The sequence below is a fragment of the Lissotriton helveticus genome, chromosome 8 (genome assembly GCF_964261635.1).
Source record: "Lissotriton helveticus chromosome 8, aLisHel1.1, whole genome shotgun sequence".
NCBI lineage: Eukaryota > Metazoa > Chordata > Amphibia > Caudata > Salamandridae > Lissotriton > Lissotriton helveticus.
In genome coordinates this window covers 1,362,932,476-1,363,004,564 of record NC_136069.1, presented here as the reverse complement: position 1 = coordinate 1,363,004,564, position 72,089 = coordinate 1,362,932,476, and positions in this window count along the sequence as shown.

Below are 72,089 nucleotides of genomic sequence, written 5' to 3'. Positions count from 1 at the left end.
CCGGGCCCATCGCACCCGAGGAGCCCAAACCCTTGATGGCCAATTCAATATCTGTTTCAGAAGGCGGTCCATATGGTAAGAGGTCTTCATTTGCTCCACTATAATCAACTACATAACCGTTACTTGCATAAAGGTTCTGGATATAGCCAACACATATGTGCTCCTCAATAGCAACTGGAAGTGGTCTCGATCTAACTCCACATCCCTCCCCGATGAGAGACCAAAATGTTCTTACTTGACCTTTCAACGCAGCTTCCCGCAATTTAATCCATATACTATCTTCCCGCTCTTTTCTCATCTTAACCTTCACCCTAGTCCTCCTTCTCTTTACTAGTAACATTCTACGATATCTCTCGGAGGAGTAGGTCAGATACTGTTCCCTAATTAATTTATTTATTTCAATATTAAGTAGGCTTAGGGATCTGGGAGTTACTTTAGTATTACTTTTTTGGTTCGTTTTTTTTGCAATTGCAATCACCGTATTCATAAAGTCAGCAAAACATGCTATTTCGCAGCCGTTCCAGTTAACCAAATTTTCCAGGGCCGCCTCTAGAATATTTTCCAAACCCCTAATTGCCCTACTATCCCAGTGGCATCTCCCTGATTTCTTACCAAAACCAACCGATGCACTGTTTAATGACCATGGATCGGTCTGAATTAGGTTTCAATTTGCGGTGAGAGTTAGCACTTTATGGTCGCTATGGAGAGTATTAGTGACCTTAAGGTCTTTCAAAAGGAAGAAGGAAGTACTTCCCACTATCACATAGTCTAAAATGGATTCATGGTATCAAACTTAATTCTTGCTTTTGTGCATTTAAGAATGCAGCAAATTCTTAAAAAAGAGTATGACGTATTATTTGGAGGAAAACACGTCATAGTTTTGGGAGATCTTCTACCACTTACTTCTGTAAAAGGTTAGCCAGTGTTTAAAACACTGGCACATGAAGATACCAGAAAGTCTTTGGGGAGCATTGGAAATGTAAACATTTGGTCATATTTTGAGTATAAGGAACTTATTACAAATATGCAACAGGCAAATGATGATGATTATGGAACTATTCTTCAAGATATAAGAATTGGAAAAATGACTGAACATGGCAAACAAGCTTTACAGAGACGATTACTTTTCAATTTGTTTTCAAATGAAAATATTGTCCCAGAGAAAATATACATGAGAATTGCAGAAAACAAACCTGTGATCTGCTTAATGCCAACACTACATGAATGTTCTATATTCAATGAAGAAATGTTAACTTTGGAAAATGAAGAAATTATAAAATTGGAAGCTATTGATGAAATAGAACATGAAGGAATCACTATTATTTTGACTGAAACGTTGAAGAGGAAACTGGATTCTTTAGAGAAATCGATAAGTAAAACTGCTGGTTTAGAAAAGAATTTGTATGCATGTGTAAACTGTAGGGTAATTTTACGACGTAATTTAAAAGTGGAAAAAGGTTAAGTAAATGGAGCAATGGGTAAAATTGTTGATTTTGTTAATTATGTAAATAGAGATGGGATTGAATTTTTAAAAATCAAATTTGCTGAAATTGCTGAAGTACAACAATTTAGTCGTTGTTCATCTCGGTTTTTGCTTGTAAAAGATTTGTATGTATGCAGAAAACAGTTTCCTGTTTGTTTGGCATATTCGGTGACCACTCATAAATCTCAAGGTTTAAGTGTAGATAGTGCTTTATTGAATATTGGAAGTACCGTGTTTAAAGAGGGTATGGCATATGTTGCTTTGTCTCGAGTCAGAACTTTATCTGGATTGTACTTGATTGATTTTGATGAGACAAAGGTTAGTGCAGATGCAAATTGTGTGAAAGAGTATAATAGGTCAAGAAGAGAATATGCACCCAAGTTAGGTCAATATCCAGTATTTGAAAAGCGTGTGGTAGGTAGAAAAAGAAGATTTGGGAATATCTGTAGTGAAACTGTAGAGAAAGAAGAAAAACAAGATGAAGTTGCGCCTGCAAGCAAAAAAAACAAGCATTTACAATGCAACGGTTTCGCCTTTGGAAAAGTTAGAGCTATTGGCATTGTAAATGACAAAATTTGTATTTATGTTTTGGTTTTGAAAACAGATAAATAAATGGCATTGTCATTTACATAGCCAATAGCTTAATCTCTCGCAAATGTGAGACCTATTGTACCCTATGGACGAGCTCAGCAGACAGCAATTACTACCACGCACACACACCCAGAGCCACACACACACACCCAGAGCCAGCCACACACACACACCCAGAGCCACACACACACACACACCCAGAGCCACACACACACACAAACACCCAGAGCCACACACACACACACACACCCAGAGCCACACACACACACCCAGAGCCACACACACACACACACACACCCACTCTCCCCGTGCCTAACAAAACAAGCCCCCACCGCTTCGTGGCACTCTACACTCTCTCTCTTGTATCAACCGGTGGTGCACTTTGGCCATAGAGCCTACTGTTCAGTGAACCAAATAACTACCTTCTGTGGGCAGAGGCCCAGTAAAAAATTGTCCACGGAGGCAAACACGTCTCTAACCCCTGTATGGTGGTGGTGGCACGTTCGTCATTGTCCTGTACCGATGACCATCCCTCACCCCATGAGACAGTGCCCACTGTCCTGGTTCGTCAGTGCCCGCTACCCATGTGTATACTCTCCGGGTATATGTTGCTCCCTGTAGCGCTGTACACACACTCGCCTCCCTCTTCCTAATACTCCAGTTTAACCCTGTCCCGGTACGTCACTTTAGTGAACTCTCTGCCCAAAGTCATCTGACAGCGGCTCCTTACTGTAGTGAGGGTGGGGGCATCCGTGTGGCTGTGCCCCCTGCTACTTCCCATCCGTGCACCCGTGGTAAAGTAAATACGGCTAGCCACATGTAAACACAGTAAAAAAAACAGTTGACGCCATAAATGAACCAAGCAGGAGGGAGGGGGGGAGGCAGCTATAGGACAGGGAGTGCGTTCGCATGTTCTCACACCGGCTGAATACCGTTCCGTACACTTCGCGATGGCAGTCTGTGTAACTTCTGCAACACAGCAGTAATATGCCCTTACCAATACACTGGAGAGCTATTGCTGGGACCACACACACACATCGCTCTTGTGAAACCGATCCACTGCGATGAAAGTGCTGTGGCCGGCCGTAAAGTGGGGAGGTAGCATATTTAAAAAACAAAGTGCAACGTCCATTTTGAATGTGCAATGGCATAAACTAAGTAATTAAAATGTATCAAGTGGGCAGGGCCGCAGAGAACCTGCACAGCGGATACGGTATGCAAATCGGGGGCTCTATTTGCAGCAATTAAATTCTCCAGCTCCATCGAGAAATGGGTCTTTGTACGAGAGCGCCTGGTCTCCTTAGGCGAGGTTATGTTACAAGAGCCTTTCCCAGTTACCGCACATGTGGTTGGATGTGTGTGGCCTCGGAAAATGCTGATCTGAAAGCGGCAGCTGTTTTGAAATCTAAGCATGTTTTCAGTAAATGGTAGCAGAACACAGACAAAAAAAACTTGTAGCCAGGATTCCCTGCATAAACGGCGAGGTAGGGGGCACATGCTACCAACTACACACAGTGGAAGTTCTTCTAGGGTGGCATTGGGCGGGGTACAGGTATCACAGACTAATGCTGAATGTGCAGGGATATATAGTGTATTGGGGTGCAGTGTACTGTGTCCTGAAGACACCCTACACCAGCTAGAAGGGTCATACTCACAGAGGGTGCCCCAAGCATGCCTCACACTGCCAGACCCCCGAAGAGAAACCTGATGACCTTGGAGGAGGTCCGGGACTTTGCGCTCTCCGCTGGGAAGCCCATGGTGATGCCGCCACTGCAAGGTGACAGTAGCGGGCCACCGAAAGGAGCGCGCGTGATGGACTACGGGCAGGCCCGCTTTCAAGCCCCATCACATCCACCTCCGTAGCCGGCACCCGCCCGCCATCTTAGAATGGTGACTCTGTCCCCGTGCAGAACCAAAGTGTGAAGAAAACAAGAAGTATTTGCATTCCTTACTGAATGCGCCGCATATGTCCGTACGGTTTAGAAAAAAGTGTTTACGTCCTCAATGTAGAAAATTGATTTATTTTTAAACTGTAATCATTAATATCCATAATATCACAGTGTTCTGTGTATGCTTAAAGAGGTGACACGGGCCGCATCATGGAAGGCAAAGGGCTGAATGGAAAGAACAAGCGCTTACTAAGAAAACAGTTAAAGCAGGGTCGGGGAGGCGTTATGGGTGGCACGCACCGATGGGCGGGAGGTTGTGGTGGGGGGACAGCACGGGGAGATAAAGGAAGATGCAATAAATTGCAAGAAGTGACATGCAGGAGATGGTGGTGGGAGGACGGCATGGGGAGATAGTGATTTACGGAGTACAATTAAAAATTATTAACTCAGCAGGCATGCAGGGGAGAAAGGCGACAACAAGCTTGGAGGAGACAACATAGCCTCCGGCTCAAAAAGTGTTCAGAGCGACAAGGAACAAGCATTTACAAGTGGGGCCGGACAGCAGGAGGGGGGGCAGGAACGGGCACACGGACAGCGGGAGGGGGAGGTGGGAACGGGCACACGGACAGCAGGAGGGGGAGGCGGGAACGGGCACACGGACAGCGGGAGGGGAGGGGAGAACTCATGTGGACTTCTTCCGGCGGCGGTCAGCCTGGAGAAATGACCCAAAAAAACCTTCGAAGAAAAAAATAAATAAACCGCCGCCCACCGCTGCATGACGTTCTAAAAGGGGCGGGATGAGTAAAAATCGCCGGAACGCCCACGAATCTGCTCGGGCAATGAGTGACGCATCTCTGTTCCAATGGCTAGCCTCCATTTATGGAGCTAGCCAATAGAACAGAGAGGCGGGACAAAGCCCCAGACTGTTCTCAAAAGATTTCGCCTGCGCGGACGCTGCTGCGCAGCAGATTGCCAGGCGAAACCTAAAAATGACAGTGTTGAAGAGAATGTTGGTTATCGGTTTGAAAATAGCTGTGGTGTCAACTGCTATGCTAATGTAGTTGTTAATGTTGTTTTTGTTCTTGAAAGTTTGCAACAGCAAATTGTTGAAAATCGGGACGAAAGATTCTGCTCATTGTTGTATTCTGTTAATGAGAAATGTAGTAGTGATAAAAGTAAAATACAAAATGTTTCTGATATTCGAAATGTTTTGGACATATGTTCTACTTCTAGTCAATTTACGCAGAATATTCAGCAAGATTGTCAGGAATTTTTAATGTTTATGCTTGGTGAACTGGAAGATGAAGGTATAAATATTGAAAACCTGTTTGGCCTTTCTTATAAATGGCAACATGACTGTCAAAATTGTTTGTTTACATGTAGTACTAACATAGACACTGAAATATTCATATATTTGACTTTACCTGACTGTGAATCAGTGTCTTTTAACAATCTAATTAGAGGAGCAAGTCAAAACATGAAGTGTAGCCAATGTAAATCAGAAATGTCATCAACATTGTTTATACAAAGATATGGACAGTATGTAATTTTAATGCTGCAATGTTGTAGAGCTGATGGAAGAAAATTGGAAACTTTAATTAAAAATGTTGTAGCTGGTCAAGTTTCAATATCAGGAAGAACTTTTGTAGCTGTTGCAATTATTTTTCATGATGGACCTTCTACAACATCTGGACATTATACTGTTTATTTAAATTGTCTCAAAGGTTGGATACATTGCAATGATAGTCAATTAGTTTTTACGCAACGTTTGCCTAAAGAGTTACCAAATTCTTACCTAATATTTTTAAAGCCAAAATTTTAAGTTCAATATGTGGCCTTTTAGGATTACTGCTGTTAAGGTACATTAGTCTGGTGTTGTAGAGTATTTTATAAGTGAGGATGAAGAGGTTGAAGGTGATCCTCTTGTTGATATTGAGGCAGTGTAGGCGTATTAGGTGGGGAGTGATGTGGCTGCAGCAAGGAACATTCATATTCAGTCAGGTGGTGGTCTTTTGGATTTGTTGTAGTCGTTGTAGGTGTTTGGCTGGAATTCATGTGTTGAGTGTTTTGCCACAGTGTAGTCTACTGCTGATGATGGACTGTGTCACTGTTCTTCTTCTTCTTTTGGTAAGGATCCACTTGTAAATGTTGCGGGCATGTGGAGGGTGTTATGGCCGTACGAGAGACGGTGTAGACTTGCTTACACATAGAGAGGGAGGAGTTTAGGATGAATCCTAGGTTGTGGACATGGTTGGTAGGTGTTGGTACTGTCCACAGTGTAGTGAGCTAGCAGGAGTCGTCCGAGGCTGAGGGGGTGGGTCTGAGGATGAGTACTTTCATTTTTTGCGACTTCACGTTTAGAGAGCTGCTCTTTATGTAGTTGGTGATGTCCTTCATTGTGTCGTGGAGGCTGCTTTTGGTGGTATGTGGATTCTTGGTGAGGAAGAGGATGAGCTCGGTGTCGTCGATGTAGGAGATGATGTTGAGGTTGTGATGGTGGGCTACTTGTGTGAGGGTGGCCATGTAGATGTTGTATAGCGTCGGGCTGAGGGGTGGGGAGACGGAGCAAATGGTGTCGGTGGTTTTGAATCAGAAGGCTGGGAGGCAGACGCTCAGGATTACTATTGAACAATGGCCGTGTGGAAAAGTAAATGAATCCATAAAGGAATTGTTGTTATATATTTTGTCAGCATATATTTGTAAGTAATATTATTTACAGTGTTTGAAAATTAATCATAATGTTTTGTTATGTTATAATTGTTTAAAATGTGTCATATTTGCGTAAGGAATTGCTCTTAGAAAAAAACATTTAAGATATGTTTTATTTCTATTTTTTAAATTGTTAATGAGAATGTTGAATGGGTTTTGTTAAGATAATGTTATTGATTGTCTTTTTTTTGCCCACTGTTATGTGATGAGTACTATTGAACTCACTGTTTCTAGTGAAATTCAATATATTCTGAGAACAGCAAAAAAGGCAAATGTAATAGTTTACAAATTATTTTGTGTTGTAAAAGATATATTGTAACTGTATTTTTTTGTGTCTTCCACAGATGATAATTTTATAATATATACATTTTTTATTATTTAATGTGCTTAAGGTAAGTACAAGTAACTGTTAAAAATGCTCGATGGAAAGTGCTTCAACCGAGCTGAAGTAACAAAACATGGACGGAGAAGATAAGCGTGTAAAGATAGTTTGTATCTTTTAAAGATATTTCAAAAAATTATATACTGAGTTTACCTGTCAGAACCCATCATCAATCAGTGGATACGATAATGACTTATCTAAACCCCGAGCTGCTGCAGGAGAGATGAGGAATCCGCAAGGAAACATACTTGGAGTGCTTTAGTGCAACAGAGGAATTCTAAGATGGCCCCCTCGAGGAAAGACACGGTGGTGGTCTAGTCTTTTACCACACACCTGTGGGGAATCCTTGGTGAGGCACACGCTCCCTAACGAGTTCGCACTTCACCTAAGACGTTCCTGAGTTCAGATCTGTTTTCAATTGCTTCATAGATATTCCTGAAGAGAAAGCACAAATATTTGTGAGAGAGTTGAAGAAGGTTCCCGGTTAAACTTACCTTAGTTATCGTGCCCGCAACTAGAATTCAGCTTCCGAGTTGGAAGAAGCCTGCACATTGCACAGCGGTTGATTTTCCCATCGTGTCTCCTTCAGGGCAGACGGACTCAGTGGTGTTCAGCAGCTGAAGAGCAGAGAGAACAAGAAACCATACAAGAAACCAACGTGATACCTTATAGTTGACAAAGGTATATTCTTGGAAAATATTCGTATAACAAGTTATTGAGCGAATAAACTTACCTGACATTATAGAGAACATTGAATATATGCCCTCGATGTATTTTCTCTAACCTAAAACAAGAAACGAAACAATTCGTGATAAGCAAGGTCTTATCGGAAAAGAATACATTGAGTAAGGAATACCAGAAACACTGTTGAATTGAGAAGGAACATTAGTGAAAAACACAAGATATTCAAGGATTGACAGAATAGATAACAAGCAACTGCATAAAGAAAAACTAAAAACCCTTCTTTTCAGTAGATAACTCAGCCCTTGCCAGATACACCTGTTTGCTCTTAAGCGCTAGGACGCCTGCGGGTAGCTATCGCGCTATACAAATATAAATCCAATCCAAATCCAATCCAAGAAAGGTTAGTAGAAGAACACAAGGACATTAATAAATAAAAAATAGACTATAAACTGAGAGGCCTAGGTTAATGACTGTTACGTAATTATAGGTTATAAGCAGTGAGAAAAATAAAGAACCGCAAGCTACAAGGTTGCAGATAAATACTAGAGGAGAGGCTAGTTCGAAAGACCAAGTGGTAGGCAATTAGTAGGGTTAGACTAAGTTACAGATGAGGAATAGAGATAGAGTAAACACATGAAGTATTCAAAAAGTAGTGTGATAATGATGCCTAAATTTATACAGATGCACAGTGTTATTCTGGACAATGAAGAGTATCTTTTGCATTTTACTAAAACATATTTACTATTTTGGAATGGGTAAGGTGAATAGACATATTCTACATGTTTTTGTAGTGTATTTTACTATAATAGCCTGAGTCTTTTCCTATAGTCATGAGGAGTGACTCGTTTCAAAATTTAAGAAAAGCTAAGAGCAGGATATCTTTATAAGTAATTATATTTATATATCTTTGCAAAGGACTAAAACTCTACTAATGGAATGTTATTAGATAATAGTATTTATATAGTATTTTTTGTAAGCCAAAATAGGTGAAAACTGTAGTTTTGTATTATATATTACGAAAAGTGATCAAATTAACTGTTTATATTTTTATACAAGGAGCAAGAACATAAACGAAAAATTATGGAAAGAGCCTCCTATTGAGGAGATTTTGGATATTACCTTGAGTATAATTGAAGAACTAAGCGTATCTGTCACAGGCAATGAGAGTGAAGAAGGGGAAATTAGTGCTGCAGACATGAGGTGTGGTTTCGAAGATGAAAGCTGTGATGGAGATTTTCTGGAAGCATTAAATTATGTTGAAATTTAAGAACAAATTAATTCAGAAACTGCTAACGAGGGAATTGATCTGAATGACATATCTGATGAACTTGTATTGGAATGTGTGTCAAATTATGAGATGTTACAAGAATAACTTTATTGTTTAAAAATAATAAAGGTTTGAGCACTATCTACTATTGTATTTATTGTACTAAAAGTGAAGCACTTATAGGTTCAGTTATATATTCTTTAAATGTTTGTATTGATTTAAAATATGCCAAGTGGGTCTGAGGGTATGGATTGCTTAAAATCCTTATGGAGTATACATGCAGTCTTCTATGCACCTGCAAACTTGTGTTTTATGCCTTCAATTCCCCAGTCTGTATCCTTAGACTTCCTCCAAACACTCTGACACTGCTGTTTTAGTATTGTAGTGAGCCAGTCAGCAGTATGTTCTTTTCCATTGTACCGTGGTAAAACTGAAGCTGTAATAAATTTAGTGAGGAACTTTCTTTGCAGAACTGTAATGATCCAGTCACTATCTAGAAACTCATGGATTAATACAGGCCTTAATCCATAGAGTGTTTCAAACCCCTATAGACTGTGCATGCACTGTTCTATGCACCAGCAAACTTATGTTTTATACGTTCAATTCCTCAATGTGTATCCTTACACTTCCAGCAAACATTCTCACACTACTGTTTCATAATTGTAGTGAGCCATTCAGCAGTATGTGTTTATCTGTATACTGTGGTAAAACCTAGGCTGTTATAAATTCAATCAGGCTCTTTCCTTGCAGAACTGTAATCATCCACTCACTACCTAAGTACTCATGCATTAAAATAGGTCTTAGGGCATAGACTGCTTCAAACCCTTATAGACTATGTATGCAGTCTTCTATGTACTTGCAAATTTGTCTTTTATACGTTCAATTTACCAGTTTGTATCTTTACTCTTCCACCAACACTCTGTCACTGTTGTTTTAGTTTTGTAGTGACTCATTCATCGGTATGTAGTGATCAATTCACTACATTAAAACACTGATGGGCACATATACAATAACTGGCATATCCCCAGGAATATGTCAGTTATTGTGCTCCATGACACCACCACCAAGGATGCGCAGTATTTACAATGCGGTGTACCATGGGACAAAAATGGCACATATATGTGATGTATCTGTGCTGTAAAGGTGGTGCATTGTTTGAGTTATGTTGCAAGTGCACCACATCTGCAGCAATGCTCTGGGGGCCCTATGCTCAGACTGCTGTGGCAATCCTTACATCTGCTTCAAGGTAGTGCAGGGTTTTGACACAGCATGAGCCCAAAAGTGACAAAGTGAAATCTTTCAGATTTCAGTCAGCCACTTTTAGGTGGTGTTCCTGCGCCAGAACGCCCCGCCCCCATGTAGGAATGTCTCCTACTGGTACAGGGATTTAAAATGTGACGCACCTCCCAGATACGTCACATTCTTAATACCACATACCATGGCGCATCTTTTGCACCACCGCTTCATCAGAAAAGTGATGCAATGGCGGTGTAAAAGAGGCACACGGGTGTTGTGAATCTGCCCCTAACAAACACTTACAAATTCACCCAGACAGTTTCACTAGCAGTGTATTCTTTTTGAATTTACTTTTGTTATTATTTTACATAAAAAATATGAAATGTAACATTAAAAATAAAATAAATATAAGTATTTATAATACAAATGTAGGAAATTACTATAAAAAGAAAGAAATATAATAATTAGTACATTTTAAAATTATCATTTACAAAACCTTTGAAATTCACTGAAAAAACCATAGGTTTCAGGCACGTTATAGTTAGGAATTAGCATTTAAAAAACCTTAGAAATTCACAGAAAAAACCATTCACCCATGTTATAGTTAGCTGGACATTTCACTCATACAAAACCTTTGAAATTCCGCCGTTATAGTTAGTTCAGCTAACTATAACTCGCGCACCCGCAATGCACTGCTGATGACATCACATATTACATCACTCATGACATGGTCAGTGACATCACTCATGACATCACTGATGACATCTCAAATGACATCACTGATGACATCACTGATGACATCTTCTTTGTGAAAGAGTGGCAGACGTCCTCTGCCGTAATATTACCTTTGATACACACATTCAAAAATAGGAACTAACATTTTCAAAAAAATGGAGATACCAATACCAGTTACAACAACTTATTTAGTAATTCCAACATCTACATACACATTCACTCAATCACTAGTAGTTCTATATAGTCACTCATACATGTACTCACTCATCATATGCACTCATACACGTATACATCCTGTTACACACCTACACTTATATATAGAGTTATTCACACACATACTCACACATGGAAATAAACTATCAAACATCCATTTACTTGCATATACAGGTCTATACACACCACTACACTTATTTCTACAGAAACGTACACATACTTACTCTCTTAAACAATCAGTTATAGAAACACATACTTATTTATACAGGAACTCTTCCAATCTGTCACTGTCATATATCCTTACTTATATACATCAATACTCACATATACTAATTTAAAACATATGTACATACTCATAAAGACACTATTGAGGCAGTCATTCAGTTAGTAACACACCCATATACACACACTCATTCACCCATACAGTCCTGCACAGATGCTGTCTTCAAAACACATACAAAGAGTGAGTCACTCATTCATGCATCTGTGCGCTAAGTAATAACCCCACTGAACCATAGAGACACTCATTCTGATACTCAAAAACTCCAAATAATAACCCATATAGACACTAATGTAGCTACTCACTAACCCATGCAGCCCCTTATACACAAAGTGAAACACTGATACAGATATTTACATATTTAAAGATTACTCGCTAATACATGTATTCACTAAGGTATACTTAATAAGTCAGTTATGCAATCATTTTTACGAAAAAAAATCCATTTAGACACTTATTTACCCATTTATTGTTCCATCGACCTTTAGATATACATATATAAAAAAATATTTTCCAGAAAGACACACATTCACTGGATGATGTCATGATTGATGTCATGAGTGATGTCATTTCAGATGTCATGATTGATGTCATGAGTGATGTCATTTCAGATGTCATCAGTGATGTTATGAGTGATGTCACTAACCATGTCATGAGTGATGTAAAATGTGATGTCATCAATAGTGCATTGCGGGTGCGCGAGTTATAATTAGCTGAATCAGTGTGTATATGAGTGCCTGTATTGATGCTTCAGTAGGTCTGTGACTGACTGTATACATGAGTGATTAGGTGTCCCAGTGAATGTATGGGTCACCAACTAGGTTGTCTGAATGTCTGTATAAGTCTATCAGGTGGTGTCAAAGTGTCTGTATGAGTTAGTGTGTGGGTATGTGAGGTGCTGTATGGGTGATTGATTTGTTGTGTGAGTACCCGTATGGCTGTATGAGTGTCTGTGTGGTTGGGTGAAAGGGTGTGTGACTACCTGCATGGATGAGATAGTGCATATGTCGGTGGGTATATGGGTTAGTGAGTGTAAGAGAAGGGTTGCATAAATGACTGAGTGTGTCTATGGCTGTGTTGGTGAGTGATTGGATGTATCAGTGGTGTTTGGGTGAGGAAGTGAATATATGAAAGGCAGTATAGGTAAGTGTTGGAGTATATCAGTGACTGTATGTGTTAGTGATGGATTGTGATAGTGTCTATAAGGGTTAGTGAGTGCGTCTGTGAGGGTTTGCATGTTTCGTAACTATAATGTCCCTGAAACCTGTGTTTTTTTCAATTAATTTCAAAGGTTTTTTAACTAGCAGTCGTGTTTGCAGACTGGTGGAGGAAAGGGGCTGATTCTCCAACCACTGCTCAGGAGATCTGCAGCATAGGACTTACAAGAGATACCAGGAGGGCTTATTGGCCCCCCAAAGCCCCTCAGGAGTCAAGTGAACTTCATCGCTCAACCAGTAGTGCACCAGGAAGTGCGTTTGCAGAGTGGTGGAGAAAGGGGCCTGGCCTCCGAAGAACTCTTAGCAATCCCACTGCGTGGAACTTACTGGAGGTTATGTTATGTTATGTCAAGCACATTTCTATAGTGCATGACCCACCCAGGGGCATCGTGGCACTTACCCAGTGAAAAGAGGGTGGAAACCAAACAGGTAACAGGAGGGGTAGTTGACCCCCAAGGACTTTTACCTCCAGTAAGTCCCACACAGCAGGAATGCTGCCTTCTGATACCAGACAATGCCCCCCTTCGTCCAGAACTCTGTAAACATGCATCCTGGAGTGCTCTTGGTTGGGAGGTGAAGTCTCCTTAGCTGCTGGGGGTCCTTAGGAGCCAACTAGCCTACCGGTTACCTCCAGTAAGCCCTACACAGAGGGATTGCTGAGAGGTGGTCGCAGGCCATGCCCCCTTTCTCCACTGTCATATAGCTACTGTATATCTTTATAATGGGTTAAGTTAGCATAGGCTCATTACATGTTTAAACGCCATTTTTTCCTTTTGCTGCTTCTGCACACGACACTTAATTGTTGATTTAGCTTTCAACCTAGTAGTTCGTTGTGGTTTACATGAGAATAATATGTTATTACTCTGATATCAGCTTTGCTTAATAAACTATGTCTGTACAGAGAGTGCTGAAGCTTCAGGAATAACACGATACAGAATTGTTATGAGGTCTGATCTTCGCGCCTTCATAGACATAACATAAGTTCAGCTTCTGCCAACTTTGGGCTTTAGGCGGGTTTTATATTGCTTTGCTTGAAGCACACAAACACACTTGATGCTGTTTGCATGCAGAGAGAGCTGGTGTATGCTGATGTGATCCCTTCATTCTAGGATCTTGAGGTATGGGCCCGCCCTGCTAAAACCTAAAGAGACCTTCTTAGCTATTAATATAATATGTGTGTTAGGGAGGGTGAGAAATAAGTGTTGTTAACCCTTATTCATGAGAGCATGTTAGCATGCTGTCACCATTTGCTTTCTATGGACTAGTAACTATGCTGATAACTTTGCTTCTGATAATATGTCTCCTTGTATTATCTAAGATACTGCGCCTGAGAAGACGGCATTAGTAAATAAATATTTCAAATGTGCACGTGTCCTCATTTACTCCACGTTCTGGTTTGAAATGATTGTATAACTAAAGAGTGCTCATGTGTTCCACGTAACCTGAGGTATTGTAAGCTCATGTTCTGGTTTGTCTAAACATTGGGAGTTTGTTATGACCAATGAGACACTGTAGCTAGCTCGGTAAGGGGTTTGTTGGGTACTAAGGTGAGTTTTGGGTCACCCTAATTCGCTGAGGTTCCAATCCTCTGTGCACAGTTCTGTGGGAGAACAGAAACCCTGCTACATGGCGCCCACACGTTGGTGGACTTATATCATGACACTCGAGTAGTATATCGTTCAAACCTTAACCCCTTCACTGTTGTTTCCGGAAAACGGTGGTGTCGGTGAAACCTACCTATTTTTTGAAATAGGTCTTTTCAAGCTTGAATCTATCTAAAACGTTTCTTTGAATTACTACCCAGTTGTGCTACAAAGTTTCCTTTGTTTTTCAGTAATTCCGGTGTAATCATGGCGCAGGCTGTGGCCATCACGCAGCATAGTCGCATTGCGGTGCGCAACCATTTACAGGCTTTCCAAGTCCCGTTAGATGGCTTGGCTGTGATTTTAGTGGTGTGTGCAGATCTGGCGTACCCTTTCGAACTGTTTTATTCGTGGGTAACGTTTCCGGAAGTGGACGCAAATTCTGGTGTGTTCCACACCTACACACCCTCACCTGTACCGGCTGAATATACACCGTACAGGGCACTGGAAATACCTATTGATCATTGGCAGCATCGTGTTTGGTTTGATGTCGCTCTACCCCACTCTTTGTCCACTGCGAGGTTGGGTCCTTTGTCCATTCCAGGCACAAATTGACCTGCATTGGGTGGATTCACCCCGCACCCGAATCACGGCGATTGTCCCCTTGCGGATATTCGCAGACTGCATGTTGTCTCGATTGCCGTGATTCGTGCATTAGTGCAATACATTGGTCGTCATCTCCCGGGGGGTCCGGCCGTTCAAACGGTTATGGTCAATTCGATTTTTGGTAAGCGCCCCGATGATAAAGATGATTTCCCTTTCTGGCCTGCCGAGAAATTTGACCAACTGGAGGCTGTGTTTCCGAATTCTACTCCTGCTGATAAACATAGAATGTTGACGATTACTTTGCCTAAGGATTTAACTCCTGAACTCGTTGACTGTGAAAGTTGGGGGAAAACTTTTGCGGCCGTTTATACGAGGTGTTTCGGCACCCCGTCTATGTCCGTACTGCCTACGATCGTTAAGCGTGTTCAGGATGATCACGGACCGGAAGCAGCGGTTGAATTGGGTATGCGCCTGTGTGGTTCTTTTGAGATTGTTAGCGATCTCATCCTCTCCAATATAAAGGGAGATGCGGTGAACTTTCATGTGTCGAATGCTTTGGCTGCTCTACCCGATGCTGAAAAACCCCGACAGTTAGCGAAGATTGTTGTGGCCGCATATAAAACTATAGGTCGCACAAGTAAAGGTCTGAAATATTTTCCTATCAAGGAGAAAAAACAACCACAAGGGCAGCCTGCTACAGCAGATGTCCAGCCCAAGTCCAAAAAACTAAATTGGCCTCAAAAACAGAAACAGGGGAAGCAACAACAGCAGACTCAGGATTCTTATCCTGCGCCACAAGTTCCTGCGCCGACAGAGAGAGTTTATGAGTTGCGCGATCGGGCGATGATTAAATCACCTGATCGATTTCAGGTTTCTGATCAACGGCCCCGAAGACCGGTGGAGGAGGAGGCGGTAGGGGACGTGGTGGCCAACAAGGACGTGGCCAGTCCCGCCAGACAGACGGCGCAGCGAAGCAGGAGGATTCTACGCCAAAGAGACCACAGTTTGTGAAAAAGAAAGTCGCAGCCTTAACAGCGCATCGATATGCCACAGATAGTGAGAACGCGGCTTCGGAATCTGACGTGGGCTCTGACCTTGCTGGACAGCGCGGCGGAGATTACCATAGTGAGAGAGGCGCTGCGTCCACTACTGAGGGTGACAGCGACTGATGTCTACGTTGTAATTGAAACAGCCGATACGAGACTTGCTCCCCCTGAAAGACTTTATGAAATTGTCCTGTTAATTGAAGGTGACATACAGCGTACCATCAAAGGGGTATTTTGGGAAAATCTTTCTTCTACGTATGATATTTTGCTTTCGGAGGCTGACTGGCCCCCACCTTTTGTGCTCGCGGCGCCGCGAGGGGAGGAGGTAATCCTCCCCAGTTTCGCGAACACTGTCTCGAAAGAGCATGCGCAGCATTTTGCAGAAGAGTGGGCTCGGGCTCTCGCATCGGCTCTGTACCGTAACCAATGTGGTTGGGATAAATTGTCCCCTTGCCACGAAATTCCCTTGCGGTCTCAGCCGCAGCCTCAACCTCAATATCCCATTCGGCGTGAGGCAAAAGCTTCTGTCGCGGAAATCCTTGAACAATTAGAATATCAGGGAGTTATTGAAACGTGTGTGTCACCGATGAATAATCCTCTTTTTACTGTGACCAAGCCTGATGGATCGTATCGTTTGGTATTGGATTACCGGCATTTAAACTTGCATTGCCGTAACTGTGCAGTACAGAATACTCATGGCTCTGCCCTAGTGGAAAGTCTAGTGCGTAAGCGTTTTAAAACAACGCTTGACATATCCAACGGTTTCTATGCCCACAGATTGGACAGCTTTAGCTCCCAATGGACCAGTTTTACATGCGCTGGGGTCCAAAAACAATTCCGGCGTCTCCCAATGGGCTATAAGAATAGTCCTGGTATATTTACCGCGCGCATAGTCTCTCTTTTGGAGAGAATCGATCCAGATGCTTGTTCGTATGTGGATGACATATATCTCACAGACGACGAAATTTGGGAGCATCTGTGTCGTGTAAATTCGATTATTTGTAACTTTGCAGATATGGGTTACAAATTTAACTTTGCAAAATCGCACATTGCTGAGTACACAATGTTGTTCCTGGGCTATGAGCTCAACAATGAAGGTAGAGGTTTGGCTCCTCACTTCTTGGAGAAATGCGCACAGTTGCGCACTCCTACAACACTGAAAAAATTACAGTCTTTACTGGGCTTTTTTAAATTTCGGGAGGACATACATTCCGGAATATGCCCAGCGTATCAAGCCTTTGTATGCTTTGATACAACCAACTTTTTCCAAATCATGCTGGCTGCCTGAGCACTCAGCCATCTTGCAGTCCTTGCAGGCTGATCTGCTCGCTTCTAAGTTCTTACTGACTCGTGATAACCATACCAACCTGGTGATAAGAATAATACCGGGGACAGTGGGTTTCACGTACCTCACTTTTAATGAAGGAGACACAGTACCTATTGCTTACAAGTCACACTTGTACACTTCGGCTGAGATGCGGTTTCCCACTGTGGAAAAGGTTTTAACAGCTGTGCAGATGGCGATTCTTAAGGAACGAGCTCTGTCACAGGGGAAACGCATGTTGGTTGTTACACCCTGTCCTCATTTGGTGGTGGTCACGAAAGCCAGTGTACCAAATTCTAAAGCTTTGCACCCTCGGTGGATTCAGTGGGCTGCGTCCTTGACGTCCACGGATGTCACGTTTATTTTTGACGCCTCGTTGCGGTCGCAAGAGTACGTGTAGTATGAGTTTGTTCATCCTGCTCCTCTAGCTATGCGACCTTTGGAGGACTTCCATTGCATCATTTACACTGATGGTTCGGCGCAGGTTGCACATGGCTCTAAACATGCCTACGTTTCCGCGTGCGCCATTGTGGTCTGTGCCATGTTGAACGATGAGTTCATATCCAGGGAAGTGCACACGCTGCCACTGGGAGATTGCACCGCACAATTGGCAGAGCTTCGTGCTCTCTTACTAGTACGCTGATCCTAGTGTTACTACTTTTATTGTAAGTGATTCTTTCTACTGTGTCCAGTCTTACAATGAAAACTTGTTCTTTTGGTTTCAGAATGATTTTCGGGATTCCAAGGGTAGCACAATAAAACATAAGATGATCTGGGTTCGAGTGGCAGAGCTTAAGGCTACGTTGCTGCTCGTTTTTGTGATTCATACTCTTGGCCACCAGCGTGTTGGAGTCCACGCTGTCGGTAACTCGCTTGCTGATGAAGCAGCGAAATCAGCGGTGTCTACATACTTAGTTGCAGCAGTTACTCGGTCCAAAAGTAAGATTGATAGTGACATCTTGGCGGCTGTTGCTGCCACTGAGAAGAGAGGTAAACATCCTTCGGGGTTCCCTTCGAAGTACACATACCACTTAAGTCCCGAAAAGGTTCCTTTTGTGAAAATTCCTGAGGTTGGGGAACGTTTGATTCCCAACTCGGATCGCAGGGCTGACTTGATTACAGCTGCTCATGAAGGTGTGGCGTCTGCGCATGCGGGCGTCTCGGCCACTGTAACTCAATTACAACAACGTTTCTGGTGGCGGGGACTGTACAAACAGACGCGTGATTATGTCCTTCTTTGTGACATTTGTCAGCAGATTAAACCTTCGACTGCTGCGCGTCCGCCACAGACACAGTTGTACATTTCTAATAAACCGCTAGGTTGTGTTTATTTAGATCACTGCGGTCCTTTTTCCTCTGATACTGCGTATAAGTACATCTTAGTAGCAGTTGATTCATGCACACGCTTTGTGTGGGTCTGGCCCCATCGCAGCGCTGATTCACGGACTGTCATTAGAGATTTGCGTATCTTTGTAGGGATTTTTGCCTGTGGTACCTTTCATTTGGATCAGGGTCCGGCTTTCGCCTCTAAGGCGTATAAGGATGCCATGACTCCGTTGGGGGTCCAAGTCAAGTTTTCGTCTCCCTACAGACCTGAGGGTAATAGTGTAGTGGAGCGAATGAACCGTGATTTAAAGCAATCTTTGACAGCTCGAGTTATAGGCACTGGCAGAAACTGGCTAGCCCACCTCTATGGCGTGCAGCGTGCTCTTAATAATCTCCGTAGAAGGTCTCTGGGTGGGCGGACCCTATACGAAATGCTCTTTGGCATCAAGATGTACGTCCCTGACCTTGACGGTCTAGACTGCGTGGCTCGCGCCACAACCTTGGACGTAGATGAACATTGTAATGTTTTACAGGATCTACAAAAGACCAGAGACAGTCTTGCAAAGGAACATTTGCCCTCCACGTCGGATGTTGCGTTGCAGATCCCGGTAGTCGGCTGGCTACCCCAAGTTGGAGAACTAGTTCGAGAGAAGATCGATAACAAGAAAGAATTTGGTCCTTCCTATCGAGCTCCGGTTCCTGTACTTGGAGTGAAGGGCACAAGAACAGTCATTTTACCAGCACTTCCTGGTCGTAGGGAAAACAGGTTTATCTCAATTGACAATGTCAAGATACACAGAGTGGCCGATTCTTCTTAGCATGACACCGGCTGTTTCCTGTCCTTCCATTGTGAGAAATTCAGTTTTGCCCACTGCTTCTAATCATGAAACTGAAGTGGCCATCGAGTTGCCTGCTATTTCCAGTCCTTTATTAAGTACTTTGCCCGGTACAGACCTTGATGAAATAGACTATACTTACCCCACTGACTTGTCCATGCCTGACCTGCAAGCCCGTTTGGCCACAGAATCCAGATTTTCATTTGACACTGTTTCCAATGCCTCGAAGAAACCCTCAAGTTTTGCAGTTTATGCCAGCTTGTTTACAAAAATGTTTTAATTCCCCCTTGGACATATATTTGGCTGGTGCTTTTTTAAATTTACCTTTTTATGTCAATTGGGTTTGTGTTTTATTTTTTCCGACTTATGAATTATTATTATTATTATTATTATTATATCTGATTTTGTAGAGCGCACAGCTACCCGTGGGTTTCCCGGCGCTTGGGGAACAGAAGTGCTAGAAGGCAGACGGAAATGTAGGGAACAGATTATCGGGAAAACAGCCATGTTTTCACTCCTTTGCGGAACTTGAGATAACATGTTTCAGACCGCAAAGGGATGGGAAGCGAGTTCCAAAGCGTGGGTGCCAGGTAAGAAAAAGAGCGTCCTCCAACTCTGGCACGCTTGAAACGGGGGACAGAGAATCTACAGTGGGTGGACGATCTAAGGGTGCGCGAGGGACAATATTGTTGAACTAAGGTGGATAAATAGTGAGGGGATTTTCCAGCTTTGATACGGTGCATAAAGCATAATGCTTTGAATTTGGACCTGGATTCTATGCGCAGCCAATGCAGGCTACGCAGGGAGGAAGAAGCAGAGGAAGTTCTAGGCAAATTACAGAGGAGACGGGCAGCCATGTTCTGAACCACTTGGAGCTTCCGGGTGACCTCTTTGCAGGCACCCAGAAGAAGTACATTACCGTAGTCCAGGCGAGATGTAACTAAGGCCTGGACCACTGACTTCTGGGTGTCTGGGGGAAGCATCCATGTGATTTTCCTCAACCACCTGATGATGGTAGTACAGGTGGCTGAGACTTTGACCACATGATGTTTCATAGATAGCTGATTATCAAAGAGGACCCCAAGATTGCGTGCTGTAGTTGCCGGGGTCGGCAGTGGTCCCATTTGCTGAGGCCAATGTTGCGGGCCCCAGAGAGCAGAGTCCGGCCCAAACAGAAGAAGCTCTGTTTTATCGCCATTTAGCTTTAGTTTGTTCGTCAGCATCCAATTGGCGATGTCAGTGAGTCCAGAACGAAGAGAGGAGGAGGGGGAGTGCTGATTAGAAGAAAGGGAGAAAATAATTTGAGTGTCATCAGCATAAGAAAAAATAGAAAGTCCAGCCTGTTCAGCGAGAAAAGCAAGAGGTCTAACATAAAGGTTGAAGAATAACGGACTAAGAATAGAACCTTGGGGAACCCCATATGGAGAATTGTGAACAGTGGACACAGAAGAGGGGGAGAAAACCTGAAAAGTACGATTAGAAAGGAAATTAGAGATCCAGGCAAGGGCGGAGCCGCAGATACCAACGGACTTTAAGGCAGAGAGAAGGATGTTATGGGAGACAGTGTCAAAAGCGGCACTCAAATCCAAAAGGATGAGTGCCACTGTCTCCCCTCTATCTACCTGGCGCCTTACTGTCTCCGAGACTCCCAAAAGGGTGGACTCCGTAGAGAAGCCCGCCCGGAAACCTGACTGGGAAGAGTGGAGAACGTTCGCTGATTCAATATGGCTGGTAAGGTGACGATTTACATGCTTCTCCAACACCTTCGAGAGGCAGGGAAGCAAAGAAATGGGGCGAAAGTTGGCAGGATTGCAAACATCCGCATTGGCTTTCTTCAGAAGTGGAACCACCATCGCATGTTTCCAGATATTAGGAACAATTGCCTCCATAAGAGAGGCATTTAAGAGAGCTAGAATACAGTCCAAAGGGGCGGTAGCTAAAGTACAGAGAATCTGGGGGGGCATGGGATCCAAAGGAGAGCCAGATTTGATCTCAGCCAGCAGTTTCTGGAAAACTGGCATAGAAATACATTCCCACTTGTCTAATAAAGGAAAAGAGGAATGTTCAGGGTCGTCCTGTGTAGATGGACGATCATGTTGCTGAACGGATGACTTAGGTGAAGCAGGTGGTGAAGCTATAAAACCCGCATAGATGCTATCAATTTTCGTTGTAAAGAAGTCTGCCAAGGAATTACATTGATTGCTATCCAGACAAGGAGCTTTGGGGACACATGACATACCAGATAGTTCCTGAACTGCCTTAAAGAGGGCTTTAGGACGGTTCTGAGCTTTAAGTATTGTGCTGTTAACATGATTGGCCCTGGCAGTATTACATAAGATGTGATATTTGTGTAATGCTAGTTTATAGTTTTCTTTGTCTGTCGAATTATAGTTGGATCTCCAAATGCGCTCCAGTCTTTTGCAGCGGGATTTTTCCATTTTAAGTTCTTCATTAAACCAAGGGGCAGGTGGGTGCAGGAACTTTTGCTTGCATTTACGCTTCGGAAGGCAAGAATCAAGCGCAGAGGTAAGCCAGGTGCTAATTTTACTCACATCATCCGTAGAAATATTAGCAAGAGGGGGTAAGGTTTTTTCTAAGGAATTGTTAAGTTGCTCCAAATTAAGTCTTTGCCAATTTCTCGTAGTTCTAAGGGAGTGTGGGCTGCCAGAGGGGCATGGTACATCCATTATCTTAATGTGGAACTCTACGATGAAGTGATCTGACCAAGTAATAGGTCTGGAGGGAAGACATGTAACAATATTTAGATTAGTGAAGATTGGGTCTAATAGGTTGCCGCCTTTGTGAGTAGGACCAGAGTTTAAGAGACTTAAATTGAGGGCGGCAAAGTCCTGTATAAAATGAGTGCTAATAGGGCATAGAGTGTCGTTGAGGTGTATATTCATATCACCCAACAACAAGAAATTATTAGAGTCTAGCAAAAGGGGGGCAATGAGTTCCGGAAGGGCAGTTGCCCATGCGCCGGCCGCGCCAGGCGGGCGATACAAAAGAGCACCAGACAATGTGAAGTTAGGGGACAATGACAATTTAAAACTGCCAGCTTCACAGTTAGGGATATCGAGGTCTTCCCACTTACAGGAGTAGATCCTTTTAAAAATAATGGCAATGCCACCTCCATCCCTGAGAGGTCTATTACGCCCCACAAAAGTGTATTCATCAGGGAGGGCGGTGGCAATATCCGGACCAGAACAATCCTTGAGCCAAGTTTCAGTTAGAAACAAGGCCGCCGGGCTAGATGAAGTGAGGAGATCAAATATGTCCCTCTTGTGTTTGGGCAGTGAGCGGCAATTTAAGCTAATAAAACTAAAAACAGGAGAGGGATTGGGCTGGTGAGCATTTACTGGGAGAGGAGTTACAATCCATAGAGGGGATGGGGAAATACACAACTCCGAGGGGAGAGATATAAGAGCCAAAGCACATACAGGGCAGGATAGAGGGGCATCATGACCACGCATGCGAGAGCAGTACTTATTAGGCGAAGGTCGTAAACCATACAGTGTAGATCGAGAGTAAGTAAGTCTGGAGATAATGGAGGCAGAAGCAGGGGGAGTGGCCCCATGTCCCATCCGGTCGCGGACGGGCGCAGACGGGCTTAACTCAGGCGCAACTCCGGCGCGCCTACGTCGTGCCCGCTGCGCTCGTCCGCTGCGCTTTCTGGGGGGGGGTTCCATTTTAAAGGGTTGAGGGCGGGAGGGGCCGAGCGCTAGTCCGCTCGCCTCAGCTCCACTCCAGTCTCCTCACCCAAAATGGCGGCCAAAGTCGGGTCCCGGGCAGTGCTTTAATCGCCTGCCATGGGACAGATCTGGGGCAGATAAGGTAAATAAGCAAATTGCGCTTTAAAAAGGAACCTGTATAACTAAAAATAATATTAAAATCACGATGTGCAAATTTCGCTGCAAGTAACACAATTTACATTTAAAAATGATCACGTCGCCTCTAAAGCAAACACGGAGCCCGGTAGAACCTCGGGCGACCGCGCACTTCTATCAATCTGACCAGAAGGCTTATTGAGCTTTTAAAGGGTTGAGGGCGGGAGGGGCCGAGCGCTAGTCCGCTCGCCTCAGCTCCACTCCAGTCTCCTCACCCAAAATGGCGGCCAAAGTCGGGTCCCGGGCAGTGCTTTAATCGCCTGCCATGGGACAGATCTGGGGCAGATAAGGTAAATAAGCAAATTGCGCTTTAAAAAGGAACCTGTATAACTAAAAATAATATTAAAATCACGATGTGCAAATTTCGCTGCAAGTAACACAATTTACATTTAAAAATGATCACGTCGCCTCTAAAGCAAACACGGAGCCCGGTAGAACCTCGGGCGACCGCGCACTTCTATCAATCTGACCAGAAGGCTTTATGAGCTTTTATTGAGCTTTGAATGGACACTATGTCGAAGAAAGAACATGCATTCGACATCTAAATGGAACTTTGGCCCCCCTTTCCTCATCGCATTCTGCACACAGATTGAAAAGAGACTTGACATTTGTTAACATCACTGCTTGGCCTGTCCTTGATGGGATAGTGTGGGATGCCATTAGGTTTCAAATTCATGGCCCTACCGAGGTTGTTAATGTCCCCAATGTGCTTAGAGTTAACATGGGGGATGTAGTGAAACAAAACATACGTTCTGATGATTGGGATGTTCAGGCAGTGGAGTCTTTGTTTTCTGATTTGAAATACTATGCTGCTTTTGATGCGGAAGATTTGTACTTAGAATCTGCTAATTATGGTGATTTGTTTTGCTTTCAACATTTTGGCAATCAATTCTTACATAAAACAGCATCCAGAAGGAATACTGTAAATTATACACAATGGGAGCATTGCCCAGCTCCTAATCAAGGCAGTTCAAGTACTTTTTTGAAAAAGTACACTTATTTTACTGACTTCAATCAGTCTCATCCCGAGTCCTTTTATTTCAAAATGACACAGAAGCCTATGTCCAAGGTTAGACTTACCGATACCAAATTATTGTATTCGAAGTCCTTTCTTGATCAGCTGGCTGTTGGCGGCTATGAATTATGGAAGGAAACTATTGACTTAAAATCTGTTTGGGGTTCTAAAAGCTGGCAGGTACAAGGCACTGAGGCTTTGCACCGTGCTTGTCTCACCCCGAATCAAATGTTGTTTTTGAATTCCTCTATTTCACAAACGACGTGCTTTGGATTGGCTACTTCTAAAAAATTAAATTCTCCGACCATCCCAGAGTTAGAAGAATATTCTGGCTGGAGTAATTATACTCAGTTTTCGATTAGGGACTTGCAAACCCTATTGCTGAATTCATCCTTTAACATATCCAGTATGGATCCGAAAGGTTGGCTGATGTGGCACAGAAGTGCTGATTCATGCCAGCACCGTTTTCTAGGTTTGTCTGATGGCTTTACACAGGTCAGACCTGATCCACGTTTTGAAACCGAGCATTCTGTCACAACTTACTCTGTGGGCAAATTATGTCAAAATTGGCTGAAACATTCAAAATTGTCTGCGGTTAAATTACATCTTGCAAGGCTGAATGATGATGTAGATTTAAATGATTTCATAAAGGGCCCGGCTAGTGGTAGATCAAAAAGATGGATATATGCTGTTTACAATGAAATCTGGAAGACATCACAGATTGAGGCTGCGACACGCATTAGAGCTATAGATCAAGCCAATCTAGAAAAAGTGCTTGCTGTGGTAGATAATAGTATTAACATGCTTTCTTCCCGCATTTACACTTTAGATAATATTGTGTCTTCTGTAGTGGATATTGTGCATGATGAAGTGTCTGTGTTGTACCATGGTCAGAATCAATTACGTTCTATCATGCAATTTGCATGGACCCTTCAAACGTTGAAAGCTGGCAAGGTGCCATGGACCTACATGAATGTTTCTTCTCTATTTGCCCCCTTTAATTTGACTGACAAGCAGCGCTTGCTTTCCATGAGAGATGCTTCGTTTTCTATGTTACATATTGAGAGATTGGAGTCCTTGCCTTTTTCTGTGGCAGAGGCCAACAATGCAACGTGGCTTATCCACGGTTTGATAACATTACCTTTTGCTTTGTATAAGTTTACAAATTGTATGAGATATGTTGCCATAGGTCGCTATGAGCCCTTAGGTAGTGCGTTTCTCCATGAAGTCTGGTCCCTCCCTTTCACTTATAGATGTTTGAAAGACGGACAGGAGGTTTATCTGAATGGGGAGGAGTGTACAGAAACACCAGACCATTCGCTAATGTGTAGGCATATACAATTGCACGGTTCTTGTAACCAAGACCGGCCTAACTTAGCCTGTGTTTTAAAAGGGACTCCAGTTCCTGCAATCACCCCGACTTTTACCTTGTTGGGAAACGGAAGTTATTTGCTTTTAAATAATGAAGATTGTTGCGGGTTAATTAAAGGTGTAGCTTATGTGGTAACCGTAACTGAGCGTGTAGTTTGCTGCAGAAATGTCCTGTACCCACCCACGCATGAAAATAGGGCTGTTTCCATCTGGCCACGCATTCCAACCTTGAAAGCAGAATTCAGCAGCATGAGCAGAATAAGGGCTCTATTGTCCCAGAAAGAAGTGGCCTTGAGTTCGGCTAGGGAAAACTTTCGTTCTTCACATAGCTAATACCCGTACCGAGGTTCAGGCCTTTTAAATACTGATTTACCGTTGCATTTCAGCGAGATGGTACATTCTATCTTTAACGCGTCCTCCACAACTGGGCTGGCGCATTTTTTTAAGTCTGTTAGCAGTGGTCTTGTAACTTCATTTGAAAAAATCTTTGGAGTCATCCCTGCTTTCTTCCATTCCATTTTTTCGAGTTTGTTTGGTGTATTCCCGGTTATCCTGGCACTAGCGGCAGCCGTTCTAGTGGTTGTTTGCTTCCTTAAATATGGATGCCCCAGATGTGGAAGGAGCCGCCCAGCCCCTCCTGGCGCTGTTTCGCACCCAGATGCTTGAATATTATGGCACGCTGCCGCTTGCGATTTTAAGCACGGCATATGGATTATCGTTTCGATTTTCCTACTTCACCTGTGCCCAGCCTGTGTTTCATTGCCTAAGCTGAGCTTTCTTGAAAACCCACCGAGTTGTCCTCTGATGGTAATAGAGGCTCCAGTATCGGGAGAACACGTTTATTCTTTTCCTCTTTTGAATTGGAGGCTGTTGCAGCATATTTTGCATATTCAGTCTTGCCTTGATGAACCTTATTGGTTTATGATGATACCCCACTTTTTTTGCATTTTTTCACCTCCCAGTCCTATTGGCTTGAGTGCTGTTGAATTCTGAAATTGACATTTTTTATATTTTGATTTGATTACTGTAGTTTTTTATAATTATAAGGTTGCTCATAGTTCTTGAACTCTGCTTTCATGAAGTTGCCCTTATCTTATCTTATCTTATCCCTCCTCGGATCATGGGGGGTGTCATATAGCTACTGTATATCTTTATAATGCGTTAAGTTAGCATAGGCTCATTACATGTTTAAACGCCATTTTTTCCTTTTGCTGCTTCTGCACACGACACTTAATTGTTGATTTAGCTTTCAACCTAGTAGTTCGTTGTGGATTACATGAGAATATTATGTTATTACTCTGATATCAGCTTTGCTTAATAAACTATGTCTGTACAGAGAGTGCTGAAGCTTCAGGAATAACACGATACAGAATTGTTATGAGGTCTGATCTTCGCGCCTTCATAGACATAACATAAGTGCAGCTTCTGCCAACTTTGGGCTTTAGGCGGGTTTTATATTGCTTTGCTTGAAGCACACAAATACACTTGATGCTGTTCGCATGCAGAGAGAGCTGGTGTATGCTGATGTGATCCCTTCATTCTAGGATCTTGAGGTATGGGCCTGCCCTGCTAAAACCCAAAGAGACCTTCTTAGCTATTAATATAATATGTGTGTTAGGGAGGGTGAGAAATAAGTGTTGTTAACCCTTATTCATTACATCATGTTAGCATGCTGTCACCATTTGCTTTCTATGGACTAGTAACTATGCTGATAACTTTGCTTCTGATAATATGTCTCCTTGTATTATCTAAGATACTACGCCTGAGAAGACGGCATTAGTAAATAAATATTTCAAATGTGCACGTGTCCTCATTTACTCCACGTTCTGGTTTGAAATGATTGTATAACTAAAGAGTGCTCATGTGTTCCACGTAACCTGAGGTATTGTAAGCTCATGTTCTGGTTTGTCTAAACATTGGGAGTTTGTTATGACCAATGAGACACTGTAGCTAGCTCGGTAAGGGGTTTGTTGGGTACTAAGGTGAGTTTTGGGTCACCCTAATTCGCTGAGGTTCCAATCCTTTGTACACAGTTCTGTGGGAGAACAGAAACCCTGCTACACCACCACTCTGCAAACATGCCTCCTGGTGTGCTATTGGTTGGGGCATGAAGTCCCTCTGCCTCTTGAGTGTCCCTGGGGGCCAACTATTCTACCTGCTACCTCCAGTAAGCCCCACTAGTTTGTCCCTAAGGACTCTCAGCATTGACGGGGACTTTATCCCCCTACCAAGAGTGTGACAAGAGAAGCGTTTACTGAGTAGTAGAGAAAGGGGGAAGGGCTTCGGAGAGTTGCCAGTTCCTATATATTTTTTTAATTTACAAAAGAGGGCCTTGTGGTCCCCCTTCCCTTGGCTCTTTTGAGTCCCGGGGACCCCATCACCTGGGCCTGACCCAATTTTTTTAATAAATAAAAAGGGAGGTGGCCACATGGCCCCCATCCCGAGGCTGATATATACCCTGGGGACCCCGACCCCAGGGGCTGCGCCTACAAATTTATCATTTTTTTAAAGGCAAGGGGGGGCCAGATGTCCCCCCTACCCTTCAAATAATTACACATTTTGGTCCCCATCCCTGAGACCCAGGCAATTTTTTATTTAAAAAATGTTTTTTTAAGGGAGGGGCAGGGTGGCCCTCCTTTTCTAGGCCAATTACGGCCTGGGATCCCCATCCACTTGGGGCATGGTCATTTTTTTTTTAAGGAGGGGGCCACACGGCCTTTTTTTTTATAAATTCAAAAAAGGGAAGGGGGCTGAGTTGCCCTCCTCCTGGGCCATTTTCGGCTCCAGAAACGACATCCTCCAGGTCATGGCCACAAGAGTGGAGACTGCAAGAGGAGAGAAAAGGCCCCCACCATCCCTGCTGGATTCCTGCCTCCTATGGTAGCCGGTATTGCTTATGGACAGAGGGAGCTGCTAACATGGAGCTCCCTCTGCACAAAAGCAATTCTGATTAATTTCATGAAAGTAAAGCTGAGTTTGCTATGGAATGGCGGAAGCAGTGCTCCCAACATGCCATAGCAAACTGAAATGTCCCAGGGTGGGCACCCCGAGACATTGCTGAACCTGCCCCGGGGTGGTGCTGGTCCCTGTGGCAGTGTGGGTGTGCACCAGCCCCCACGGATCTTTTGAATATAGCCCTGGGGAGGTGGTGGGCCCCGGGTCTGTGGGGGACCACATGGCCCCTGCATTTATCAAAATTAGCCCGGGGAAGGTGGCAGTACCCAGGGCTGCATTGGGGAAAGGAGCCCCCACACATTTTTTCTTTTATAAAACACTGGGGAGGGAGCATCCCTGGGGCTGCAGGGGGCCCGTGTGGCCCCTGCATTTAATAAATACCCCAGGGAGGTGCTTCTTTTGGCCCAGGGGTCCTTGTGGGACGCCCTGAACAGCCCACGGGGATCAGGGTGATTCTACCCTGCCCCCTTTTCTTCATTTTTCAATTTTGTTTACCTTTTTCCTTGTGACTCGGTTCAACCGAGTCACAAGATGGCTGCCAACACTTCCTGGTTGGAACTGTTGGCAGCCAATCAGATTGCAGGCACGAGATTGGAATGGTTTGCGGATCATTCGCGGCCATATTTGTATATCTGAGAAATATTTAAATCTCTCAGGAACTACTGAACAAATTTACACCATTTAACCAAAAGACTGCTTTCTGAACCAAGAGCTACCTTTTTGCAAAATTTTGTGTAATTCAGTTCAGCAGTTCGAGCTGTAGCCATGTCTAAAGTTTCCAATGGAAATTAACATGGAGAAAAAACCTTTTGGGACCCCCTTTTTGTTGGCCTTTGCTTAAGGAATCACCCCATAACTTTCAACACAACAGCTGAAGTGAGTGGGCCATTAGTTTTGAAATATTTGCAACGATTTGTTAAATGGCGCCAATGATATTGGCAAAAGAAAAAACAATTTTTAAATTCAAACAAGGTACTAACTATAACTACCCATTGCCGACCACCAGTATGAATTTGAATTTAAAATATTTATTAAGCGCAACGTTCACCATGCGGTTTCTTGGCGCTGTGGAGGCAAATATAGCAGTAAAACAGAAGACTAATAGGAAAAAAGGGAAAAAAAGGACAAATTACATTGGGAAGGCTTGAGTAATAATAAGGGTCTTAAGATCTTTACGAAAAAAGGAGTAGTGTGTGGCCAAACGCAAGTGATCGGGGAGGGAGTTCCAAAAGGAGGGTGCCAAGACAGAAAAATTGGCTCCGCCCCATTTCTTGCGTTCATACCGAGGAACCTGGAGGAGTGATTGAGTAGATGGCCGCAGCTCACGGGCAGGGATATACTCTTTTAATAGGGAAGAGATGAAGACAGGGGCAGTCCCTTGGCGTGCCTGGAAGACCATACATCCAGTCTTAAAGAGAGATCGCTCCTTGACAGGTAGCCAATGTAATGCTTTCAGTAAGGGGGTAGAGTGGTGAGAGCGGGGGAGGCCATAAATCAGTCTGGCCGCCTGGTTTTGGACCAGCTGGAGCTTCCGCAGACTATACGCCGGGATGCCGTTGTAGAGGGCATTAGCGTAGTCCAGCCGGGAGACAACCAGAGCGGACATGATTAACTTAAGTGCAGAAGGAGAAAAGAAACGAGAAACAGAGCGGATAGTTCGGAGTACAAAAAAACAGGAAGAGACCACAGAAATAATTTGTGAATGGAGGTTCAGATGATGGTTAAGTTTGATGCCCAGAGTTTTAACTGAGGAAGAAGGTGTGGGAGGGGATCCCAAGGAAGAAGGCCAAAAAAGAGAGGTCCAGGGACTGGAGGAACCACCTGTAAGGACCAGTTCTGTTTTATCAGGGTTCAACTTCAGATGGTTGTGGTTCATCCAGTCCCTGATGAAGATCATGATAGACTGGAAATTAGACATAGAATGAGGGGAGGAGGACAGGTTGAAGATAAGCTGGAGGTCATCTGCATAATTAAACACAGTGACCTCCAGCTGTTGAAGGGCAAAAATCAAAGGATAGATGTAGAGATTAAACTGAAGGGGAGAAAGAGAAGAACCCTGAGGGACACCACAAGTGACTTTAAGTTGAGTGGCCGAGAAGTCCCCCAACCGAACCGCCTGGGTACGGTCCCTCAGGAAGGACGATAGCCAAAGCAGGGCTGAGCCCTCGACCCCCGCCGCTCCGACACGGGACAGTAGGATGGAATGGTCCACCGTGTCAAAGGCGGCGGAAAGATCGAGGAGCACCAGAGCCTGGTTGTTATTTTGGTCCATGCCTTCCCTGAGATGGTTCAGGACCGATACCACGACGGACTCGGTGGAGTGCCTAGGCCGAAAGCCAGCCTGGCGAGACGCAAGACCACCATTGGCTTCCACATGGGCACTGAGGACCGATGTTACGTGTCGCTCTAGCACCTTGCCTAAATAAGGCAGGAGGGAGATGGGACGATAATTGGCTGGGATGGAAGGGTCCGCGCCAGGCTTCTTAAGAATGGGGACTATGGTGGCAAATTTGAGAGCTGGAATTACCACCCCCTGAGCCAGCGAGCTGTTAAGAAAGGATATAGGTGGTTTGGGGCAGACAGAGTAGATCTGTTGTAAGATGTAGGCTGGGCAGATGTCCGCCGGGGAACCAGATTTTATTTTGGGGAGTATTGTAAGGAATACTTCCTCAGTGAGCGGAGGGAAAAAAGAAAGAGAGCCGTGAGCAATCGGGGGAGAAGGCTCGAAAAAAGTGAGGGAAGGGGGTGGAATGTTGGCTCTAATATTGACAATTTTTTCTAAAAAATAAGTGTTCAAGGAATTACAGAGGGACAGGGAAGGGGGGGTTTGGGAGTGGCCCTGTCGGAATACGCCAAGTCCTGGACAATGGAGAAAATCTCCCTAGATTTATTTTCCGCTGCCAGAATTTTAGCTGAGAAGTATGTTGTTTTAGCACTCAGTATGGCTTTTTTATAGTCACTCAGCAAAGATAGATAACAAGTTTTTAATAGAGGGCAGTAGTCCGTTCTCCAATGCCTCTCGGCCCGCCGGAGGGTCAGCTTTTTTGTCTTCAAATCGTCACCAAACCACCGATTTGATTCCTTGGATCTTTGGGTGGATATCCGTCGTAGTGGGGCTACCGTGTCACAGCCTCCAGCAAGCCAGGTGTCAATAGCAGTAGCTTGAGAGATGGAAGATAGGCCCTCTAAATTAGGTGCAAAGTTCAGAAGAGAAGATGACAGGGCAGGAAGGTCCACCCTATTCCAGTTTCGCGCCCAGATGTTTTTGGCAGGCGGGATCTTTATAGCCGACTTAAGGTGGAGGTAAATGGAAACCAGGGCATGGTCTGACCAGGGGCATGGGGACATGGTCATGGAGGAGACCAAGGCATTAAGAGACCAGACCTGGTCTAGTACATAACCGTGGGTGTGCGTAGGGGTGTGCAGATGAGAAATAAAGTTAAGGGATGTGAGTGAATCAGAAAATTGTTTAGAGGCTGTGGTTTCCTGGGGGTCTAAGGGCCAGTAATTAAAATCCCCTAGTACCAGGACAGAGGCGTGGTTGATCGCTAAAGTGGCCAACAGGTCCTGAAAAGCCGGCAAGAATAGAGGAGATGACTGAGGTGGGCGATACATCAATAGACAAGTGAGCGGGGGAGAGAAGGCCAGTGAACGAGCTACCAAGTGCTCGGTAGAATTAATAATGGGGGAGGAAAGAAGTTGGAAGTTGTGCTCAGCTCGAGAAATAAGAGCCACACCCCCTCCTGACTTACCCACTAGTCGGTCAGCACGAAGGGCCACATAGGGAGTGGGAAGGGCGGCCAACAAAGAGGGCAAGGAGGTGTCACAAAACCATATTTCTGTTAAGAGTAACATGTCAGGCTGGTGAGTATCCAGCAGCACAAATAGCTCCTGGTGGTGCTTTACGGCCGACCTAGTATTAAGTAAGATAAGGGACAGGGGGGGGGTACGGGACTAGAATCAGGAAGGTGGGACAGAGGGAGGATCAATTTGGTAGATGTGGAATGGTGGGGGTTGAGATAAAGGCCAAGAGCAGAAATGCGCCTAATGGTAGAATTTGCCAGGGCCCAAGGCCCCCGGAGAGCAAGTAGGTCCGTGGAAGAATAAGGAGGGACATGAGGACGAGCCCCTAGCCCCGTCCGGCCGCGGACGGGCTCAGACGGGCTTGACTTAGGCTCGACTTCGGCGCGCCTTCGTCGCGCCCGCTGCGCTCGTCCGCTGCGCTCCCTCATTGGGGGACGACTAAATAGGGGCGGAGCGTGGGGGGTGTGGCGTCGAGCTAGGTCGCCTGACCTGCCCAAATGAAGATGGCGCCCACACTCCACCGAGCCCGGAAAGGTAGTCTAAAAAGTTTGTCTCCTGTTGCCTTTGGAGAAGTCAAAGTGCTTTTAAAAATCCGGCGCCGCTGCTCTGATTCAGCAGGGCGTCAGCGTTGCAAAGTCTCGTGTGTCCCACTGCAGGCGCGAACCCACTGCCACCGGGGTCGCCTGCCTCCAATGTCGAGCCCTGAGAACGCTGCTCCTAAATAGGTAATACTATTCAATAATTATCAACTAATAAATAATGATCATTAAAATAATAATTATTTAACTTTCCACCCTATACCTGTAGAATCCTTACAGCCCTTAAATAACATATAACGAAAATAAATCAGTGGTACATGATTTATGTGATAAATTTCAATCATAAAATTAAATAACATTGATTAAATTATTCATAATTAATTATAACCTCATAAACGTTCTACCCTAAACTCACCTACAAACCCAACAGTATGCTACAACACTATAAATTACAATTGAAAATTAAACAGAAAACAATTCTAAACCATTTAAATTTACATGCTTTATTTAAAAAAGAAATATATGACATTTATATAAACAATTGTAACATCTAAAAATGAATACATCAACTAAGTTGCATTAAAATAACTTAATAAACAATATTTTAACCACAATATTGCAGAAAGCAAAATTAAAAACATAATTTCATCTAAAATTATATTACTTACCTAAAAACAAGATATTCTTCTAAATGATATTCTTGTGTCACTATATTTATGTATCACAATATTTTATTTCCGGTATTTCTGCTTCTCAATATTTTGTCCAAACACCCTCTCTATATCACCTGCTTAAAATTTCCAAATGTAATTTGTCATAAAAGATTCAATGGGGTTACTGTGGGATTTGCCAAACAAGAAACACTCACAACAGTGTTGGTAAATCATTATTTAAGACTAAAGCTTACAAGCATACAAGCCGAAAGAAAATTAATTTCATTACAATGTTTGTAAATCATCTCTGATTGCGTGTTCTTTTTAATAGGTTAGATGAATAAATAAGAGGTATATTCCTGGTAGCTATGACACAGAGTAGAGAGGTTTCACTTAACGAAACACTTGTAAAATATGTATTAGTACCAAATCAATGAAAAAGTCAAAACACAGCACAATAAAAATCCTGCAACCAATTTCTAAAAACAGAAAAATTTGTTTTACTGCCAAAAGCAGTGAGAGGTGGTAAAGCGCCAATCAGAAGTCTCTGTTTGTGGTTTACCATCACCTATATAAGATTTCAGGCCAACCGTTTTATAGGGGGTACACAACAATTCAAGTGGACATTAGGTAGGTGTACAACGCTCAATCCTCAGTCACCTACACGTGTACCTCGGTATCGGGTTCTTGAGTCCCACAGTGCTCTCAAAGAGGGAAAGAAGGCCCATCTCCCCAAGAAGTAGTCTAATTGTAAAAAATTAGACAAATAAATATTCACATAGTAAAATATAGAAGTCAAAGACTGGCCATTAAGTTAATTTCTTCAAGAATGCGTTCTTCTCCTTGTTTTATATACTGCTATGTACACTAATCTTTGATATATTGATGAGTGCCTCAGACTATTTGAATATTGCTTTATAGGCGTAGTTGTATACCCCAAGATGGACATTCTGGTCAAAGGTTTTGCATTCTGACTTAAGGCTTGATTTATGGTTTTGTGTCAAAAGTGACAGATATCCCATCCACTTTATTTCAAGTGCACTATATATCTGATAGAACTTGTAATATAGTTGATGAGCTATATCACATTTGTGACAGGGTCCCAAAGCCCAAACTCTAAATCAGGCCATTAGTCTCTGAATTGAAGTCGAAATTGTTCAGTGGAGAATGTCTGCAGGCTGTATTCGGTGAAGTCCTGTCAAAGTCAGATAGCCTTTGGAGGGGGTCCAGCTGAAGATGTTGATTTTAGGAGTCAGATACTTTTTGCGTCTTCGCCCGATCAAGATTTCTGCTTTTTGACCTGGTATGTTTTTTTTGGGAGTTCATAGTCCACTATCACAGCAAGCATGGATGCTTTAGCTGAAGAAACCTTTTCAAAGTTGGACAACTTTGCCATGAGTTCCTGCTGATGAGACAGAGGACTTGGAAATCCAAAAATGTTTAACTCCCATCTTTTCAGTTTCTGAAGCAGTTCTTTTGGTTTACTTACAAGACTGCAAGGACCTCAGGGACAACACACAGGGGCCAAGATGCAATCCAGAAGAGGTCACCAGCAAAGTCTGCTCCATATACAGTTGCTACTGGGCAGTTAGGCACTCCTGAAAAAAGGTCCCTTTCAAATTGCTGTGTCACTGTGGCAACATAGGAGTTCAGCCAACTGATCCATGGAGTTTACCTCACAGTTCTGGGTACAAACGCCTGCAGATCTAGCCCTCAACTCTCCACACAGGTTACAAAGAGTATGTCCAGTCCTCTTCTTTTCTGCCAGAGATCCAGAGAGTGCTCTGCGGAGTTGAGGGTGAGGTGCTACTTTTTTTCAATTCACTGGCCAGTGGTTAGAGTGACTCCCTCACCAATTAGCAGTACATCCTGCTTACATCACTGCATACTGTCCCACAGTGCTTTAATTTCAGTACAAACCTTCCTGGTAACACCCTTCTGCCCTTAACCCTTTAGGTGCTGCCGTCGGCCAACGGTCGTCACGGGCACTACCTCCCCAGTGCTGCGTGCGACCGCTGGACGTCCAGTTCAGCACTGGATAATGGACAGCGCAGCACTGGGGAGGTTTGTTTACGAGCTCCTAAGGTGTTAAGGTTTTCTGGTGTGCATGTCTGGGGTGTGTTTAGGGAAATGAGCAGTCCTTTCCTCCTCTACCCTACCTGGTTTTGGGACCAGCTCTCCCTTCCATAGGGCTGGTGTCAAGCTGGCTACAGGTGACATTTATATTCCATGCCATTGGTGTATTTTCCCACAGAATATACTGTTGCCTTACTGGAAAGTTAAATATTCTAATTAGGAGTTAGCAAATTATATCATGCTTATAGAGGTTATGGTACATTCACTGGGGACTGCACAGCAGAGCCCCAGTGTTCAGAGTTAAGAAATCAGCACCATCAGCCGCAAAAAAAGGAGTGGCCATGCAAATGGGTTGCTATCTCCCACTAAATCCCCTGTCTAAAGGTGAGGAGCTCTAACTTGTTCCCTCTTAGTTCTCAATACTTTAGCAGAAAATCTTGGAAGGTATTTTCAATTTACTTGGGAAGTTCCAGGTCTGTGGTCAACTTTAAAGTTCATTCCCTGTTTGGTGATGGACCGCCTCAACAGCTTTGGATACTCCCCAATCTCCATCAGCTATCTGAGAGCTCTATGGTCAGGCTGAACTCTGACATGTGTCCCAAAGAGACAAGGTCTCAGTATCTTTATGTTCCAAACCACAGAAAAGGACTACCGCTCAATGGCACTCCAACGCAGCTCCCTTTGGTGTAGGTCTCTACATATAAAGGCAACTGGTTGACCTTGACCCTAAAAATTTAGTTGGGATAGTACTGCCTCCATCCCATGCTCTCAAGCATGTGCCCAAACAAAAAACTCCTTGTTGAAGTCAGGTGGCTTGAGGACTGGTAAGTTGCACAGTGCCTACTTCAGGATGTCAAATGACTTCTGAAAACCAAATATGTCTGTACGTTCATCTGCTTTGGGCTGCAGTGATCATCTGTATTTGTTACAGTGTTGGTCCCCTGTAGTTCACGCAAAACATCAGTTCAGGGTTTCACTCTTGTATGATGGCCTTAAGTACCAGTTTAAGTGAACTTTCCTAATTCTGCAGAAAGGTTAAAAAACATTGGCCACTTCCTCCTTCATGATGTCCCTTACTTTGTCGTACAGCAGGTATAATTTGTTCCTGACTGTTAAGTTGTCACAAGGTCAAAATCATTGGCACACCACTGGATTGGATCAGGTGCCAAAGAGAACAGGTCAGCAAATTCACTGCTCAATTGCAGACAGTTCCTCTGCTGATGTTCTGTCACTGTATGGGGAGATCACAATAACCTCCACTGAACCATCCTTTGCATTGTGGGACACAAGGTCTGAAAGGGTATCCCTCACCTCTTCCTGCCCTCCATCTGTCACCATCAGAATGGCCATATCTGCCCTGTCAAAGTAAGGGTTTAGGTTGTTGACCTCAATCAACCTTAGGTTGTCTAGGTTCACCAGGTAAATAACTTCACACTCTTTTTCTAGCACAGTGTATGCCCAGTCCATTTGTAGGACCTGGGAACTATTACCTCACCACCCTCACTTTCTCAACTGGTTGGTATTCTACCAAGGTCTCCTTTTGATCACACAACTGCTTGATCAGTTTCTGACTGTCTTCAAGATTCTCGTTAGCCTTTTTCATGGACTCAGCCATCCTAGATCTGAGGCCCCATACATAGTCCACAATGTCCTGCTTGGGTTCCTTGAGAGGTTTCTCCCAAACACCTCTTACAAGACTCAAAGGCGCTCTGACAGGGATCCCTTAGGGAAGCTCAAAGAGGATGTAGCATAGTATTCCCTGCTGTACCCGGCGCGCCTGAGAGTGATCTTCCAGTCACGGACACTGTTCTTTGATACGCCGGAAGACCTTTTCAGATGGACCGATGAAACGGTGCAGGTCAGACCACATTCTCAACCAGGGCTCAATCCGGGCTCCCCTGAGGGCTCGCCTCGGCCACAGCGAGATCAGACATCTAGACACGGACGACCCAAACGCTCCAAATCACGCAAGCGCGCAGCCTCGGCCGATGGCACACGAAACACTGTTAGAACCGAGGACTCCGAGCAATCTAGCACGGATCACTGAAGTCTCCGGGGCCTCGGCTCCCTCTTCTGCTATTACTGCTGCCAATCCTAGATGGACGCACCTGGTCGCCTGAGACCCACTGTATCATCAGCCGTATCGCGGCCTTGTGACAGTACACCTAATGTCTACTGAGCGTGGACGAGGTTGTGGGGTAGGGTTCGGGGACTCCATAATAGTGGCTGCCACTCTCCCGTTTGTGAGAGGGACACTGAGGGGAGGGGGTGAGTTCACTGTTCCTCTTTGGGATGTTGGGATCCATTGGTATGGATGGGCCTGAGCCCTCTGTTTTGGTCTCGGGACTACCCATGCCGCGACAGGTACCTCATAGTTCATTGGGGTATAGGGTGGGGGGAGGCAGGGGACGGGCGGTCAGGGTTGTGGCTGCTGAGTTGGGGTTGGGGAATGTTGGGGATTGTGGGGCTAGGGGGTTGGTGCTGTTCTCTGGGGTAGATGGTGCACTGCATGTGTGTGTCGTTATAATGATTCGTGTGACGTGTGGTGGGTGGCGCTGGAGTGGGGGGCTCGTGTGGTGGACTCCAAAGGACTATGGCTTACTCGACTCGTCGGCTTCCAGAAGACTCTATGCGGGTGATTACGTGGAATGTCAGGGGGTTACTGGACAAAATCAAGCGTGGGGCAGTGTTGCGATGGGGTAAGAGTGCAGCGGCAGATGTGTTATTGCTCCAAGAAACTCATATGATGGGCACGAAGGCGCTGGGCCTGCAGAGGTTTGGGTATCAGCAGGTTTTCCATGCCGGGTTTTCGAGGGGATCCAGGGGAGTAGCCATATTGATACACCGTAGAATACCATACGTCCATGAGAAACAATGGGTGGATCCCCAGGGTCGCTACCTGTTTGTGAAAGGCATGGTGGGCACGGAACCTATAGTGTTTGGGAGTGTGTACGCCCCCCCCCCCTGCAGTGGGCCCTGGCTGAGAGACTGTTTTCTGTATGGGAAGATATATCCGGGTCGGTGGCAGTAATTGGGGGAGATTGGAATGACGTAATGGATGTGTGTGTGGATCGCCGGAGGCGCCAAGAGACGACTGAAACTCCTCCCCTTTCCCTTCCACCCACCAGACTGCATGCCATGAGTGAGGGGCTGGGATGGGTGGATGCTTGGCGACATATGCACCCAGCGACCCGTGAATATACCTATGTCTCGGCGGTGCATGGGTCATTCTCGCGCTTAGATTATGTGTTTTTACCTCGTGAATGCCTGAGTAGGGTGAAGAGCGCAGACATCTTGCCGAGAGGATTATCCGACCACTCCCCAGTTTCAGTTAGCGTGGACCTCCTGCAAAAACGGCAGCCGTTCAGGTGGCGGATGTCCTCGTGGCATCTGCTACAGCCAGCCTATACTAATCACTTGCGGGAAACCATAGATCACTACTGGCGGGAAAACCTGATAGAGGGGGCTGACGTGGAAGTGGTGTGGGAAGCGATGAAGCCTACCGTACGTGGGGTGGATATCGCATGGTGCTCGGAGGCCCGTAGGCGGCGCCGGGAACAGACTGCGGTGGCGGCTGAGCGAGTGATGACCCTTGAACGGGAACGCCGCGAGGGTGGCGATGAGATCGGACTGAGGCTGCTTCTACAAGCACAGCAATCGTACGCGTCCCTCTTGATGGATGAAGCCAGACAGGCGTGGCTGGCCACAAGAAGTAGGGTGTATCAATGGGGGGACAAGTCGTGCTCCATGCTCCATAGATTATGCCAACACAACTTTCAACCCCTCGTGCTGCCGGGCATCACAGACGACAATGGGGAGGTACTGACTGACCCTAACGAGTTGGCAGCGAGCTTCGCCACGTACTTCGAAGCCCAATACGCCTCATGTGACCGATTGCCTGAGGGCGATTTAGCCCGGTTTTTCGCGGACCTCCCGCCCACTCAGGTGTCAGACGAGGCCAGGAAGGCCTTGGACGCACCCCTCACAGCGGAGGAGCTGGGAGACGCTCTGGGTCAACTCAATGCGGTCAAGGCTCCTGGCCCTAATGGCTACCCGTGTGAATTTTTTAAGAAATTCCACGTACAGCTGGGGCCCCACTATCGCAGAGTTCTTGAGGCGGCGAGAGCGCGGGGCGCGTTGCCCCCCGATTGGCGCCATGCCGAAATAGTGGTATTTCAGAAGCCTGGTAGACCCCCGGGTAGCCATGACTCATATAGACCTATTTCCCTCATCAATATCGAGGCCAAAATATTGGCCAAGGCCCTAGCAAACCGTCTGGCTCCGTATATTACGGATCTGGTCCACTCGGATCAGGCAGGATTCATGCCCCACAGGGCGACGCGACATAATATCCGACGGGCACAGGCGGCGATAGACGCTGTTGGAGCCTTTGGGGACCGGGCGGCATTACTATTGGCCGATATCAACAAAGCTTTCGACTCGGTCAGCTGGTCGTACATATTTACATTGCTATCGTGGCTCAACCTAGGCCCAGTTTTCCGGTCCTATATCAAACTACTTTATACGGACATCACGGCCTCGGTGCGAGTCGCTGGGGCGGTGTCGGAGACGTTCCACATTGGCCGGGGGACTAGGCAGGGGTGCCCTCTTTCCCCCTATCTCTTTGCCTTAGCCATGGAACCCCTAGCTGCCAGAGTCCGTAGTGATGCATTGATTCGGGGCTTCGAATGGAATGCCACCCTATCGGATAGAATTGCATTGTACGCAGACGATGTCCTCTTCTTCCTCACCGATCTACGGCGCTCCAGCCCACGTGTCCTAGAGGTCATGCAACTGTTTGGGGAAGTTTCAGGTTTATACCTGAACTTACGTAAATCCACCCTATGGGTACTACATGGGGACACGGTGACGGAACCCTGGGCTTCGGAACTGCAGGTGGCCACAGTTGGTATGAAATACCTCGGGGTGTTTCTATCAAGCTCGGCGGATACGGCCTGGGAACGTAACCTACTGCCCGTCTGGGAGCGGGTCCAGACGGATATCAAGACTTGGTCCCGGATGCCCCTATCGATCTTTGGCCGGTCAGCTATCTTTAAGATGGTTGCACTACCGCGCCTACTCTACCAACTACAGAACCATCCGTATCCTATCCCACCCCAATGGTTTCGGCAGGTGAACTCGGTGCTGGGCCGCTTCCTCTGGGCTGGCGGTGCTGCCAGGGTAGCGCTGCGCACTTGTTTTCTGTCCACATATTGTGGGGGCCTAGCCGCCTCGGATATACAGTCGTACTACCAAGCCGCTCATCTCCTTGTTTTAAATGAATGGTGGTATGGTGACGGTGGAGATCCGGCCTATGCCCTGGAACGTGCGCTGATGGGTGATCACTCGCTCCACACCATTCTATACTCATCCCGGCTACGTCGGCCACTGCCGAGAGTCACTAAACTTGTATTTGCGATATGGCGACAGGCCCTGCGTCGCGTGGGCTGGTGGGGTCGACTGACTGCGGAAACGCCGTTATGGCGCAACGGGTTACTACCGGAACTGTCTAAGCTATCAGGCTTTGATGGCTGGGACTCAATAGGCATTTCACAGCTCGGCCATGTGATGTCCGGGACGACTCTTAAGTCCTTTCAGGCCCTTCGTACCGAATTTGATATGCACCAATCTCAATTTTTTCGTTATTTACAATTCCGACATGCGCTGACGCCCAGTATAGCCAATCTTGACTCGCTCCCGGAATTCAGCCCGATCGAAGCGAAGGTCTTCATGGGCGATCTTGAGGACAAAAAAGTATCACGCATTTACCAGACCATGGTCACGCATTGCTCATCCACTCTTCTTCCGCTGAAGGCGAACTGGGAGGCCGATGTAGGACCATTAGATGAGGATGATTGGCGGGAGGCATTAGAATCCCCGAGGGGGGCGGCTATAGCGATACGGTTTCGCCTCATACAGTTCAAGATTCTACACAGGGCCTACTATACCCGAGAGCGTCTGTGGAGGGCGGGCCTGATTGGGTCCCCGGAATGTCTGAGATGTGGGGCGGAGGTGGGTACGTTGCTCCACACAGTGTGGTCGTGCTCCAAACTAGTTGGCTTCTGGAGGGGTGTTTGGGGCTGTCTGTCGGAGGTGCTGGGCTGGACCCTTCCCCGTACCCACCGCCTGGGTCTATTACACATCCTGGAAGGGGTTGGTGGTAATATCTATAAGCGGCATCTGCTCCTCCTGGGGCTGGTGGTAGCCAAAAGAGACATGGCCCGAGCATGGAAGGACGTGAGGCCCCCCCCCCTGAATGCATGGAAGGCAGGATTAGACTTTTGTATGGGCCTGGAGAGGCCAATCTTTGAGGCACGAGGATGCCCTCGTAAACATTTCAAAATATGGAAGAGGTGGGCGGACTACAGAGGGTTGACACTGGACCCCCCGGCGGAACCAGTGGAGGACCTATAGCCCTATATGCTCCTGCGAAACCCGTTCCTGCACACACACTTGACACGTCAAAAGCTTCCGTCATCATGGTTCACACACACATGCATGGGGTTAGGGAGGGTTGAGGGAGGGCTCAGGGAGTTGGGTGGGTAGATTATTGAAAAGATGAAGGTGGGGTTAATCTTTTCGTGTATCCTTGATTCCATTGATTCCTTGTTTCAACGCTCAGATTTATATTGTGATTGTAATTACAATGCCTGGTGGTATCGTCCTGAATGTGGGATGCCACTTTAATTCATATGCTCATCTTTATCAATAAACCTGTTGTGAAAAAAAAAAGAGGATGTAGCATACTTAATTCTGCACTACTACCCACTAGGCAAGGCAGTATGATGCTCCACTTTCATCTATTTTTCTCATTCAAATCCATGACATGCCTTTTAGGGTATTTTCCCTTTCTCAACAAGCCTGTTGGCTTTGGGAATGATAAGGTGTGGTGAACTTGTAAGTCACCACACACTCCTCCCACATGGCCACCAGTGAGCAGTCATGAAGTGTGTTGCCCTGGTTTCATATACCCTCCTTAGGGAGACTCTGGGAAAAATACCAAGCAGTGCTCTGGCCACCACGGGCACAGTCACTCTCCTTAGAGGTATTGACACTGGAAATCTAGTGGTGTTGTCAACTACTACCAGAATAAACATGTTCCCTGGGACTGCCCTAGGGTTTGGGGGTGCAAGAATGTCAATGCCCTCACCTCTAAGGGCTACCCGACAATGATAGTGAAATACCCTAGGCTGTCTCCATGTTTTGCCACTTGGCTGACAGGTGGTGCAGGAGCGAAAGACCTCTCCACCTTTTCAGTCATCTGGGGTGAGTAAAAGTGGTTTTTCAAACCTTTCCCATGTTTCCACCTGCCCCAAGAGTCCGTCACAAGGAAATATCATAGGCCAAGTCTTCTAGGAGGACCCTATGATACTGAGGAGCTATCAGCCTCATGGCTGCCCCAGGGTTATGATAACTAGCCTTGCTATATAGGATACCATCTTCCCAGGATATTTTATGTTTTCTACTGCTTCCCACTTTCGCCTGTGCCTCAGCCAGATTTTGAAGGCCTTCTAAGATAGGCCACTCTTTCTGCACTTTGGAGCCCTCCTCTTGGAGAAGGTCCCCTGCTTCCTGCAACATCTCTCCTTGTGCTTTAGAGATGTGTTTAAGAAGAAATATGAACAGCTCACATACTGTTAAAATACCTTCATAAATTGAAAAAAGGAATTTTAATTATAATTAGTTTTCTTTAATTAGTGACTACATTTAAAAAGCATTTCAGGCATGCACATTTAACAAAACTACTTGTCAATGTACATGCCTCAGACTGTAACCTGCACTGAATGCAAAGCGATTTGCAGAGAACCCATTGAAGCTATAGTTAATCATGAAGAACACGAGGCGCACAGTCGCTGCATTGAGTTAAGGCGAAGGCCAGTCTAGATCTGTACAATGTATCTGTACAAATTCATAACAAATTCATAACATATTGGTAACCTGAGGACTGAGCGACAACTATGGCTGTATGTAGTAAGACCTAAAAATATGTTATTTAGTTCCCAAGCCTGCATTTCGACAATTAGAATGTAACCATATAACCATCATTTAACATCAAGTGAAATTTACTTTGATAATATAAAAATTAATTCAATCTGTTCCTCAACTCACGTGTTGACAACATATAATCAAATTATTTTTTTGTTTACACCCACCTAGCTTGTGCTTGCATGAAACACAAGCCATATCACACACATTACGTGTAAATGTGTTTTAACGGTTTGTATGAGTACTGTGTTTACGTTTACGTCCTCACTCGGGCCGAATCTCCGCCCCGACTGCGGACATAAAGGGCCTCATTTATGAAAAGTGACGCATCGCTGCGTGAAAACAGCGATGCGTCACTTTCATTGCGCCCTCCTTGCGACACCAATGATGCGTCATATTTACAGTATGACGCATCATTGTGCAACGAGTTACAGATATGTCAGTATTTCTGACGTATCTGTATGGCGCAAAAGTGACGCATTGCTGGAGTGTGTCACAAAAGTGACACAACTCCAGCAATGTGTCCTTTCACATGGGGCAAGCCCCATGTGAAAGGGCCTGCGTCAGTCTTACGCCTGCTGTGAGGCAGGCGTAAGAAATGGACACATTTGCGTCCTAGAAGTGGCGCAGTGAAATCCTATAGATTTCACTGCGTCACTTCTATGACCCTTTCTTGCGTCAGAACGCCCCCCTGCATACATTATACCTGGCACAGGTATAATGCAGCTCAAGGGTTTACTAAGTGGCGCATCTACCTAGATGCGTCACTTTGTAAATATGGAGCAACAAGGCACATTTTTTACACTGCTGGTGCGTCACAAAAAGTGACGCACCGGCGGCGTTAAAGTGACACACGGCCTCATAAATGAGGCCCAAAGCCCTTTGTGAATTCCCAAAGTCATAAACCTAGACGTTTGATCTAAATTTAGATCAAACGTCTAAGTGTACCTTTTTGAATCGGGCCCCTAAATTTAAAATTCATGCAAGCAGCTTATTTTTTGGTACATTTTTGTCACATGCAAAAATGTAATACAATCTGCAAATAGACAAGAAAGAATCCCCAGACTTGGAACTCCTGTATAATGCACACATCTCGTATTCAAATTAATATTTTACCGAGCTTGCAGTCAGTGCGTGTGTATTGGGGGTTCGCACTCACCTCGTTAATGCAATAATTTACGCATGTGTGTTTTATTGAATAGCACTGAGTCCTCTTTATGTGTGTCAATGGTGTCACAGTTAGAGATTTCTCCATGCAGAAAACACATTTGCGCAAAAGTCAAAGTTCCCTTGTTCCTAATTTTCTGTTATGGCCATCATTCCTTATTAGATTTCTATAATTAAATCTTTTGCCTTTTCTGTGTTAGCAAAAAGTCGTGTTGATGTATTTGTGCACCTTATCATATTACTTCTGGGTCAGCATGTTTTAAGTGTTTAAAGGCCTGTTTTGCTAATGCTTCTTCGTAATTGTGCTTAGTTTGGTGTAATCTCATTGTAAGTGTCTACGCAATGAGAAAGAAAATTTGCTGCAGCCTTGTCTGAATGTTAAATTTATATCGAGTAACAGAAGAAAAACAAAGAAAAACACTAATAATATTTTTAACAAACATTAATTTTCTAAATTATTTGTGGGGAGCACAATTGCAAGTACTTTGATGCATTGGAGGTATCTATATAAAATACTCTTTAAAAACAAGGGGATACACCACTTTTGAGAATTCTTTTATGCCTTGACTATGATTTACGCAAAAAGAACAATTGATGAACAGAATGCAGAACAATGTCATACATTCACACCAGTACAGAGATCTGGGCCTAAGTCCATCGATTTTTTGCTCGCCATTCCAGTTTGGACCCAGCCATATGCAAATCAGTCTTGACCCTGCACCCAAAGTGAACAACCCAGCCCAAACTGCCAGGTCAGGTCCTCTCTGGACTGGAAACAAGCATCCTAGGGCCGGTTTCAGGCTTTCAGCCCTCATCAGCCAGGATAGCTTGACTCCAGTGGCATGGAGAGCAAGGGACCCACGTCTGGGCATACCCGTCCCACTCGGGGTGACAAATGCAAAAATAACAATTGGTTGGACAGAATGCAGAACAATGTCATTCATTCACCCCAGTACAGAGATCTGGGCCCAAATCCATCGTTTTTTTGCTCACCATGCCATTGCAGTTTGACTATGATTTACAGCACTTAGCATGTGCACACTTTATCATTCACTGCTCATTTAGTATGTTCGCCAATATCCAATGTGTTTTCAATAATTGAACAAGGTTTTTTGTAACTAAAGAGGATCTCTTGGTAAAGGTGTTCAAAAAGTAAAAGTAGGAACTCATGTTGCAGAAAAGCTAATGAGAGGGATGAAATTCTCTAATATATACGGTAGTCACTTTCTCTCAGTATTTTTTTTGCCATAAGCACTGGAGAGGTCACTTTAGCAGGGTCAGTCTTGGAAATTTAAAATTCCTCTACTTGAGTTACATAACGTGCTTTCAGTGACCATTCTGGTAAATTATGGATTTTGTGAATTAAAATGGCAGAACTCTATCACATAAAAACTCTTTGAGATTCCGTGGACTTCCACTAGTGAGCAGATTTCATCACGCCGCACTGCTCACACTGACTTTAAGTGCCAGGAGCTTGTTCTACTTTGTAAAATCAGTGCAAACAGCACCACACAGTGCACCAGTGGGCACTGCTTCATTCTGCTGTAGATTTTCTACTCAAGCTGTAGCTTTCTCATCGCAAATGTTCGCAACCTGCTGCTCGCTCTGAGAAATGTCACATGAGGTGTTCTCGCGGCTGAAAATTGCACAGAGGGATGCAAATTCTCACTCGTACTTGGTGAGCTACATGTGGGAAAACTCTGCATTCCAAGTGCAATGTGAAGGGGACAACACTCCACGAACTCCTTCTGTGGAGCGGAATTGAGTACCAACCCTGAAAGAAACACATTTCTTCAAATTTGGTTCTTGATTTCGCTGGTGCGTGAGTACTGGCTTTGGGGCATCATCCAATAGACGGTGCACTTAAACAATGTATTTCACTTGAACATTTTGTTGCATTTGGCACCACACATTTATTTTTTTATTTTTTTAAACTGAATATATGCCAAGTTTGAAATTGTGTTGCTGGTTGCAACATACTTATTAGAGGTTAGGACATAGTATCAACACATACCCACATATCAGAAGTAAAAATAATGTAGCCAATCAACATGTTTTTCTAAATTTAATTTCCTGATTCTTGCTGGGTAGTACCAAAAGAAACTGAGTGTAGGTCTGTGTGGTTCTTTTCAAAGGGCCAGTTTATGAAAACCCATGACCTAAATGATTTATTGCTAAGTAGGTACCAGAAACTGCTTGTCCAAGAAGAGCACAGGGCTCATGGCACACATACTTACAAAGCATGGCTTCATTAATGCTGAAAGAAACTCAAATCGCCCCCTCCCGCTCCCCAAATCTATATGGCAAAATGATCTTATTGAGAAAGTAATTATTAAGCAGCCAATTAACAAAGGAAAAACCAATTAAATCTAATAAGCAACTCACGTGCTATTTTATGCAATTCACAAAAGTGCTGTCCATTTGTTTCGAATGCCTTTAAATAGTTCTTATAAAAATGCACACTGTGATTAATGTTCAATAAGTTAATCCTTTGGAAATCCAAGTAACAAAACTTAATTTATTACATAATTCCCAGGACAAAGCATTGCAAATATCAATATCCTATAAACAATGAGGGTCGAGCAGTTGTGTCACCCTCCTGGGCAACAGCCAAGTCCAATACACATGCCATATCATATTTTCAAAAACATATGCCAATAAAATCAAAGTATACATATGCACCGACCCAAATAATAGCAGTCATGGATACATATTTGACCGAATAAACGTTGGCACACGTTTCCAAAAAATACGAAAAAGTACATTTCTAAAAGAGGTACTATTGGCTTTCCGCCCATAAATGGAATAAAATTGAAACGTTCACCCATTGATTCTGAGAATTTGAGTCACCTGTCGGCAATGTTAGAATGCAAGCTTCCATTTGTGTCAAAGTAGGGCCCCAAATAGGGAAAACTGGTCACAGCAGATAGTGTGTCAGAATTACACCAAATGGGTCTCAAACTATGATTCTTGGCACCGCACTCCAAAATGTGAGATTCTAAATTATTAATATCCATCATGAGAGATGACATTAAATTAGAGAAAACTGTAATAGAAGTGTTAAGCTTCTAGGCGGGCGGGATCGCTAGGCAGTGTCATCAGCATGCAATAGCATTGGTACTTCCTACTGCACAGTCTGTGGTATATCCTATCCACATTGTATCAGATACTGGCTGAGTCACTGATATATAAAATAAATAAAATTGGAGCTAAAGTGCATCTCTGTTGTACCCCCCTATGCAGGCCATATGACATTGCATTTGAAATCTGCTCAAAAGCGGCTGATAAATTCAAGTGTAAGACATGTATAAATGTAACCAGTTACCCATCCAGCTCCCTCTCATGTAAGGTGGGCCATGACTTGGATCGATTGTTATGATTAAAAGTGCTGGAGGTGTTCTTAAAAGCAAGGTACAACAGGCAGTTGCTGGCAGCTACATTTATACCAATAAACATTTGAAGATTCAGGCTTCTGTTCCACTGTAACTAGGCCCTCCCCAAACCCATACAGACTGGGAGACAGAATGTTCTGATCATTTGTCCATGTCCTTATTCAGTTGTATATCACCCTTCCCAAGTTTTTAGCAGTAGAGTCGATAAGAGAAATTGGTTGATAAAAGCAAGGATCAGATCAATCAACTTTTAAAAATATTGGTACTATCAGAGAGGAGGACCAGAAAGGGGGTAGTTAGGAAACATTCAGACAATTGAAAAGATTAGTAAGTAGGGGAGCCTAAATATCATGATTATGACTGAATAAATGTATAAGGATACCATCAAGTCCAGGGGCTTTGCTTGGAAGACATTCCTGCAGGGCTCTATTAATTTCCTCCAGACTGATTTTTAGGCTAGTATTGAAGCATGAGCAACATAATTATTCATGGGAGGTTTATTTAAACTATTTATGCTATACAAGTTTGAAAAGTGGAGTACCCAATGATCAGCAGAAATGTGTAAGCTAAGTGGAGTCATGTTGCAATTAGTACTTTGGATGAAATTTACTGTGAACTAGTCCTTACTAAAGGTGGGCGGGACTCACAGAGTTTCACTGTGTTGAATTTTACGAAGTTCCATAAAAACTCAGCGAGATTCCATGGAGTTACCCTGACGGTGGAAAATGTATAGCTTGCGCAGCAATTTGGCACTGGCAGGGCAAGCAGAGCTAAATAATAAGTGTGAGTGGGGCCATGCATTACACAACGCTGGCTGGCCATTTGGGTCGATTTTGCTGCCGCTCGAGTAGAAAATCTACCTGAGTGGCAAAAAATCTTCTCGAAATTAGCCCCCTGCCCGTGACTGCTCGTGACCACCCACAACTGCGTTCATTCAAAAATCGCAATGGGGATCTCGTTCACCAGCTCACATTTTCTGGAGACTTTTGGGATAAAAATTCTGTCAAGCGGCAGTTGGTGAAATTGAAGTATAACACGGAGTGACCAAAATCCCAAAATTTCTTGGATGGAACGAAACATCTGCCCTTTCCTAGTCCTTACGCTTGTTAGCTTCTATCAGGTTATGCAGATTGCAAGCAAGAAACTCCTTCTTCCTTGGTCGAAGGGCACATTTATATATATCTCTACATTTCCTTACCTTATTTCTATAACTGGTCCTCGTACCTGAAGCCCATCTCAAATTGCAAGTAACCATTGAGCACGCAGTGTCAAACCACAGTGGAGTGTGTGTGTCAATGTCTCAAACCGGCTACATAAGCAGCATTCTTGTGCAAGAACATATCACTATACACAAATTTACAATAGTCTCAGTATCAATCTCATCAGAAAGTTAGGACGCAAATGTCTTTAATTAAGTTACCTAAAAATACTTTGGAATTGTCTAATTCCATACCAATCTTGGATTGCTGTTTTAGTGGGAAGTAGTACAACCTATCTGTGTTGGAATTTATAGTCAGGGAAAATCAGCAGAAAGAGTGAGAGGATTTTTTGTGATCGCCCTCGTAAATGCACAAGTTGACAATCTCTCTACTGGCAACCAGGCTTGTTAGGGATCGGGGCAAAAATATATATTCTGTTACAGAAGCACATCCTCTGACAAAGAATGTTGGCAAGGCAGGGGAGTTAGTGTGAAGTAATTCATGAGCATTAACAACTATCCTCTCAATAATGAAACTCCCCAATTCAACACCTATCAAACTACAATGTAAGTAGGAATTAGGAGGTACACAGTTGGCCTTAAAGTCTATTTTAAAATTGGAAATATTTAGCACCGCATTAAAATCCCCACAAATTAGGACATGTGTATATCTCCATAATTGCTGACACTGAGTAGAAATGAATTCTACGATTTCGAACAGTCATTTGCAGTTTTCAATATTTGCTTAAGAAAAGTAATGGTTAATTAAAATAAAGAAAGGCACATTTTAAAATTGTTGCAGCACTCAATAATTTAAATTTGAAACACATGCCTAGCTAGCTGTATTGACAGAAGTAACCTTTTCACATGGGGATAATCTACTCCAAATGGATAAGCCCTTAGCTCTCCCTGAGCTGGACGATTGTGCTGCAATGAATTATACCTGTAACCCTTGTGCTGAATGTCCAATACCTCCTAAGTGTCCTACAGTACCATGATATCAACAGAACTCAATGAATGAAAGGCAAGCTCTAAACTTGATCCTGGAGGCATAGCCACTGACTTCCAACTCATTCATTTTAACACCCCTGGGCAATTGACAATGCTCTGAGAAAGGCTATGTTTAAGCCCATCTGCCTCAGTGAAGCTGAAGTAGGTTAGCTTCAAAGGTTGTCAATCTATAACCTCCACATCTTGCAGTGTTGAGGCACGATTGAGATGGGGGTGGACCTTTCCAGTGCAGTAGCTGCAAGGCCACTAATATAAGAAGAGGCAGTAGGACGAGGCATGGTAGGTGTAGAGAAATAGCACAGAGGAAGAACCTTGATGTGGCTGGGCCCGCTCAATGCTTAATTTAAGCCAGTGGTTTCCGGGGCTCGGCAACGGCACTTAAATGTCAAAACTTCAGCCATATACATTAAAAATTACTATTACCTGCGCGCCTAAGCAATTCTCATAGCTTTGGAGGCCTGAAATAGTCCGAATTGTCACACTTTAGGAGAGTGATGGTTAGTAATAGTGCTGTTACTACTATTGGCCGCATGGCAGGGGACAGAATATTGTTTCCAAAATATCGAGGGCCAAAAATATGCAACTAGAGAAGTATAGATTTACCATTCTCAACTCCAGATCTATGTACCTTGAAGATGTATATATTGTCAACGTACATATATATCGAGTTTTAGGTAGTAAAGCTTTACTTACTTATAAAAACATGCCTTCATGATATTTTTGTCCTAAATATTTTTGATACTATATTTTGTCCCACTATATTTACATTTCAGATATTCCATCTAAATACCCTGGCAAACACCACTCATGGGAAGCACAGCATTGCATTCAAAGAGGGATTGCTGGTTGTTCCTTTAACAGGACTAACATTAGTGATCATGAAGGATGATGCAGTGTTCTCATTGGTAACTGCCAGTTAAGTTCCACCTGCCTCATTTGGGCCGGGTAACTGATACGGGCTGCAGGAGTGAGATATCGGAGGCATGAACCTTTCCAGACATCAGACTGCTGAGAGTTGGTTCGATGTCCATCAGTCTGTCAGTAAGTGCTTTAACACAACCAAGAAGTAGGACCCCCAAATCTATTGCATAATTTATCACATAAAATATCTGCAAGGGCTTGTTCAAATGGCTTCAGTCTATGCTCCCCTACACCAGTATTTACTGCCACATCTCAGGTGCCGGCGACTTTCTGCACCTTCCTTTGGTGCCTCACAGTCAGCTCTATAACAAGAGAGCAAATAATGATTGGAGGCAAAGGAAGGCTGGTGCACGTTCCAGTAACTCTGGTAATGGAAGGAACATAACCAGAGGACCTGTTGGTGATACTAGACCACTATGAGCAGGACCATGACTTGAAACGTCTTACTCAGTTTCTTTATTTAACACATGTACAGCTCTCACAATGAATATGTGTTACTACCAGGTGAAGAGCTTAAAATATCCACAGATTTTTGCATATCCATGAAGATTGTCCTTAATCTCCTTGTCTTCCAAGCACATCTTGGACACCCAAACATTAATAAAACAGGTGAAAGAGGGTGGTCGGGCCTGGCCTTGTATGTGCACGGACGGGGCGCAGATGGGTCCTCTCTTGGCTGGGTCTTCACCCAGGCACAGCCCGGGCACGTCCCGTTCAGCAGGAATGTGTGCCGATTTAAGCAGCGCTCTTTTGCTTCAAGAGCCCCTTTGCACTCTGGTTGGTGTAGCTCTGGCAGCCCCAGCTGGTGCAGGCACTTTCTTCAAAATAGTTGGCCAGGGCAGTGAGAATGCGTGGAGGTTTAAGTAGCACTTCTGTGCCTTAAGGGCCCCACTGCCCTCTGGTCGATGTAGTTCGGGCAGCCCGAGCTGTGGCAAGCACCTTCCTAAAACTATATGCATCCCAATGATGGCTGTCAATCAAGGAGACCAAACAAATGCTTGTATTGTATGGCCAGCGTGACTAATAGGAACATGTCATTCCTAAACTTGGGTCCTGCCCGTAAACGTTTCCCAGTTCAAAGAAAAGAATCCCTGCGGTGCATCTTGGAAACTGTTGATGGTCATTTCTGCATTGGGAACCTGGGAACTTCAATTTGAAAATGTACAAAAGGAGGTATCCTCGAAAAACCTCAAGACGTTCCAGGGCTTTCGCAGCAATAAACATGCCTGTATAATTAAACCTGGATCGTTATGATGTCTGCAAGTTTTTGTCCTGTTTCACATCTTTCAATGTAGATGCAGAAAACCTTTTTTTAATACGGAGCCACATTGATCACTTCTTCTTGTAATAGGGGGTTGGAGAAAGGAGGTCATAGAAAACTGAAACATGGTGTTAGATTGAGAAGCCTTGCAAAATGGCCAATTGTAATAGTAGTAAAGTTACTACAAGTTTAAACGTTCTCAAATGTGTAATTTACTATTGTAAATCAGGCCCACTGAGTGTAAACTTACTACAAAACTGTAAGGTATATGTCTCAACTCCCAGAGTAATGCAATCGACTTACTCTTGTTTGGGTGGGTGACGTTTCCCCCTAACCCCCTCCTTGACCCTCCCTAAACCCCTGTTATTCCCCTTTCATTTCATACACTTTTGTAATAATAACCTCACAAAAGAGGTAGTAGTGGTCCCCAAAGGGAAATATACCGCACATTAAACAAGGTCATATTAATATTAGAGCCAATATTGTGTGAAAATATCTAAGTTCGAACAAGGTACTATGCAGGTTCGACCCCTTACTACTGGAAGGTGCTACTTGCATATTAGATAACTAATGTGCAACAAACATTACACATATTAGAACCTTATTTAAAGCACTCTCTTTGGAGTAAACTAAAATACCATTTAGTCCTATGTATGATAGCAATGTGAATGTAAGTGTACACTATTTGCCCTATTCAAAAACGGAGATCCCAAAGTTGATATTCTCCAGATATACAGAGGGTGCTGTAAATAAGGTTCTAATATTTGTCACTTTTGTAGTAAGTCTGCCTCTTTTCCCACCCACTCCCACCAGTTCCACCTGCATTTACTACTGATCCATATACTCAAGTGTGCTTAGACACAACAGTCACAGTGGAAAACTCCACACACATAAGTATTTCAGAGGCATAAAACTCAGCATGTGAAATGCAATTTTTAGTGAATTTATAGTACTACAAAATGTACTCCAAAGTGCCGTTTTTTAATCAGACCTTAGGGCCAGATGTACGTTGAACTGGTGGCAAACTGTGACCACTATTTCTGCGACCAGTAGGGTATTTTACAAGCTGAACTATTTTTTTAAAAATATATTTTTATTGCAGAATCAAAATAAAACCATTCAATAGGCCAACCCACACACTTATGGCCACCCGACAGTTAGTATGACAGAATTGCAATACACAGCCATTTAGCCCATATCCCGGAGGCTGGGCGGCGCTTCAAAGTACCATTCTCCGGGAAATGCCTCAGTGCGTGCCCTGTCCAGGCTATAGGTCAGTTATGTCGTGATATATCTGCTTTTATCCCACAACACCCCTCCCCCCCCCTGCACCGCTAATCCCCAGGCTGCCCCTATAAGCGCACCCTACAGATCCAATCTATTTCCTCACGGGGCCATCCGGGTCGGAGAAGCTACTACGCGGTGCTAAACTACCTACTCCACAAACACCCCCCCAACCCGCCTCCCCCCACAACTGCTGCTAATGCGGGCACCCAGAATCTCTCCCAACTTTGAGGTACGTCATCCATCAGGATATTCAGACAAACATGCACATCACATGGAATTCCATCCAAACTCCTCCGCTTCGTCTGTTACGTAGTCCCGTAATGCCTGTACTATCAACTCCCAGGACCGCGCAAGCTCCAGACACTTCTCGTTGCCAGTTCTAGTTGCCTGACGCAGCTTAAGCACACTCTCGCAGCCCGACCATCTCAGCAGCTCATTCTTCCATCTCCTCACGGACGGGCCTTCCCTAGATTTCCAATGCCAAGTTATTTCACGCTGTGCTAGCATGATCCCCAAATCAATGAACTTGCTCGTCATTTTAGTCTTCCTGGTATGCGGGAACCAGAGGAGCAGGCACGCAGCCATATCAAAGTCTATCTCCCTGTCCGTGACAGCATTCAGGAGTGCACCGACTTCCGGCCAGTACTCCCCTAGCTTCGGGCATCCCCACAGCATGTGATCCAGATCTACCCCTGGCTCCAAACATCTCGGGCACATGGCGTCAAGCACCTGGAAGTGCCGTCGCAACCTCTCCGGAGTCAAGTATGCCCTATGTACAATAAAAAAATGCACCTGCTGAAACCGTGCATTCCTCGTCCCTTTCCAGGTCCTATGCAACACTTGGCCCCATACGGTGTCTGGTATCTGTTTACCTATACTGACCTCCCATCGCGACTTTAATGCCAACAAGGGCGCAAGCCCCTCAGTCAGCATTCTGGTGTGGAGGCAAGTCACAGCCTTGACGGCGCCTGCGGCCATTACCACATATTGGCATGCCATGGTCACCTCTGGCTCCGTCAGCCCCCCTCCCCAATGTCGTTGCATCGCTGTCACCACCGCCGCATGTAGCAAGAAGGTTCCACCTGGTAAGTCAAATTGCTCCTGTAAAGTCTGGTACGGAACCAGCGTCCCGTCCATATAGAGGTCTCCTACCATCTGCAGGCCCTGCTCTTCCCACGTCAATAATCCGGACCAATCGCCCCCGTGCGGCAGCGCGGTCAACATTCCCAGCGGTATCTCCGCTGCATACGGCCGGGTCTTCTTTGCCCTTTTCAGGCTCCTATTCCAACATAGTTTGAGCGTCTTTTCCTCTGTCGTAAGATCCCTCATATCTAGTTTCTGTTGCATCACGATAGACGACAAGACATGTCTCTGGATGCCAATCCCCCGGTCGCTATCCGGACCCCTAAATTCCCTGGCCACGTTCTGCGTCAAAACCTGGAGTTGCGCCGCCAGATAATATAACTCAAAGTCGGGAACGGCCATCCCCCCCTCGCTCTTGGGCCGTGTCAAAGTAGTCAGTGCCACCCTTCGTCATCCGTGGCCCCAGAGGAAGCCGGTCACCAATGTCTTCAGCTCACTAAAGATTCTCTGCGGGATCCACACCGGCAGCGTCCGGAAGTAATAAAGTAGCCGCGGGAGCGCCACCATCTTCAGCAGCGCTACCCGACCCAACACGGACAGTGGGAGAGACGCCCAGAAATCTATGCAGCCCTTCAGCGCTCGAATACAGCGCTTTACGTTCCCCTCTAAGAGGTCCTCTACGTCGTGGTAGATGCGCACCTCCAGGTAGGTGAAACAGGAGGATTCCCATACCACCGTTCTTGTGAGCTGTGGGCAGAGTGTGGCCTTTCGCAAAGGGAACACACAGGTCTTGGTCCAGTTCACCCTGAGGCCTGACAGCCTCCCGAACCTGTCCAGCATGTCTACCGCGCCTTCTAGCGCTCTCCCAGGATCCGCCAGGTACAATAACAGATCATCGGCGTACAGTGAGATGTAGTGCGATTCAGGGCCCTGCGCTATCCCGTCATATACGGTGCCTGACCGTGCCTGCGCAGCCAGTGGCTCCATCGCCAAGGCAAATAGCAGAGGAGACAGCGAGCAGCCCTGCCGCGTGCCCCTACAAACCGAATAAGCCGGAGATACTATGGGCCCCAGCCGTACTCGCGCCTTCGCTGAGGAATAAAGCACTCTCGTCCAACTCCGAAACCCCTCTCCAAGTCCAAACTTCAGCAGCATCCCATCCAGGTACTCCCATTCTAAACTATCGAATGCCTTTTCGATATCAACTGCCAATACCACAGGATCCCATTCCGTTGCAGCGGCCACGTCAATGATCCGGACCAGTCGACGGATATTCATCGAGGTGCTCCTGGTCGGGATGAATCCCGCTTGATCTCTATGTACCAAGGCGGTCATCTGCGGTAGGAGCCTGGCAGCCAGAATGCGACTCAAGATCTTGTAATCCACCGTTAACATAGACAACGGGCGATAAGAGGTCACGTCTAACGCGTCCCTGCCTGGCTTCAACAGCGGCACCACCAGCGCCTCCCTCATGGATTCTGGTGCCCACCCCACCCGTTTCGCCTCCACGTATACTATCAGCAGTCTGGGCACCAAGATATCCACGAATGTGGCGTAAAATTTGACTGGTAATCCGTCCACCCCCGGCGTTTTGTTCCGTGCCATGTGTTTAATTGCCCCTCTTATCTCTGCTAAGGTGATGGTGCCCCCCAGGTCCTCCGCCACCTCTTTATCAATCGATGGTAACGGGATCGAATCCAGGTATTCACCTATCTCCGAAGCCTCCGCCACCAGGTGGCTCGCGTACAGTCCCATATAGTAGGATTTAAACCGCTCCAAGACCGCCGACTGAGAATAAGTCACTTCCCCGTCTTCGCATCGTATACTCATGATCGGGCACCCTCTAGGTACCGGATCGGCCAGCTTGGCAAGGAGCGTGCCCACTTTATCCCGTTCATCATGCACTTTAACAGCATACAACTTGTAGTCATAGCACCGCAGTCTTTCCGTCTCAGTCGCCACCACCTCTTTAGCTTGCAACAGTCATTCCTGCAAATCAGGTCTCTCGGGTCTCCGCCGTTCCAGCCCTCTCAACGCCTCCTCCGCTTTCGCAAGATCATTCAGCACTGTCCCTCTCACATTCAGAAACCTACCCATGCACCCCCCTCTCACCACAACTTTCATTGCGTCCCATTCGATCGATCTAGTTGCCGCCGAGCCTGCATTGTCTGTAAAATAGCTGTCAATACCCTGACGGACCGTGTCGCTGAACACCGGGTCTTCCAGCGTGTCCGGACGCAATCGCCATGATGGAATTGCCGATCTCGGCAGCTGCCACTGCATGGAGATCAACAGGGGATTATGGTCCGAAATGGTCCTGGACAGATACTCAGAATGAATCACTGCATTCGCCAAGGAGCTACCACACAGCACTGAATCCAGTCTAACATGTAGGTCGTGCAGCATGGAAAAATAAGAGTAATCCCTGATCTCAGGATGTTGTGCCCTCCATACATCCACCAACCCCCACCTGTCCTGCCATTCCCGCCTGTGAGTTGCTAGCCGGCGCACCAGGGAGTCCACTAGTGGTGGGTGCGATCTATCTAACAGCACATCAGAGATGGAGTTAAAATCCCCCGCCAGCAAAATAGGGCCCGCAAATAATACGCCAGTGAGCGCGATAAATCCTCAAAGAACCGAGCTTGATCAGAGTTGGGGAATATATGTTACACAACACCACCTCCCTGCCATACAGACGTCCCTCAACCGCCACATATCGACCCTCTGGATCCACTTTCTGGCTCGTGACTTGAAATGGCGTACCCGCCCTTATCCATATCAGTACCCCTCGGGCGAATGCCGAGTATGTCGTGCCAAATACCTGACCTCGCCACCTTTTCTGTAAAGCCCGCACTCCTTCTTGGGCAGGTGAGTCTCCTGAAGCATTGCAATCTGAACGCCCCTTCTCACCAAGTAGGCATGCACCTTGTGGCGTTTCACCATAGTACGAATACCACAGGCATTCCATGTGACACATTTCAAATTAGGTAACGTCCCCATAAAGTGTCGTTCTACACAGCAGTGCTAGCCAATAAACGATTCCCGCATTGCAGCAATTGTACAACCCCATCAAAACAGTACCCAAAACTCCCTTAACCCCCCTCCCCAGGACAGGACCTAATAACCCAGCTTCAGCCCCGTTCCAAACCTTAAACACCCCACACATCACACTAACCTGTGGTCGTCACCACAGAAGACCTTAAGGGTCCGAAGAGGACAATGGAGCCCCGAACCAGATCGGCAGAGCTACCACCGCGCGCCCGCTGTCCCAAACTGCTTACGCAGCCCCATACCTGGCTGTCCAATATAAGTCCGGAGAGTCCACCCCAATAGGCATTTCCGAATTGTACATTAGCCACGATCCTCACTCGTTAAACAAACCATCCGAAGTTTGAGGGGTGACCTCCGGCCCCCGTGCACCCCCTACATCCGAATCGTCGTCTCCGGTCTTCTCCCCCTCCTCCTCCGATGCCGAGCCTCCAGACGGTTTCTCCTGCTGTGATCCCGTGATGGTCGCCGTGGCTGCTAAAGCACTCTGTCTATCGGCTAGCATTTGTGCATCTCGCTCTGCCCGCTGGCGCCGATTCCGGGAGCGGATGCGCTGGGATTTCCTGAGCTTGGCTGGATGCTGCTGCTCCCTGTTGGCTCCGCGTGCACGATCCGTCCCCGCACGATACAGTTCAAGCCAGGACCATGCCTCGTCGGGTGTTTGGAAAAAGTGGGTTCTGTCATCAACGACCACTCTCAGCTTGGCGGGAAAAAGCAAGGAGTATTGGATCCCTTCCTCTCGCAGCTCCTTCTTCACTGATAAGAAGGATGCTCTGCTCCGCTGCACCTCCTGCGTGTAATCTGGGAAGATCGTGACCCTGCTGTTATCGACCTGGAAGGGACCTTGAGATCTCGCCCTCTGTATTAACAGATCACGATCTTTATAGTGCAACAATTTGACCACCATTGGCCGAGGAGGTCGGCCCTCTAGGGGCGGCTTGGCAGGCACCCTGTGCGCCCTTTCCAGGGAGAAAAAAGGGGACAGACCCTCCGGCGCCACCACCGTGCGGAACCAGTCCTCCATATAGGCCACAGCATCATCTTTCTCAATTTTCTCTGGAAGCCCCACCACCCTCACATTGTTCCTCCGGTTACGACCTTCCGCGTCCTCCGCCCGTCGTTCTAGGAGTGCCAGTCTGCCAATAATGTCTGTCAGTTTATGTTCCGCGGTGACCACCGCCGGTTTCAACTCCTGAAGCAGTTGTTCGTTCGATTTCACTCTATCAGAGAGCTTGGCGTGGTCTGCTCTCAGCAGGCGCAGCCCCGTCGCCACCTGCGCAATGTCCTGGTGCAGCGCGTCTTTCGTAGCAGTGATCGCGTCCAGAATAGCGTCTAGGCGTTGGTTCAGCCTCTGTTCCTGCAGCGAGGCCTCCATTGGGGCCGAGGCGCCGCCATCTAGGATCAAGGCATTCCCGTCCCCCCGCGCTGGCGGCGCAGCGAGGCCAGCACCCAGCGCGGCCATCTTGGTCACGAGAGATGCACCACTCGATACGCTTCCACCGATCTCAGCTCACCGTGGCAATCCCACTGGCCGCACCGTGCTCGGCCCCCCTCGACACCGCCCAATGGTAAATTACGATATGTTCAGCACCCTTCGCTCCAAACCCAGCTTGTCCACTCGAGACCAACAGGCCCCCTTCTGTGTGCAGCTGCCTACCACCGATCAATAGGCGTGCTCTGCATAGTTCCACCCATACTCCCACAGCGCCTCTGGGATCCACAGTGGCTAGGGCTCCAAGCCTAGTGCGCTCCTCCAGGAAGAACCGGAAGATGCGGTTCTGGACAAACCGAGCTCGCCGTTCACATCAGCACTCCAGCACATGAGCTCCAGCGTGCACCGGCCATCAGCCACTGTTTCATCAGCCCAGTGCCTCTCACCAAGCCGGCCCCATCTCCGGTGGCGGGCCCACTGTCCACCTCCAAGCCCGCCCGCTCCCCCGGGCGCACAGGAATCGTGGGGGGCCGGACCCCGGCCCAGCCCCAAGGCCAGTCCACTGTTCGCCGCTATGCTGCAGCGGTCCTCAGCCGGGCGTTCAGGCCCCCAAGCAGTGCTGAGCTCGTCTGCCTGGCTCCATCAGCAGCAGTCCCATCCGCGGGCACCCCTCCCAGGCCAACAGCGTTGTCACCCGCCCAGATCAAGGCCAGGCTCTCCAGCCAGGAACCGGGGAATAGGAAGGGGGAGGGGCACCGCTCCTACCAGGTCTCCGCCGCGGGTCGCTTTTGCCACCAAGGATCAGCACCAACGATCCTCACTCCAGCCGTCCGCTCATCAAGCGCCGCTCATTCGTCTCGTTCTCGCTCGCTTCTCTGCGGTGCACGGCCTCTAGCGCTCCCGGTCCGGCAGCGCCGCCATCTTGCCTTTGTTTGCCAGACGGGCCGGCCAGGCTCTCAGGTCCGGTCGCGTGTGCCCTCCAGGGTCCTCATAGGGTCCAGACTCTCCTCTCAGGGCCAGATACCCCTCCTGACCACGATTAACGCCGCCAGGGGTGCTAAGGGCAAGTCGAGCAGGATGATAGCGGGACTCGGCGCGGAGCAACTCGCTCACGCAGCCATCCCGTTCGGCGCTTAAGCCACGCCCCCTTACAAGCTGAACTATGTACTAATAGGTCAGTACGTTCAATACTGATTCTTAATGGGTCACAATTTGTCCTAACTCTTGAATAATAATGAGGTAAGTTAGAAATTGTGACCCACTAGAATCACACAAGTAACAGGAATGGCGGACTGCTGAGGTCAGCAGACCATTATGTCTGTGATTGCTTTAAAATCAAGTTTTTTTTTAATGCAACCCATTATCTTTGAAAGAAAACAGGAGGCATTAAACAAATGTAAAAAAGGGTGTCTAACATTTTTTAAGAGTGGATAGTGGCTTATGGGACCACTGTCTGCTCTTAAAAATATTTTTTTACAATATTCTCAAAGCAGAAGGGGTGCCTTGGGGCCCCCATCTTGTTTGTGAATGGCTTACCACTACTTTTCAGTAGTTGGTAAAATAATAATGTTATGTGACAGGAATTCGGTCACAAAACATGAATACAGACCACTGCAAACTGGCATTGGAAGGCACATCCTGAAAATACGCTTTCCAAATGTTGATTCAAACTTTGGTCTGAAACTCAAATTGCCATTTAGTAACATGTTACTGAATCACAGTTTGTGGCTTGCACATATCAAAATACTTTTTTGTGGTCACAAAAGACGAATTATGGGAATGATTTCTGGCCCAAAAAAAACACATAACCCTGTGAAGAGGCAGGGAAAAACAATACACTACTTCCCTGAGAAAAGGGAGAAGTGTCCTACAGCGATGCGTCCCAAACAGCAGGAGAGCCTAGAAAGGACAAGAAGTAAACAGGGGGGAGGGTAAAGGGCAGAAACTGACAGAAAGTTATAAAGTATAGAAGGACTCACTCTTCAAGGAAGAAGGCAGAGAGAAGGAGAGAAAAGGTTGCAAGGAGAGTAACGAAAGGGGTAGAAGGAGAGCAGGCAGACAAAAGAAGGGGAAAAGAAAAGTCCCATGGAGACGGGAAGAAGCAGGAATGCTGTGAGCCATTAAGGATGAAATCTCAAGAGGCAGGACAATGATCCAGATTCTGACAGCTCAGAAGGAAGAGAGACTGCAGACAGCGAGGAGGAAAACCCCTGAACAGAGGAGTGATGAATGCCAACAATGGTTGCTAAATCGCCCACCACAACCCAGAAGAGTTGTGACTGCCCAAATGAGTTACTGAATGCCAGGTGCTGGGGGATATGTTCTTTGAAAAACTCATATTAGGTTCCCTATACTGTTTCATATTCACTTTTATAGACTAATCGTTGAAGTCACAACCTGGAAGGAATGAGAATTGGCTCATGTGTGTTGCATATTGTCTATATATATGAATGCTGGTAAAGGGATCTAACCCCCATGAAAACATTGAGTGATGAATATATTTATGTATTTCAGCCTCAAGAAACTAGTAAAAACTGGTTAAACTAACAAAATAATTGGTAAAGAGCACACATGCTTAGTGATGAAGAGACTACTCTTTAAAGGCACAAGAATTATGTGGGCTGCAGATATATATAACAGAGGGCAGAATAACCAGACTTAGACTAGGAAAGGAACACATTTTCAAAGAACCTTGTCAGGATACGTACGTGGACATTCTTGTTTCCGAGGGGCATTGGTGGCACTATCCTGCCAGACATGGAAAGGACACAGAGGAAGATATTACCAGACCTCCTAGTTTAACCACATCCTGACTTAAGCACCAGAGCGACAACACCTAAGGATTTTATTTTTATTTTAGTCCATATTTTTTAGAGATGTCTTGTCATATCTGTTTTGGATAGCGCTATTAAAGCCATCATTACAAATCAGACAAGCCTCCTAAGTCTTAATTTCAACCATTCCTTTGTAGGCCCTAAGCTCTAACCTGTATGCTTGGAGTGCATATAAGATAGCTGTGTGCTTTTTGTTCATTATTTCATAGAAAATGTGAGTAAAATTAAGGCATACAAGGGCTTCACTATCTCAGCATAAAGCGGCAAACATATCACTGAGAAGTTAAGAAATTGCATCAGGGCGTGAAATTTTATTGAAATATTAGAAGGTTGTATGGTGGCACACTTCTGCAGAAAGTCCAATTCCAGAATCTTCACTAGCTTGATAGTTCATATAGGAGAAAAAGGAAATTCAAATAAGGGATTTTAGATGTTTTTTAAATTATTTTATATCTCTGTGTAGTTAAATGTTGATTGAAGTCATTGTCTATATTGCTAATGTCATCAATATAGGATGGCACCTTATGATGTTCCAGTAAGATCTCGATGCGGCATGGTACAGATAAATCAGAACTATTCTTATAGCCAATAGGCAAACATTTAAAAGAGAATTGAAATTTCTTGAATGAGACATACTCGCTATCAACTGCTATATTTTGACTGAAAAGCTCATTGGAAATGTCCAAGTTTGTTTTGTATTTTTTCCATGCGAGATTCATCATGAGTTCTGTGCCATGAGTGTTTTGTACTTATAAAGGAACAATGGTCCCTCACAAGATAGCTTATGGACAGTAATTAACACAGAAATACAATGATGTAGAGGTTATATATTCCCATTGGATTGTATTTGAAAAATAAGGAAACAATGAAAGTGGGACAGTAGTCAACGAAAACGTGAGTTTCTGAACTTAGGCATTACAAACAGTGGCCGAAATACAATCAATAGTTAGGCCAGATACATGTAGATAGCAGCATTGTTCGTGGCCTAACTATTGATTGTACTTCGGTGACTGTTTGCAGTGCCTGAGTTCGGAAACTCAATTTTTCATGGAATACTGTCCGACTTTCATTGTTTCCTTATTTTTATTCTGTGTTAATTGCTGTCCATAATCTGGGGTTGCTAGAGAGCCGGCAAGCAAGATGGCCGCACTCTCGGAGACTCTGACAGCCTGGGAGCAAAATCCAACAACATCCTTACACAACGGCGGCAGCAATCCTGCAAGAATCACAGTCTGGCTTAGCAAGCCTGCGGCACGCTGAGACAGCAAACAGCGACCGAAAATGAGAAAAAATGAGTGAGCTAGCTTGTTGGAAATAAAGTGCGGCCTGCAACTAAAGATAATGGGTGGCACCCTCGCTGCATAGTGGCCCCCATGGTGGCCGGGAGAGTTGCCCGGACACCTCAAACGGCAAATCCACGCTACATGCAGCCACAGACACTGGAGCCTTGCCCCTGGGCCAATCTTGGGAGGTGGGCGCCCATGATATCTAATACTTGAGAGGAGGTGAGGCTTACCACTTAAGAGCTCTGATAAGCTGTAGACTGCAGCCGCACCATCCCCTCACCCACTCCCTGTGGCTGCTGGTGGGAAGCAGTGAAGCATATGCCCTGACCCTGCAGGATGCCAATGTGACGGATGTGCCCCTGGGGCCTCAGCGGGGGACAACATCTGAATGGGGGCTGTTGTGTCGGCTGCCAGCGGCCTGCGGTTGCCAGTGCTGGTGGTCCCTGAACCACATCCGGAGTTGGGCGGGGAAGGCACCAGAGGGCCTGCTCAGCACACACGAGGATGTCTGCCCGAGACCAACGACTGGTGCCTGCATGAGGTGACATCCCTGAAAATAAGAATTGAGGCCGGCTGCTGTGGGGAACTAACGTTGACACGCTGGGACAATCTGACAACAAGCTGAGAGACTGCATGATTGCTTCCACGTGGGGACAAGCGAAGATTGAGGGTGCTGTGGGTGGAATTGACAAGTTGCTGGAGGGGGCTGTTGGGCTTTCTGGGACCACCGGACATCCCGGGCCTGCCGATAGCCTACCACCTCTGCAGATGATGCCGAAGGGCCTGGAGTGGCTTCCTGGTGGGAGAACCGCATTTAAGGAACATGCTGTGCTCATACCAAATCTCATTGCGACGTACTCCCAAAAGTAGGCGCAGAGGGTCCAACTTTTGAATACCATGAGTGCCTTCATCACAGAATGAACAAACACAGCTGCCAGAACATGCTGGGACCCAGATGACTGCACAGCAGTGCATGATCCAAACAGTGCTTGCTTTGAATTCCTTTGGCACCTCCCCTCTGGGCAGGATCCTCCAGTGTCCTTGTGAGACACATTGTGCCTATTGTACGTGAACTGCTGCACAGATCATGAGCTGTGTGGAGGGCAAACATGCAAAACTGCAGTTTGTAGCCTAAAAATCCACTCGTAACCACGCGGAAGACATTGAATTCAACTGCATGGACGACATCATTATCAATGCACTCAGATATGAGATATCTCCTACTAACCATGTGGCAGAGTCTCACATCCATTGAATCCAAGATGGATGCAATGAGTATGCATATGGATTTAATAACATAAGGTTGGAGAAGCACGACGGCCGTATAACTGAAACTAAACAGCGAATATCTTCCCTTGAAGACACCACCTCAGCAAACAGAGAGCGGATTCAAGTATAGAGAAACTCCTGAAAATTAACTCAGCCAAAAATGAGTACCTGGAAGCTCGTTCACACAGAAACAATGTAATAGTAGGGTTTCCAGAGTCCACACTCATGGACAGCATGGAGGAGTACATTGAGTGCTTACTGATAGAGATCTATGGTGCTGAGGCGTTCTCCAAAGTGCTGGTGGTGGAGACTTGCTTGGTGAAGAACACCAATTCCAGATCCTCGGCAGTGTGGCACCCGAGCAGCATCCCTTTCTGGCCTTCTGTTACGTGGAACCTTGTCTGGATGTAATGTTTTTTGATGGAACCGTCAAATTCGATTACTCCCAGGAGTGGCATCGGCATGGTGCCTCCATAAGTGTAAATCTTGGCAGAGCTGGGGCAAGGGGTGGTCAAGGTGATAGTTTTCTGTACTGATCGGAGTCCATCACATTCGCAGATGCACTTGTATCGATCAGTGTGTGAATGGTGGTGCCGTTAACATGAACGTGGCATATTGGAGGAGGGCGTTTCTTTCAACCTGACCGAGTGGCAAAAGAGATGACAAATACGTTGTCTTCGTCCTCATAGTGGGCCACCGCTCCTTGTCCCCGTTTCTCTTCTGTGTAGGTGGAGTCTTCTAGCATCAGGTGTCATATGGTCGTTATATGGCACTCCCTCTTGGTGTGCGTCTTTGGAGTCGCCCTTCACCTCCACGGCATACTGGCATAGTGGTTGGCCTTGCTGCAATTAGAGCAAGTCTGCCATCTGGCTGGATACCGGTCATGTGCCCTGTGGTCACAACCACAGTATCCGCACTTCCCTGTGGGCTGGCTGGGGGGAATCCATGAATGTGTAGGTCCGGGGTGCTATTGTACTGCCTTCACAGACTCTTCTTTGATGTGGACAGGTTTCTGCGCTGGAGTAGCTGAGCTTACCCAGGCAGCCTCCATCTCACCTGCTCTGCTGTCCGACAGCTCATGGGAGCATGCCAGGCCAAGGATCTAGTCAATGGAATATGCCTGGTTTGCGGAGTATCAGAATTCTCAGTGTGACGGATTTGCACCCCTGAATGATCTGTGCACGGATCTCCTCCAACTGATCGAAGTTAGTGCATGTGCGGGCAAGCTTCCTCAGCCTTGCATAATACATATCTACAGTCTCCACCTCCGTTTGCTGGGCCTGACGCAATTTGAATCGCTCATAGTCAGGATTCATTTGGGGGTCGAAATGTCTGTTGAGGGCATTGAATGCTGCATCGGAGTCGTGATCCTCCCCCGTGTCTGACAGCGTCTTGAACAGTTTGTATAGCTCATCGCCCCCAAAGTGCACTACCAGAGAGCGCTTCACCGCACCATCATTCTCTCTGGTCCCACGGAAGTAATGATTAAGGCAACCCAAGCAGAGCTTCCATCTGGGTGCAGCCTTGGCAGGGTCTGTGAGCTGGCTAAAGGGGTGTATGGGCGTCACTGACGAGTGTGAAAATGGTGCTTGTGGTGCCTGTGCGGATGGTTGTGGCAGTGGGGGATCTCCCATTGTTAGAAGATGGTGGCTATTGTGTGTTGTTGGGGCAGCGCTGCTGGAAGTTGGTGAGGTGGTATTATGGAACTGCCTTTTTTTGCAACTGACCTTCTTTGTGCTTGTGCCTCTCTTTCCTTGCCCCTTTTAGTGGATGTGGGAGTGCTTGCCTCCACGTGATGCTTCAGACGGTAGTGTACTGTATAAAACTATGGCAGGATGCAGGTGACCGGTTGTAGGCTTGTGTGATGCTATTGCTGGGCACCAGCTGCTGAAACAAGTCTCTAAGCCATTGTGTGAGATAGAGGAAGGTCTACCTTACTAAGCATCTCTTCATGCTTCGTGCGTCTCCACACTTGTCTGGTAGTGTGGGTGGCAGGCTTGCTGCTCAGCTGATCTGTTAAGTGAAGCTACCAGAGGGAGGGTGTTTATTCGTTAACCATCCTTATTGCCCGTGTAGTGGACAGGGCTGGTCAGTGAAGGCCTGTGCTACGCAGTATGTAAGAAACCACACAAGATACTTTTGTCTCAATTCAGCCAGTGGTCGAGTGCGACCCTGGCCACTTTATTAATACCCTCGGACCGTGCCCGGTCGCGAGGGGTGTCTGGGTGCAACCAAGTGAAGGAAATGCCGGGTGACTCACTACATAGAATATGCCACAATCAAGATATACATGGATTTGACTTAAACAATCAGCAATTTAAACTAGCAGCATATCCTGATGATGTATTACTATTTATTTCACAACCTCAATACTCTCTTCCTGCGTTTTTACAAGAAGTCAGGTGTCATTTGCTTTAGTTTCCAGTTACAAATTGAATAATGATAAATGTGAAATCTTGCATGTGACTAAGTATACTTTTAAGATGATTTTACCGCCTCAAATTTTACTTGGAATCCACACCACATAAAATATTTTGGTTTCTATTTTAATCCTTTACTTCCAGCAACACTTTCCTTGTGTATGGATACATGTATTTAGAGAATTTCCACACTAACTAATAAATGGCATACCTTTTACCTAACATGGTGGGGCAGTTTAGACACAATTAAGATGATGTTAACTCCCATAATACTTTATACAGTTTCTAATATCCCAATACCCAGTTCCTGTAAATTATCTTCATTTTTGGGGAATAATAAAAAATCTTGTACGTCATTATCAAAGTAAACACATAAAAAATCAGAAGGTTGGGTTCATTTTCCTGATTTTTCTACGTATCAGAAATCTTTTTTGCTCCGTCAATCCTCCACATGGCTATCCAATTCTTTTTTGCATTGCCTGCTGTGGGTTGAGCTAGTGCACTTCTACCTTTCACCCTTTTCATTTCAAGAATATATCTGTCTTTCACCTGCAAACTACAAACCATATCTACTCCTATCCTCATACATACATGCAAAAATTTTGAGTCCCGACTATCATTATTCTCTAAGGTTCTAGACTCCTTTCTTAAATCTACATTATGGCATAGTACCTTTATATTGATTTGTGGCAAACCCTTGTATTGGAAAACTTGGAGACTTAGAGGCCTAATCTGGGTACATCAAATCATTGAATAGGATGAGGTTATCCTTTCCCACAAGATAGACGTCTCTTTGACTTTCCCCCATTCTTTCAGTCCAAATATACTCTTCTGACGCATGCCTTTCACACTGCATACACTCAATTTCTTTCTTCTAATCTTCCTATCCAATTAATAGGATCCACACTCTTCTTCACACCTATCCCAGAGTGTCTACTTTTAATTCTCATCTTCGTACATCACTTATTGTCAGCGACGAAAAACAGAGTTGTCTTGGGAACACGATTTAGAAGCAGACTGGTCGATTCTCTTATGGAATAAAGTATGGACCAAAATAGGGAAATCCACTAGACATAATAGACACACTGCACTTCCTGCCAATTGGTGGACTTGTTCCTCTGCTTTCGCTGATTTAAAACACTTACTTTTTACCTGTACTTATATACACAATTTTTGGAAAAGCGTTTGGCCTTAAATAAACTCTGTTTGTTTTGGGCACTTACCGGGCTGCACGCTGTGTTGAGCCCCACCGGGACCTCGACTCTTGGCACTATCGGACTACTGTTCCCAGCACTCCGCTCGCGGCGAGGATGCCGCCGACGTGATTAGCACGTGCCAGGAGGAGTTTAAAGGGACGGCCGGGTCTTTGACCCGCGGGACGCGCCCGGGAGAAGCCCGGGACAAAGGTGGGGCCATCTTAGACCGTCCGAGGCCAGACGAGGCTGGGCTGGGCCATCCCTCTTGGCCCCCGGACTAGATTATGAAGACATAGGTGGTAAGATTTTCAGTTGAACATGTTGCTGTCTGTGTACCCGTTGGTCGGACAATTTCTCTACCGGCACCCTTCCCTACCTAGACTTTGAGTTTTACAAAAAGTTTTTTCTGACTTGACTTGGAAACGTTGTGACTGTAGTAGCCCACACCGTCTTCTTTGGGGTTATTGGCTCTATTACTTAAGCCCAAAATCAAGTATGAGTAAACGGAAGGGTGCTGCAGGTACGCTCAATGACTTTATAATTAGAGCTGAATCAGTACTATGCCATGAAATTGAGCTGGCACAGAGGAGGCTATCACTCGATCCCTCTAACCTCCTTGCCTATAGGCAATCAAGTACACATAAGCCAACTACTGCATTGCACTCGAACAAGGACAGTTGCTCTCAAATTTCTCAAATCTCTGAGCCTATTTTGAATATTTCTGAGACAGAATCAACGCGGACCAAAGAAGGGCCATTAGATGCAAACGAATTGGGGTCCACTGGGATATCTACAAGATTACGAACCCAAACAAACAGTGGGAATGGCAAAAGAAAGAACCAAGGACTTGTAGAGGGGAAAAAGAATTGGCGAAAAGAAAGGGAAATTGGGGGTGACAACGGGAACACACAAAGGGAATACTAATTTGCTGGAACACAAAGAGGTTTTGTGTAGATCAATTGGGGTACAAACTGATGTTGAACAATATTCAAACCAATACAAATTGAATGGAGCGGAGGGAGGTGAAGAACATACTGTGGTGGATATTTTAAAAAATCCCTAGATGCAATACAGATTGAAATAAATGAATGTTTGGATATAAAAATGAAGGCTTTAGATGGCAAAATCAATCAGTTAAACGTTGTATTGCACAGCTGGGCACTATGACTAAAGATGGTAGTAGAATAATTGAAGAAGGGGCATGTTTATTAGCAGATCTGAGGACAATACAGAATAAAACAAAGAAAGCCAGCGAAGACGTACAAGCCCAAAAAAAAACCAAGAATTGAATTAGCAAGTATTGCTAGGTCAGGGGAAGACTGGAAGGATTGGGGGATTGCGTGTTTCAGAACAAGATCGCCACTCGTCCTGATAATAGATCACATCATTTGGAAGAAGTCAGCCCGAGGGCAGCAATGTACAGTCCAAAGGGGACCGACCTAATCCCTAATCCTGATGTTCTGAAATTACACCCAGCCACGTGCCCCTATGTTCTAGTATTAGCAGGTGTGCCTGTTCTGAGAAGGGACCAGAATGAATCTTGGCACAACCTTAAAAATAAAGTCATAGATTGTCTTTCTAAGCAAAAAAAGTTTAACACCCACAAGGCGAATGAAATCCTGATGGTGCGTAGGGGAGGGTGGGAGGGGGTTTCATTAAAAGATATACAAGGAGACTGTATTGTTGTAAATTTTAGGTATCCCCATACAGTACGTAACTTACTGAAAGCGTACGAGGAGTTGTCAGCCCAGAGCTCTAGTATCTGTGCCCTACCGTTAGGTTATTTTTATAAACCTGTTGACATAGAACTAAATCAGAACCCTGGCAATTTTTTTCCTGAAACTTTTAATAGCTTCCAAGAATTAACTTCCTTGGACGCGATTGATTGACTGCAACCGATGGACGTAATGATAACAGTAACCCAGGCAGTACATGTCGAAAATTAACTTGTGGAGAAAAACAAGGCGCAAATTAATAATTATTCTGAAGAAATGGTGGTAGGGGATGAGCAATGTGATTGTGTAGTTGCATCCACTATTCCGATAATCTGTGAGAACAAACAGGACAGGGGGGATAATATTATAGAAAATATGTTAAGAGATGGGTCCCTGAGAGCAATATATCCCAAGCATACTAATGAATTAAAATTGCTATCATGGAATATAGCGGGCTTAGTCAGGAATCTTAGTGACCCTGAGTGGAATAATTACATCGAAATGAATGATATTTGTATCCTACAGGAGACTTGGGCTATCAAGACTCCATATAGGGTAGGGTACAAAACCTTCCATATAGCCGCAGTTCCATCTGTGAGAGGAAGGCTGTCTGGTGGCCTTGTAGTATGGGTAAAAGTGACTCTTAATATTAGCATTACCCAACTATGTATTGACTCACCGGATATTCTTGGAATCAAAATAGTAACTAAAGATAGAAGGGTCTTACAATTATACAATATTTATAATAGACCCTTCCCAACCCATAGGGAGTTACCAACAATAGAAAAAATGGATCCCATTTTAAATGCGCTAGATTCCAGTATAAGCATAATAATAGGAGGTGACCTCAACTGTAACTACGAACCTATTACAGGGTTTGGGGAAATCTTAGATGATGAAGATAGTGCAAATATGATTCCTATATTGAATAATAGCAAGACGGTTCCATGTACTACCCTTGCACTCCAAATTATGAGAGTAATGGTTGGGCATGGACTGAGAGCATGCAATGGACGTTTACCATCCGATGTCCGAAGGGCCCCAACTTTCCTTAGGAGTAAGTCTCAGAGCAAAATTGACTAAATAATTTTATCTACTGATATCTGGCTGTAGGCAGTAGATCTAGAGATTAGGCCAAGGATGGAAAGTGATCATCGTCCGCTCGAGTTTCACTTCTATAGTAGATTAATGCATAGCCCAACAGAGAGTAAAAGTGAAAATCCTTTTAATCCGGATGACATCATAATTATTAATAATCGTCGTTCAGTTAAGTGGGCATACATGTTGGAGCATGATGAATTTTTGGCAAGTGCTTATAGTACTTTTTCCAAAATCTTTGGCAAATATGAGTTTATTCAAGCTGAAAGTAATACATTCTTAGATTTACATAAGGTTTTTTTAAAGAACTTATCCTGCTGGTAACAAAAAAAACAAAAAAGAGTGGTAGAGATGAAAATCCCCAGTTGGCAGGGAAACCCTGGTATAACAAGGAATGTTGTATCGCAAAGGCCAAACTAGTACAAGCAATAAAAAAATAATAATATGCTGATAGTCAAAGAGGCCAGGATAAAATATAGGAGAACACAAGGAAAGGCCAAAACTGCATGGGTCGAAGATATTTGGGCCAACATGCTCACCGCTGCCAAGAATAGGGATCAAATGTTATTTTGGAAAATAGTGGCTAAAGGAAACAAAAAAGAAAAAGAATCCAGGGAGGTTTTTCTTGATGAGTCCAGTTGGATTGAACATTTTACCAAGCTGTATGAAGCTCCTGAGGATAATTGGCTTCCTTCTGAAAATGGGCTGTTAGCGAACCCAAGTGAAGATACACTAGATTTTGATTTACATGAAACCGTACTGGCTATCAATTCAGTTA